The 72,089-nt window shown below is 40.2% G+C and overlaps 1 protein-coding gene and 2 long non-coding RNA genes across 3 annotated transcripts; all 3 read right to left on the bottom strand.

Annotated features, from left to right (window-relative positions):
• Positions 1 to 35,595: 35,595 nt before the first annotated feature.
• On the bottom strand, positions 35,596 to 38,137 carry LOC135421009 (uncharacterized). The gene is made up of 2 exons (XR_010433824.1): positions 37,966 to 38,137; positions 35,596 to 35,842 (listed from the first exon to the last, which is right to left on the bottom strand). It is a non-coding gene; the product is annotated as an uncharacterized LOC135421009 (long non-coding RNA).
• An 8,050-nt stretch (positions 38,138 to 46,187) lies between these two features.
• Positions 46,188 to 58,987, bottom strand: LOC135402340 (uncharacterized). The gene is made up of 3 exons (XR_010425094.1): positions 58,731 to 58,987; positions 55,680 to 55,756; positions 46,188 to 46,539 (listed from the first exon to the last, which is right to left on the bottom strand). It is a non-coding gene; the product is annotated as an uncharacterized LOC135402340 (long non-coding RNA).
• OTUD1 (OTU deubiquitinase 1) lies at positions 51,731 to 54,428 on the bottom strand. Its single transcript, XM_064635403.1, has one exon. It carries the CDS (start codon positions 54,233 to 54,235, stop codon positions 52,940 to 52,942), a length of 1,296 nt encoding a protein of 431 aa, XP_064491473.1. The 5' UTR covers positions 54,236 to 54,428; the 3' UTR covers positions 51,731 to 52,939.
• Positions 58,988 to 72,089: the final 13,102 nt, after the last annotated feature.

Raw genomic sequence — 72,089 nt, 5'->3', positions numbered from 1 at the left:
CTTACATGCTTTCTGGCCAGCCTTCACACCATAACTGTAAGTAACAGTGAGTAACTGTAAGCAACCCTGTAGCAGAACAGTAGGTAAGCAGCAATAGGTGACTGTAAGCAGAACAGTAAGCAGCCCACCAGTCCTCGGCCACAAAAATGGCCTCCAAAATTCCAACTCCCCAGATAAAATGGCCTCCAGGTATCCCGGCACGAGGCAACCATGGAAACTCTTGCTTGTGATAAAAACATCTTATTCGTTTCCTACAGTTTTTACCACTTGACAGATTTTGTTTTCAGCAGAAACAGTGATTAGGCCAAATCCTTCTCTTGCATTTTATGCAGGAATGCACAGTCACGCAGAGAAGAACAAGGTACAGCAGGAGAAGTGGGGTTTATGTCCTGGCTTTGCACAGCTGTAAGAGATAACCCACCCTGGGCAGTGGATGACAACTCAGCCAGTGTGCTTTGCCTTCCACAAAGGCACAGCCGGCTCCTTTCGAGCTGCTCTTTCTGCCAGAGCCCTCATTTCTCCACCATGACAGTGCCAGATTAACTCCTCTCTCCAGAACCCAAGATGTATAACAGAAGATGTAATATTACAAAATCAACACAAATAAGTATTAAAGAATCCCTAAGAGTGATGAAATGAAAATAACATGCAAGTTATTCTCCGGAGTTTCTCGAGACAACAGTCATGTCCAAGGTGGATGGTCTCCAGAGACAAAATGGAGAAAAATCAAGCACCCTGCAGGGGGAAAGCAAGTTGTTGACACCACACTTGTCTTGAGAGATGGGGGTTTGTGAGCACCAGGACAGGAGGCCTTCCATACATGAGCAAACTTCTGGAGCCTCAGTCTGATCGCTCTTTCAGTCTTTGAACAAACAGCCATATCATTAGCCTCTTCAGGGAGAGTATGATCCTTAAACTTTGTTTTGGAAATTTCAAAATAGATCACTGTTATAAAAAAGATTTTTCTTTGTTTTAGAATTTCCAAATCTAAGCTTGGGAGTTACATCATTTTAAAAAAGAAATGGCAGACAAAAGCAAAGCGTTTTCTGCCAATATTTCAACTACCTAAAATGCTGGTTGGAAAGGAACATAGAAATGGGCATGGAAGTAGGAAAACCAGTTGTGAGGGCAGCATAAGCACATCTGAATAAACAAGAGCTGACACAGAATCTTCACTCAATTTCCCAACCAAGGTGTTATAGATTCAGAAAGCTGAGATCTTTCTCTCTTTTTCGTGTCCCTATATTTCCCTGTTCAATTTGGAAGTAGAAGCCATAGAAAACCCAGACAAATGTTATTTCCCTTCCCCACAATCAAAGGACAAGTGAATTTTGAGGAAAACCTGCCTTTCAAGCTGCCAGCTACTGATGTAACAGGCAGAGAAGCTCCCCTGAGGTCTAAATACATATCCACAAAATTTTGCTATCTGTCCAAACACAGCATTTAAGTGGCTGCTGCTATTATACATAAGTTTTCAGCTATCAGAATATTCTCAGCTAAAAGAGGGAAAAAAACCCCGACAACAAACAAGCTACAACTTCTCTTCAGGCTGTAAGATATGGTAACATGGGAAATGCAAAATGCTTCATCTCTTTACTTAACAAGTCATCACTTGCATGAAAACAAGGACAGCACCTAGCGTTTACTGACAGAGAAGTCTGCTGGAACAAGGTGTCTCAATAGCAAACCTTTCTCAGGGCAGCAGAGAAATGGCTTGCTGGCATCAGCAGGCTCAGCTATTAGCTCTGCACAGATCTTAACAAACATCTTACTATAGGTAATTAAATGTTGAAAGGCTCGTTTTGGAGAGCAAATCCTGCTAATTCTCTGCCTTGGAAATATGCTCATAACAATGGCAGGGCTTTTTTTAGTTCTAGCTTAACGTTAGCATGAAGTGCAAGGTTATATCACACTTCAATTGATTAAGTGCTGATCGCCCCAGTAGACAGATTTGATTATACTGCAAGTATGAGCCTGGAGAGAGTAATTAGCAGTTTCATCCTCATTCTGCATCTCCAGTTCCACATTTAGGTTATGAGCAGAGCCTTTCAGGTTTCTTAATTTATTTTTAACAGATATCACAGATCCACAGCTGTTTGGCAGTAGATACAGAAGAAAGTGCATTTGTGAAATGTATTGAGCCCTTAATTATTAAGGCATTTCTTGTTTTGGTGACCTCCATCCTTGTTCAACTTATCTGTAGTCACAGTCAGCAATAGCTGTGGAAGAAATGGAGCAAAGACAGCTAAACTGTTTAGGCAGCAGCATTAATGCTGACTTTGATGGCTTTCTTCACCTGTTTACTGTCTTCTATTTAAAATTGTCAGGTGGCTGGCAAAGCACTCAGGAAAGTTTACATTTGTCCAGTCATGATTTTCAGGACACAGGTTTTTTGTCCTTGACTTTTATTCTTCTGTCTTGCAGGGACACAGGCACAAAATCAGGTTCTGAATTGTATGCTAACCTGATGTTAATAAGAGAAAAGAAAAGACACTGACATCCAGGCTAGCTCTATAAAAAATATTTTAGTACCTAGTACCCAGTAATGCATAGTACAGATGCAATTTGAAGTGGTGACAGGAAAAAAATTATTTAAATATTTCTACAAGTAGCATGATAATAAATAGACCCCAAAAAGGATCAAAGATTTGTTAGGGAGAATCGCTGACGAAAATAAAATATGCATAATTAGCAAGTAATTTAAAAACCTCAGTAGGTTTATTTAAATGCCACAGGTGGAATGACAAACTGAAATACATTTTTTGGGGGACTAGAGGAGTGCATTGCTTTTTGCCAGTATTTTCTTCCAAACAGTTTGGGACTTTGAGTGCAGAACTTTGGGTCATTTCCATATTTCCCAGGCAACAACTCCTACCTGACTGGCAACAGTGATCTATCTTGGCTGAGCTGCAGCCTCAAGAGAAATGTCTTCTGGATTTTGAACATCTACATTCATCGCAAAATATCCCTCTAATGATTGCCTAAAATCTAGAAATATGTATTTGTTTCAGAAATATCTTTCCTGAAGGTGATTTGTCTTTATTGAAAACATCATTTGGAAATCACAAAACAGATTTGAATATTACTAAAAGCATACTTGTTCAAAAAAGTCATGTCAGCAATGTGCCACAGTCCTAATTACTGCAGAGAAATTAGGAAAGAATTATATGCAAATAAATGAAGATAATCAGTGTTATTAGCACATTTTGCTAGTCAATCATTTCAATTGCTTTAGGCTATGTGACAGTATTGATATGGGAGAATCAGCTAAAAAAAAAGGCAGCAGAACTTTATTATGTGAATATATTTGTATAAACATTTCAAATGTAATATTGAATCAGCTAAGCCACTCAATATCAAACTGGGTTGGCTCTGGTAATCCATATTGCCAACATTATAAGCATGGTTTTACATGGAAGGTGGGGTTGGCATTCCAATATATCCTATTTTTCAGGTTCTTCTACTGTGTGTCTGTGCAGTTAAAACATTTCTGTGCTGGGTTTTTGCTTCAGATAGTATTTGTTACTGGGACTGTCTGGTTTGAGTGTTGCTGCCTAAATGTTTCTATGATTTCAGGATGCAAGACTTGAAGAAATCTGTTGTTTTACCAGTGTTAAAATTTCTGATGGCAGAAGAGGCAAATCTGGCGCTACCATGTTTTGAAACAATGGCTGGTTCCTGCTTCTGAGCTGCGTTTTTTCTGGCCTGTGATAAATCTGCCCAGTTTTTGCCGGTTTTTTAACTTCTGGGTAGAAGAATGCAGCTTGTTCTTGTTGGGTGGAGACTTCTATTTTCTCAGCACAGTTTCCAAGAATTCACTTTTCTTTGGTCTTGCTCAAACTGCTCCGATGACTGGGAGGGCACTGTCCCCTCAGGCATGACTCACAGCCTCCAGGACACCCAGCCAAGGCAGATTTGTCTTTCATGGGTGTTCTGGGCTTTATGCTGAAGTGGCGATGACTCAAAGGCCAGAGGAAGGAAAAAGAGAGGAACCAGGATCCTGGGAAAACTGATGTTGGAGGAGAAAAGGATACTGGCTGCCCAAAAGGAATGGGCCTGAGCCAGGTGGAAAAGCAGCGAAAAGAGGATGTGACTAATTGCCAAAAGAGCCTAACTGGGAGTTGAGGAGAGCGGGAACCAGCTAGAGAAGTAGAGCTTGGGTGATAGGAGACGCAACTCACTGCTCAGAGAGGCCCTGAGAGCATGGGGAAGGTGTCACCAGCAGCAAGGTAAGCTGAGGGGCAGGTGCACAGGAACAGGGTCACACAGGCAGGGGTAGAGGAGCCTGGATATTAATCCTGCTGGCCCTTGCTTATTCATTCACCACAAATACCTGCTCACTTAACTGCTCTCTATCCCCCCTCCCATCTGTAGGACCAGGTTCTTGGTGACTGTGGTTCAAGGGAATGACTGCAAGATTTAAACATATGTACTTAGAAAGGCAATACAAATGCAAGACTTCGTTACAGTTCTTGTACACACACATAGCTATTATTTTAGGACTGTCTCTCCTGTTGTGTCAATACTAGTAAATTAAACAGTTCAAGGAAGCATTCTCAGGCACTGGAGCTTTCAGAATTGCCTCCAGCTCAGGGCTGGTTTGTGCCACCTCCTACTCTCTCAAACCATCCCTGGACATATTTTGGGAGTTAGCACAGCCTGGGTTCCTTCCCATCAGAGCAGTCAGAAATGACATCTTACCCCAGGGTCAGAGGGAATTTAGCAAAGGTGGGCATTTCAGCTGCCCTCTGTGTCAGGGTACCATCCTGGGCACATCCAGTCAACAAGTTCAGACGTAGCTTTTGTACAACACTGCAGTCAACTTCCTATTCATCATTCCTCATGCTTAGTAGGTGTCACCTCAGAATAGTAAATGGATTATTTCTTATAATGTCTTCTATTATTTCTAATATTGGTTCAATAATTATAATAATTGCAAAGAATTGTGATGTTAACTTTTATCTTTGTCGGTTGGATCCTCCTACCCATGACTCAGGTCTATACATGGAAAATTCCTTTGTTCACTCATTCATTCATTCATTCAGGCACCTTCTCATGAGCTCACCCTCTTGGTGTTCCTCCGCTTTTTTTCAATGGGTCACAACTATAGGTGTTGAAATATCAAACTGAATATTACTTCTCACCTGGGAAATGAGAAAGACTTAATTTTTACAGTATATGGGTTATAAATGACAGAGGAGTCACTATTTTCGTAGTCTGCAGAATCACCATCATATATACACAGTGAAGTGTTTCTAATATTGCAGATACGGAACAGGAAGATTATTCTTCATCATATTAAAGCATTTCTTCCCCGTGATATTTTTATTTATTTAACCTCATTATTCTATTGATGAAATGTTTAGTTGTTGATGGATTAAAAAGATTGTTTTGTGTGTCAACATTTTTTGTACCATTCAGTGATATTTTCTCTTTTCATTCATCAGACTTTTAAGAAAAATCTTTTTCTCTATTTATCTTTGTCAATTCAAAGAAGCCTGAATGTTTGATTTTACATACATTTCTAGCAGAAATCACAAGTTCAAAACATATAAAAAATACAATAAGTATCAGGATATCTTGTATTTCTTTTTATGTGGGAAAACAATGTAAAATTTGGAAAAACGGAAAAAAATACACTTAGATACTACATAAGACATGACCACAATCATATGTTGGGTCTTTATTTTTCCTATTTCTCCTCTTTCTAGACGCAGTTAATAATTTATATACCATTAAATACATTTACATAGCAGATTTCATTGGGCACATTTAAATTTTAAATAATTGCCTTGGACAAGTAGGAAAATTATATATTAAGAACAAAGAAGAGTAACAACTCAGAGCATCTTCAAATCCTTGAAAAGGAGAATTATTTACAGCAATTGCCAGATAAGGTAATTACGGTAACAATACACAACTCCCATATATGTCAAAGGAATGTGTATTTCTAAATCAAGCCAAATGGCTGTATAGGCTATTAGAATCATTTTATGATGCTGCTGTAGCTGAGACAACACCTCACAACAACTTAGATGTATATGTCTAATAATGGTCTGCTTTGTCTAATACATACTTTTGGTAATTTGGCGTGGCCTTTCTATTTTCTAATGTAGCCTGGTGGCAGTGTGTTTGTTTTAGCAGAGAGACTCTGCTCCATAGCGCTGTTTGTACAGACTGTGCAACGTTACACACTAAGTGTTTACTATATGGGGCACTAAAACTCAGATTTATGCCACATCTTTAGAGGTGGTATTCAATGGCAGTTGCTATTACAACAATTCAATTTTTGTATAATACACAGTAAACCTCCACCGAGAATGGTTTTATACTCTTCTAATGCACTCCATATGCTGAAAGAAATAGTTTGAGATTAAGGGAGGCTTACGGTAGACGCCTGCTAAACTTCTTGTTTTCATTCGGAAACCCCAGAGGCCTGTAACAGCCCAGTGTTAGCATCACACCCCAGCTTCAGGGGCTGGCTGCCACCTCTCTTCTCTATCACATGTTGATCTGCATAGGGTTGTGCAGGCCAAAAGAGATTAAAAGTCACCATCCAGCCTTGTCTGGACCACTGTTCCTCACGTCTTTGCATCTCCTGCCCATTTTCCCATTCACCTCATACATTTCTTGTGTTTTCTCTCCTGGCCTCAATTTTTGACCATGCAATATAAAAAACTGCAATGAAGAAACTTCTGCTCTGATACTTCTGCTCTTTCTTTAATACTGGCATCTTTTTTTATACCTATTACACACAATTATGGATCTATGCCATTTTTCTTACCCGTAGACCTCCAATTTCTGTCTCATTTTTCTGTAACTTAATAATGTGTTTGGCAGGAAATAAATGTAGAATATCCATGAAATTTGAAAGGAGATAAACCAAACAAAATCTCATTTATAGATGGACTCAGTATCTCAATGACTGACTTGAGAAAACCAAACGGTATCCAATATGTTCTTATACAGAGGATGAAAATTGCACCCCTGTGCTGATATGTAGAGAACATGTATCAAACTTATAAAGCAGTTTCTCATGCAGGTGACCATGTGCAATTTACAGGCAGGGACAGTGGCAAATAGGTTTGTGAGGCAGACTTTTTTTCCAGAAGAAGGGAGTTGCCTGTGCTGATGAGGCAGGTTGGCTAAGAGTAACTTCAGCTAGGACAGATATAAGAAATAGAGCTATATAAACTAATATAAAGTTTTCCAAACCAGGAGGGACCAGTATCACCTCTAACATTGCAGCATAAATCCAGCTTTTAATTCCCAATACAGTAAATACTGGGGAGCTAATGTTGCACAGGTTGCGTCACAGTGCTGTGGAGCAGGACCTGTCTGTGACAGCAGATATAGCCACTAATCTATGGTAGAAAATAGAAAGTCCACAAAAATTCTCCTAAGATTACATATTGAGCAAAACAATGCACCAACTATCCCTTACAATCCTGAAGTAGCATTTTTCAAGGACCAAGAAGAGCCTGATTGCAGCATCCCAGAAACATCAGAGCTTAGACAGCAAAGATTTAGGAGAATTAGCAATTAAAATTGCAATAGTCAAGTCACATGATGATTTGGACATGGTTAAAGATTTCAAGAAAGCAGAAACTGTTGCAGGTCCAGGTAGAGCAACTGGCAGCCCATCAGGCATAGCTGAAAGAAAGGCAGTGTCAAAGCCAACTCAAACTATCTGCCTCGAGAATGAAGTAGAAGGATGATTTAAGGAAAATTTGAATATAGTGCAGAAGGAAACAGTTTAAAAGAAAAGGTGTTTAAGGGAGGAGGAAGCTCCTTCAGAGAGGTAAGTAAGATTTTCATGTAGGCTGGAAAGTGAGACAGTGAATAGCAGAGGAAGGGCTGGGTTGAAGAGAGACATAACTGTGCGCATCAAGACACAGTTGGAGCAGTACTTTTGGAGACCACTCTGAGCAACATTAAATTGAATGACATTCCTCAAAGATGATGAACCTTAGTGAAAAAGCCTGGATGTAAGTCACTTAGAAAAACAGTGTGAAAATAAATAAATGTTCCTGGAAGAAACTACATTACCACCGGAATTAAATGTGAAATTTGTCAAGTTAAATGCCTCAGTGTTACTGGTTTCACCATATGTTTCCAATTTTTTTCTTTCAGAGCAGCTGGTATTTTTCTAGGATGTTCAGGTCATGCCCCTATTGTCTAACCATGACTAGTAACATTAAAACATTTCCCAATCAAATAAAGTCTGAAAGTTCTTTCTTAAGTAGCTGCACATTATTTTGTTGCTTTCTCTTTGTTCTTCAGATGCAGCTCAGAGAAGTGTGGACTGTCTTTATGAAATTAATCCCTCTTTAAACAATTGCACTTCTTTTTTTAAGCTTAATCACTTTGCTGGGAATGTGACTGGGAATTTAAGCATGATTGTCAATGTTTTGCAGGGAAAAATAAAGTGTGAGAGAAGAAAAGAGTTACAGTGGGTGTTTCTGCTGTAACAGTGCTGATGAAGGCCAGGCAGCCTTTCTACAGCAACATGGGGTTTTGGCTGCTGCAGTTAATAAACAGAGACCTGACAGACTGGCATGACAGTTTGTTCCCTTTTGTCAAGAAGCTGCTATACACTATCATCAGTGATTGGGAAGAAAATGTAAAGTTTATCCTGCAGCTGAGAGAAAGGGGTGAGTAGTAAAGAATGCAGATATGTCAGTAATGCAGAGTGAGAGAGGTGGATCAATTTATAAAGCAGATGGTGCCAGGCAACACACATTCTGAAAATGACCAAAGCAAAATTACACACCTAGAAATAAGAAAGGTGGCTTGTACTATGCAAATATTCTCAGGAGAATAATTGCTCTGCGGGGACATTGTGAATAACTGATTGAACATGAGCTCCCAGCAATGTACTGTCATCTGAGGTTATTTTTGGATTGATAAATACATACATACCTAGGATTCTGTGGAAGTCTCTGATGGGAATATAAACCTTATTCTTTGTCTAGACACATTTGAATGGTTTGCACAGCTCTCCCCATGATCAAATAGGAGTTACTTCATGGCTACAGTCCGGCAGTTGGACTCCATCTAAAAGGTTTGAGCACACCTGCATGCTGCATGACAAAACTCATGAGCCCTCAAGTTGGAAATTACCTTTCTGTGCCCTGCACATGAATATGAGGTTGAAGAACCCCTGAAATGGCAAAGCTGACAGAGCCAGAGGTGGTGCCCTAAAGTTACCAGTACAAGTCCAGGAACTGCTCCAGACTGGCACAGCAGTAACAGCTCTGCCACAAGACAGGTTTTGTAGTGGAGTAACACAGCTAAAGTACATCCAGATCTGTGTGGACCAGCAGATATGGAAATTCAGTGGCTTTACCTCAAACAGTCCATCCTTTGCTACACTGTTTCTGTGAGCACACTGTTTTCTTGAGTCAAGATCCTGTCTTGCACTTTCTACTCTGATATTCTGGCTATTGCTCTGTTAATTTGGGTGCCTCTCAGCTACCTAATGTGAGCCGAAGACACGCCCTGCAGTGAGGTGCCACCAAAACAGGATACAACTCTCCCTGTAACCTGGAAAGTTTTCCAGGACCTGATGGCAATAGCAGTATGGGTCCCACATGGATCTCTTTGCCCCACTGTTGCCACAGGGCTCACCCAGCATCCATGTCAGCCTGTGAACCAGCCCAGTGCTGCTGCCTCCACTGCAGAGCAGCTAGGGACACCAGGACAGCAGAGAGGGGGTGACTGGAGAAGGGATGTAAAGCTCCAGTGGTTTTGGTACACCTTCATTGGGCAGAGCTTACCTAAAACCACTGCCAGTCTTTCTCTGGGGAAATGCCCTAGAAGAAATGAGGAGGTCCTCAACAAATGTCCTTGCACAGGATCCCCAGCATTGACATCCATGGTGTGTAAAGAGACCAGGTGGCAGATTATCTTCCCCACTCAAACCTATCTTCCTCTGCAATGATAACTGCCTGCCCAAGTCCACTGCACACATCTCTACACAGATGGTCCCATGTTATCTAGTCAGAAAAAGGTGGAGTTTACCCCGAAGTTGTGCCAGATGGAACCACCACTTACATTGCTCTGCCTCGAGGCCTGTGACTGCTGCAACTCCAAAACCTCCCTTCCAGGGAGGCAGTGTATTTCTATCCCACTGCCAGCTTCTGAGGCATATTGAGGAATTCCCATCTCCTCTGAGCAAACCAACCCTGGTAAGAGAAAAAGTCAGGTTTTAAAGACCTACTGCCTTGTCTTACAGTCGCAGAAAATCAATGGAGCTTGTCCTCAGTCATTTAGATAGCCTGTATATTCTCGTGATTTTTGTGTGACCAACACTCCTAAATCCCTCTCTGGATCTAACTGCCAATCATTTGAGTTTGTTATTTCACAGTCAGTATTTCCATACAGTCTGTCACAGGTGATGGTCTCCACCCCTTCAGGGTAGCAGCCAAGCTGTCAGTTCTCATACCCACCTCTTCTCCTCTTCTCCATCCTCCCTGCAAAGCTCCACTCCTCCTGAGAGTGGTGAGGTCAGAGGAAACACTCCCACCCAGAGGAGCACACTGTAGAACCACAGCCCCAAGGCACAAGCACTGCTCATCGGGGCCCACAGCAGCTGCCTGGCTTCTCTGTCCCCGGTTTTCAGAGCAGCATCCAAGGAATGCATACCACACTAGAGTGGGTAACACTCCCAGGGATGGTCTCCAGCACTGTCTCCATCACTCTCTGCTGGCGGTGTGGGCAGCTGGAGCCCAGCTGTCTCACTCTGACCTTGAAAACAGGCAGCACACTAAAGCTGAGCTTTTTTTCAGACCACACAGGCAGTAACCTGGAAATGACGCATTTTTCTGGACACAACCCTTCAGCAGAAGAGAGAAAATCCCTCTTCTCATCCAGACCCATCCTCAGCCTAGTGTCTGGCTTCATTGCATTCAACGTGCTAACAAACATCTGGCTGAATTTCTTTTCCCATCTGGGCCATTCCTGTGGTTTCCCTGTCCCAGCTGATATTTCCTTCCTTCTCTACCTTACAAGGAATTCTTGTAATCCTTTATACATGTTTTTCAGAATGAACAAGAATTAACGAGCACCTGTCTCCATACTCTTCCTGTAAATATCTTCCAGCTTAATAGGCCTGGTGCTTCTGGTACCCAATTTAGGAGAAAATTAAGTAGAAACATGATATACCAGAAACTTGAGGTATCACACAGAAATTACAAATGCTAAATGGGTGGGGATGTCTAACTGAAGGCAAGGCATATTCCCTTTGATAATGCTTGGGGGATTATTTGAACATGTTAACCTTCAGGAAGCACTAAAGACATAATATTCAAATTTTTTTCTTCTCTCTAAATAAGAGCTCTGATTTTTCTAAACTGTATATTAAAAATAGAGGGTGAATTTTTTAATTTATTTTTTAAGATTGCTCTTAAAGCATATTTTGGTAGTATAACTGAGAATAAAGGACATAATATTTAGAGTTTTTTTGAAATGTTACATAGTCTGAGCATCTGGAAGTTATATTTAGGGAACTGAGAGATATATGAACTGAAAGGAAAATGTATACAGCATGGTATCAGGGAACAGCCAAAGACTAGAAAAGCTTCAAGAATTCAGCACAGAAAAGAAAGGTGACTGTGGTTTCCAACCTGCAAGATTAGCAATAAGGATTTAGTGATCTGGACACTCTTGAGACCATTATATGAGCACACAGATAAAATGAAAGATACTTTGATCTACAGTTCCCATTTAGGAAACCCTAAAATTAGCTACAGTATATCTGAGGTGCTGAGTGTATCTCATAGACCACTGAGCAGGTCTGTAATTAACTTTGGTTCTTTGAGTGCTAAAGGACATGTGATTGATTATCATTCAGCCAACAGGCCTAGAAAATGCACCTCTGTCATGGATATATGAATATATAATGCTCCCTGCTAATTCTAGTTCAGTTATATGGTTAATATTTGGACAAATTGCTCAATTCTGGAAAACGCTATTTTTAATTTCAGATTTTAGTGTTAGGATACACTGGATAAAAGTGCTCTGGCTAATGAAAGCCAGCACCAAGTGCTGAGGACACAAGGCAAAGCTCAGGATCAGAGCCAGGGGTTTCCATTCACAAGCCTGACCCCAACCAAAGAATATTTTGGGTAATGTTCTCAAACCATCTCTGCCTAAGGGCCACAAAGTGCTAAGGCCCAAGGTTGCCTGACCCTCGGCACAGGATTATGTCTCCAGTGCAAGGGGGAGTGGGCTGAGGTGAGGGAGGCACTAATTGCACCCTGCTGTCACATCTGCCAAGCACCATTTGAACACCTGGTGAGTTGGGCAGTCTCCAGAAAGGCTCCCAGAGGTAAAAGTTGCTTGAATCAACCTTAGCAGAGTCCTCGAGCAGCCCATTGACAGGATCAATCTAAGGGAATGATTTAACTCCTTGTTATTAGGCAGCATTGAAAGTTTTACTGTTTTTCTACCAAAATAAAAATTCTTTAGCAATAGTGACAAAACACTCAGGTTTCAATTCACTTTGCTGAGCTGAGTCCCATTAAATTGTACATAGTTGCTGAGAAAGGTTCACAACTCTTCAGCATGGAAATATTATCTCATTTATATTACCACTAGATGGCTCAAAATGAAAGCACAAAATACACCACTGCTTAGTCCATGATCATAAGAAACACACATGACTTAAAAGCTACTATGATCTGTCTCATAACTGTCGTGCTTCAAAATACTTGCTTGAGAGAGCAGAGCTGTCATAGTCTCAGATATGTTATAGCTCTTAAAGACAGATGTTGCTTGTGAACGTGTGGGAGAGCAACTTCCAAAAGAATAATTTGTATTCTTCTCCTTCTTAAAATCAGTTGCTATTGAATGAAGTTGACAACTGACAGAGAGTGATAGAAGATGTTCGAAGGCATCTAGATAGCAGCCTTAGCACCCTATTGTATTTTAATTTATTTTAACAAATCATCTGAAGCAGTAGCTTCTTTTGTTTCATAGTGATTACCTTTATTTATAACTGTTAGCAACTTATGACTTGAGGTTTAACTTTCCATTACACATTGGCTTAGATTAAGGACAAAGCTTGCAAATCAAACCCATCCTTACTTGAAAGTAACTTACTGATAGGCGAGACTCCTGGGCATAGATTTATACCTGCAACCAATCAAACCTGCTGGCTTAACAGCACTTTGCTCTTTCCAGGTCAAGTAAAATAAATAGAAAGGACAGTTTCTGTAGAACTTCAAGAGGCAGATTATGTTATCTGCTACCTTACTGCCAGCCATTACTCTACCACTGAATTGCTTCCTACTGAAGATAATGGGACTTGTTAAACAGGAGAGTGTCAGAGAGAGTGAAAGAGGGACATAGAAAGGATTTCTATTTTCTCATAACTCATGTACTGTTGATGTTGCATACAAATCTCCCATTTCTTACCCGAAGCAAGACAAGGTATGAGCCACTAGGAGTATCTCCTCACAGTGATCCTCACATTTCCCATGCAAATAGAACACTTTCACAGAACCTGTAATCTGGGCAGTTAAAATGCACTTGTACGCAAAGCATGCTTTCATGTGGTGGCTCATTGAGGAAGATTTTGGAATCCACATGTGATCATCAGAGGCATAACTGAGAACTACTGAAAGAGAGAAGTCTCCCAGGGGACAATATCCAGGCTGATATCAGATTCACACCTATACAGTCTTCCTTGGCATCTCCAGAAAAATGAAGCACGTGCTTGTTTTGTTTGTCTTTCCTGTTTGACCAGGCATGCTCAGACTTGGGGCACTGTGGTGTCAGAAATAGAGATGAAGCTGAGGGCCCTAAAATCTGCATTAGCCTGCAGAACCTCAGCTAGATGTGTCCTTGGGCAAGGGGAGCTCCCTGGAGGACACACCAATGCACCTTGGACCTTGGAAGGAAAAAACTCCTAGTTGTCCTACCAAAGTAATGGAAGGAGCTTACCTTTTCCCTCCTACAGAGAAAGACATTCAGAAAGCAGTAATGCCAACATGAAGGAAATATACAGAATAACACCTTCCCTTACAACAGACCCCTCAGTTGGAGGCATCAGTCTGTTAAATCAGATACACCTTCAAAATCTTCACAAGCGCCTTGCAAGTTGCCCTCTGGGGACAGCACCCCACGTTCTACCTGAGTTGTGATCACAATGCACACCACCTTCAACCCCCAGGCTCAGAAGTATGGCACACTCATATACTCGGAGTCCTGGAACAAAACTCCTGCCCAAAGACACCCCAGATGACTCTGAATGCAACACCCTGCTCAGCAGCAGAGGTTAGAAGCAACAAGGTAGGAATGGCTCTTCCTTTGGGGATGCTGGGCTGTCCCCACATCTTTATTTGCATCCCCAAAATATTTCCTTGGCATTTTTCCTTAAGAGTGAAATTTAGCACTGGCAAAATGCGATAGACTTATCTTCCATGGTACAAACTTTGTAGCAACATCGTAAGACATAAGTGTAGACCTTGTGCAAACCTGTGACAAAGGTAATAAGCTACAAGATGTAGCAACTTTCTACAAGAAAGAACAAGTTCCCCTAGATACTTGTTTTTACTAGCACTGAAGTGCTTTTCAGAGCTCTCACGTTTGTGAAACCTCTCCAACAGTCCTTGTTGGGTATGTCATTGGCTGTCTCCAGGTCCACAGAGACCAGCATGGGATGTCCTGGGTTGCACACAGAAGTGACATGCAGGAAAACCATACATTCTGCCCACAGTGGTGTTTTTTTTTGGTTTCCAGCATACACACCTAAAAGCTCTCATCTCTTCAGTAGTATCTCGATGATGAATAATGTTTGCTGTTCTTGTTTTGCACGGTATTGTTCTCTTGAACTTTCATTTTGGTATATGCATCAAGACAATAAGCCCCATATTAACTTGTTGATTGATAGCAGATCCGTGACCAGAAAAGGCTGGACTTTCAGAGAAGTTAAAACAAGTCCAAAACAAAGTAAAAATAGACACAGCACCAAATCCAAACAAAATGTAAACCCCACCTCTGTGCTCTCACTACTGCAGCTGGGTCCCAGACTAGGTCCCACTGCTGCTTCCCAGCATGAGTCTGGTTCTTGTGTCTGAGTGGGAAGGCAGATCCCTTGTCTCTAAAAGCTTTTGAGTACTGTGAAAAAGCACTATGGTAGATGTAGATGCTGGCTGTAATCCACAAGTTTTCTTCTGAGATGTGCGTGTCTGGCCTGTAATATTTTCAAAATTAAGCATTTACTCTGTGATTAAATGGTGTACAGGTTGTGCAGATATTCAGGATTTTGTACTTGCTATGTGTCCCCAGAGCAGGTGCTGGATACATCTGGAGCTCTAGGCCATAGTTTCTGAAATCATAAACCTCTCTGCAACACAACCGTGATTTTTCACAGGATGAAGGAGTTGCTCTTGGAAAGCCCTCCTGCCTGCAGACCAGCATGGGCACCACCTACAGCAGAGGGAGAACAAAGGGGCAAAGAAAAGGATGGAGGATTAGTTTAGGAAAAGATAGTTTGAAAGCTTGACTGGACTTAAGAGTGGCAGGGCTGAGTCATAACCCTCAGCATTTTGTGTAAAGCCTAGTTGGTTTAGATGCGCCTGTCTTTGTGCCCTTCTAGTGAGCACTAGGGGTAGATGTCTGGAAAGTAAATATCCTGCCATGGGCCTAATTTATCTGGAAAAGAAAAATGAAAATGCTGTAATTAATGACGAGACAGCCTGGCAGCAGACTGGATGGACTTTCCCACATCCAGCTGACTGCCCTGTCTGCAGTGTGGACAGTGCTCACTGTGGGGGTACAGATGTGTGTCTGCTCTGCTGGAAAGGAGGACAAGGAATGCCCTGGTCCCCTCTGCAAAGCCCTTCCACTCTGAGAAAGGGAGGTGAGTATATATTTGCTAGAAAAATGTGAGAAAAAGCATGGGAAAATGAGGTTCATGGCTGACAATCTTCTCTTTTCTTTCTCTTTTTTTATTTTTCTTGTTTCAAAGAGAAAGAATAAGCAGGCATTGACCATCTTTATTTTCTTAAAAGGGGAATGTCTGTTCCTACAGTGCCACCTTCAGTTCTTTTTTGCTTATAGTCTCAATTTTACCTAGACTGTTTCTTTTTCTGAACTTCTATCATTTCTGTTAGTGAAGGCCCAAACAAAAGCATTTCTGTGCATTTATCTTTGACGATAGCTCATATCACTAAAACATAGCACACTTCAGCTCCAGGAGTTAATAGCTGAACATTTATGAGCAGTGTTAATTGTCTCTCTTGCATTCAAGCACTTTCTGGACTGACAAAACAATCAGTTGTTTGCTGAGAAGGTAATGGGTAAGTAGGAGTAGGGAGGGGTACATTGAGCCATTTTATTACTAAGGTGGGGTTTTACCCAAACAAATCTGGTAGGTTCAGTGTATGCTATATATAATATATGGACCTATGGATCTGAGTGTCTATTGTGATAATAAGAATTAATATAAGCAATAACAAATACAGGTGCTTCTGTCAGAGGATCAAGCAATAGAGTTATCAAACAGTTATGAAAAACATACGATCACGTTGGTTACACTGGCAAGGTCATGTGCAGTTTGACAGTTCACTGAATATGCTTATCCTCTGAATTAATAAATTTTATACCCAGATAATTCAGTGCAACTATAGCAACTGTTTTGTAAACAAATGCATAAATAGAATCTCATCATCATCATGGCTGGGCTTCGCGAACGAAGATTTGGGAAGGGCTCTACCCACATTTGTTACAAGCGCGCTGGTGGCTAAAGAGGCCAATGCGAGATAGACAAGTCCAGTTGCAAAAGGCACAGCAGAAAGACTCCTTAGGTGGTATCGGCAAGACACGATTCTTTCTGCATTGTCTTTTCTCCTCGAGAGTGATCCTGCGTGCTTTCTCAAAAGCATCAGCAGCGTTATGGATAGCGTGTCTCCAGACCTCTTGATTGGAGGCCAGAGTAGACCAGTGATGAAGATCAATGTGACCAAGGCTGAGATGTTGTTTCAGGGAGTCCTTGTATCTCCTCTTCGGGGCTCCTCTCTTGCAGCAGCCAGTGGTAAGTTCACCATAGAGCACGATCTTGGGGAGGCGGTGGTCCTTCATCCTGGAGACATGCCCTGCCCAACGTAGCTGTGTTTTTAGCAACATGGCCTCAATACTCATAACTGCTGCCTGTTCTAGAACAGATGTATTGGTCACATAATCTGACCAGTGAATGTTTAGGATTGTACGGAGACAGTGCTGATGGGAGCGTTCTAGGAGTCACAGGTGATGGCAGTAAATGACCCATGATTCGGACCCGTATAAAAGAGTAGAGAGCACAATGGCTCTGTAGACACTGATCTTCAGGTGTTTATTTCACCAGACTCTTTTACAGAGTTTTCCGAAAGCTCTATATGCCTTTGCTAGCCTGTTGTCTATAAATAGAATCTACAAGTAATGTGAAATACATTATTATTAATTTTTGTAAGTGGAGCTGGTTTTTATATCGGGATATCTAGTCAATAGCTACATTTAAGTCAAAGAAGTTGTCGTGGTTTGGACCTTGTTTTCCCCCAGAGGCTGAGAAAAGTGGTAGACCCCAAGGGGTGGAAACCCCTGAAGTTTTGAAGTTCTGCCCAATGGGCGCTCCTGCAGAAATGTAAACATATCACAACAGACCGGAAGAGAAGAGTTGTAGTTTTGATTGTTGTAGGAGAGGTGGCCATGTTGTGAGCCACGAGGTAGGGGCTCTGAGCCCCTTGGGGCCTCTGGCCCCCTCCCAGCCCCTGGCTGGGGGGCTGCAGGGACCTGGAACAGCATAAGCTGGGCTAGGTGCCTGTAGTTATGCCGGGAGATGTTTGTCTCCATGGGCACAGAGCAGCAGCCGACACTGGCCGGAGAAACGGTGGCAGAGAGCCAAGAGATAAGAACCTGAACCAGAAGAAGCAGCAGAAACAACATGCAGCACTGCAGAGAAGACTCCTGGAAGACAGAGCCAGGAGAAAGAGAGCCAGTAGCTGAGAGACAGAGTTTGGGGTAAGACTGTACCAGCCCCTCAAACTCCTTTGAGACCTCCTGGAAGGAGGAAGATGATGGACTCTTACTTGAAAGAGCCTTGGAGTGCTACAGCACTTACAGAGAGGAGCTGAGAAGCTCAGAGCGTCCCAGGAGCTGGACCGGGATGGCCAGATGGAATGCAGGGGGGAGTGACCTTGGTTCTCCCCCCTCTTGCACTGCTGCCACGGTGGCAGCCTGAGAGGCAGTGGCACAAAGGCCCTGCAAGAAGGAGCTTGAGTCTCCTGCAAAAGATACCAGACCGTCACAGAGACCCCCCTGTGTCTTCGTGATATGACGTGGTGATACGACCTTGTCTGGGGTTACGAAGCCCACGGAAGACCCCTCGGTTGAGGCGATGGGGCCGGGGGAGTTTGATACCTCCCTCGTTGAGTGCTGGAAGAAAGCCAGCTATCAGCTGCTGCATGTGGAGAAGACAGACAGACTGCTGCCTCAGAAGATGCTGCTGCATAAAGACTGGAAGGGATCTATCCTTCTTTCCCTCCCGGACTTTTATTTGGAGGGGAGAGGAGACCTAATCCACTGTAAATACTATATGTCATGGTAGAGATAGTTGCAATCATGTGTATAATGTGATATGATATTTATTTGTACAGTCATTGTAATATATTCCCTTTCCCCCACTTTGAGTCTGGTGTGTTTTGTCTGGAAAAGCCCATCTCACATTAGGTTGAGATGTGGGAGGGGGGATGGAACTAGGGAATTGGATTTGGGGACTATCTCAAACCATGACAGAAGTACAGCGTTAATATTTCCAGGGTATAAATCTGGTGTCACACTCTTCTCTGCATCACATACTGACAACAGTATCTGTAGTTAGTTTTTCAGAAAACAGAATTTTTTTAAGTTCATTAAGTAGGCATGTTCACATCAGCACCTGTGCTGTGCTCATAGGGTCTTGTCCCCAGGCATTGCAGGTGATGGTGTGTGCTCACTGACTGCATCAAAGGCCATGGCTGATAGTGACCATGTGGCCCTTTGAAGGCCACAACATAAGGAAAGCAGAGTTCCCTCCCTCACGGCAGAGCTTCACTGGGAGGTTTTGTTCCAGTGCTGACCGTTGCCAGAGCCTGTGTCTTCCCAGGAGTGATGAGAGGAGCTACCTCCTCAACACCTGAGATCTCAAAGGCAGCATGAATGTCCTCTCACAGTCCTGAGTTGGCACAAGGGGCTGAGGCCAGGGCTGTCAGACACCCCCAGCCAAGCTTCAAGGGTGAGAGCAAAAAGGACCAGTTGTTCACTCACCTATGGAGAAAAGAGGTGGCAGGAGATTTCCAAGGAGGCTGGGAAGGGAAAGGGCTGCAGCCCTATGACTTGGGCATTCCTAAGGCCAGAGAAGAGAGAAGTCAAAGGGATGCTGGTTTGTTAATTGGCTGCAAGAACCGTCTTTGGTTTATGTTTTGTGTTTGTGTTTGTGTGTGTGTGTGTTTGTGTGTGCATGAATGTAAATTTATTCAGAGTGCAAAAATAGTTTCTGGTTCTTGCCAGAAACAAAGATGGGATTCAGTTTGAGACTGAGGTATTGAAATTTAAGCACCTAATCACAAACCTTTATTTGTGAGCTGGGCATCTCTGTTCCTATTGCAGTCAGTAGAAACCTAAGCCTTGATTGAGTTGCAAAGCATTGGTCTTTGATGCCATTAAGATGCCCTGTTTTCTGGCTGGCCTCCAGCTGCTGCTCCAGATGATCTCATGTCTCCTGCAAGTCCTCTGTCACATCTCCAAGCCCCATCTTGATGCCTAAGGTAGCTTCGAGAACGTCAGAGTTACCACTTACCGCTATTAGTAGAAGGACAACTGAATGGAAGTTCTTGGTGTCTTCCTCACAGTGGGTAGACTCAGTCTCCAGACCCCACCATCTCTGCTGAATATACCTCCCCTGAGATTTCTGGACTGGCTCTCCACCATCAATAATGGGAGCTTAGAAATCCCATCTACACATACATTATATGACTAATTTCAGCATCCCAGGCCGAGTCCTGCCTAAAGTGTTTATCACTTGGCAACACACAATCTCTCTCATGACTCAGTTCCATGAGGGAGCTGTAACAATCCAGTTGCAGCATGCACAGGGGTAGGGTCTTGCCTTCCCTGTCTCCCAAGGAATCTGTGGTGCCAAGTGTGGGTGCTGGGGACTTCTGCTGCAGCTGAGGTCCAGAGAGAGACTGAGACTGAGCCTGAGATGAGCACAGCAAGAGGGAAGGCACAGGTTGCTGCCTGTCCTGGTTTCAGGAAACCTGCTGGGGGCTCAGCCAGTGGAGCTTTGCTTGCTTTGAATTTAGACAAGCTCCAGGGAAGCAGTAGGACCAGCTGGGAATCCAGAGGTTCAGGCACATGAAAAAAAAAGGCTCTTTATCTGCTTTTGCTATTGGCAATCATGAACAGAGGCAAGCAAGGCCAGTTAGGCAGAACTAGATGGTAGGTCACATAGAAAGCTCTTGCTGATAGTGCCAAAAGCACTGTAGGAGATCCCAAGGACACTCAGTGCTGCTTTGTGTGGACACATCTGGGGCATGTGGGAAGCATGGTAAAGGCCTGAAATGTGTGTATGAATTCCAGCTTGGGATGCCTTCCTGGGTCTGCCCCTGGGAGCAATCTGATAAAGCAGTACACACATGGCCAGTGGGACTATGACTTCAAACCTCATGAACGTGGTTTTTTTACTAGCTAATAAATTAGTGCCTTAGTTGTCTCCTGCCTTGAAGCCAACATAGCTATGTGCACGTACAAATGAATGTGACACATTGTGATTTCTATTTACTAGCATTTCATGCCTACACTACCCAGCATAAGTGGTTGAAAAAGGTTTCTGGCACTGTTAGTTCAGACCTTAATGCAACTGCATCAAAGCTGACTTCTTCTAATGGGCTGAAATGCTGAAGTATTTATTTTAATTTAAATAATTTAGAAACCTAACCTAGAAATGGAAGCACTTCACTCAAATGCAACACATATTGCCAGAAGAGCTGCCAAGGTTCAGTTGTTTCCTCCCAGCAGCGAGAGCCAATGCACCAGGTGACATGGCTCCAGCACGTGTGTGTGCAATCCCTGGATTTCAGTCCCCGTTGCAGCTTTCCAAGTGCACTGTTTTGTAAAGAAATTACTTTACATGGATTCTACTACTGACCACATGAAAAAGTTAAGATTTTTTACTTGATAATAAAACAGGACTTTCCCACAGTATACTGCTACAAATGTTCCATACTCACGGTGGGGCTTTTAAAAAGTGTGTCTAATTATCGTCAGCTTCCAGAGGAATGACCTTTCTCTTTGTTTGCCTCTCTCTACCATAAAGTAGAACAGAGTTTTGCTTGTTTCTGTCTCCAAAGTATGTCATCAGAATATCCACATATTTGCCATGAAAGTAAAGTTCTGTTCTGATATTTTTATCTAAAACATGAGAATAACAAAGTGTTATTCATTGATGGCATCTGGTGTAAACTATTTTAAGACCATACTTAGAAAAAGGACTGAAATGTCTGTATCTACTGCTTTAAGGCTCTCTCATTGATAAAAGGTTTATTTGCATTTCTTCTGCCAAGTACTTTCTCAGCTCCACAGTACAAAACCCTTGCCTACTAATTGACATGGTATTTGAGCTTCAGATTAATATCCTCCCAATTGTTTTCCTGACAGGACTCTAATGAACCAAACAGAGGAGCTTTGCCTGGGAGGAAACTCATAAAACATGAATTGGAGAGCCAGTCCATAAATAGAAGTAGCTCAGATTGTATATCCAGTCCATCACAGTATTAATGAAGTTCTCATCCAGGAAAAATGAGCACACCCACTTCCTGATGGAGACATTCATCCACCTTCAGCTCAGCCCACTTGCTTCTTGGAACTGACATTCGTTCTAAATCAAACTGATGATCTGAAGCAAGGTGATTGCTTGAGTTTCATTTGGTTTTGTTTTTTTCAAGGGGGGCAGTAAGGACATGGTGGGAGAACAGAAGCCAAATTTAATTTCCTTAATTTCTCAATAAGAAATAAAATGAGTAAACTGAACACAGGCAAATCCATTTAAGTACAAAAGCAAGGCATCCCAGGAGAGCACAAATGAGAGCTTATATAAGAGACATTACACACCTCATTATGGAATTCAAAATATTTGACAAGGCAAAGCCTGTTGAGATCTGTAAATAAAGTATGAATGTTGGTGCTCCAAGGCAAAAAACAAGAACAAGCAGATACCAAAAGATACAAATGTGAGTTTAAGCTCCTTCATCTAAAGTCTTTTAAAACACTCTAAATGTTCCCAAGTTTTTCAGTGATATCCTGTTTGTTCAGTGTAGCAAAATGCTGAGCAAGTGAGAAGTACAGGGCAAACCCAATTGCTCAAAGTGTAGAAACACTGCAGTTGATATGTTGATATGTTGTGTCACTATAGAACGTAAAGCTATGTGGCTGGTGCTCAAATGAATGCAAGAGGAATTTATTAGCATTTTTATGAAGAATAAATACATTCTTGCTTATAATTTAGAGGTAAGGTGATATTGATAAAGATCTAAGGGATGGAAGTGTCTCCTCACTGAATCTTGTTTGTGCAAGGCTGCTAAGACAGGCTATGCAGTCCTTAGTCCTGTGAGCAGATCAGCCCATTTTGGTGGGATAGCAAAGGTCTGCGTCCCTTCTGCTTTTATCACACTCAAAACTCAGAAAACCCAGCTATCTCAGCAAGAAGAGACATCAGCATACTCAAGAGTAGCACACTTGCACCCTTGCTACAGCCTGGTTTGGTGTCATTCCCAAAGACATCACAAACGGCCCCTAATCTCTCAAAATGTAAGCAAAGCTGAGTTTCAACAGAGATAAGCTGAAAGCTCAACTCAAGGGCACTTTCTGAAGGTGAAGAGCTCAGCAAAAGTCCCTGGCTTGCAAAATTTGAACATGATGCAACGTAATATGCAACGATTTTCAAGTACTGACAAATGACAAACTAACTGATGAAACTGCCTGTTTCATTATTGGTAGAAAAAAATAGGCCATATCTTTACTTGTAAGAGAGTTTTTGCATTTCATTATTAAAAAGCCCATTTGTCTAGCAAAACATAACTTAGCATTCTATTTCTATACCAATCACAGTATCAGACAATACAGCATTAATGATAAAACAGCACATATCAGTCACCATACTGATTTACCTCAATGTAACGATTTACATTACACTCATATAGCTAATCCATTTGGGCTATTAGCAAGCTACTATTTCTCAATTTATCATGCTTTTACAAGGTTAACACTGATACTAATGCAAAAATTAAGCACACTTATAATTCTCTAGATAAAGGAAAATAATCTAGCCAAAATAAAAAAAAAAAAAAAAACAGTGTTATATTGGGTATGCAGCACAGACTTACTGTAATTTGTCTCTTCTATGCAATAGCACCCAAAGAAAAGTTCCCTGCAAAGTCCCTTATAGTTATATGAAGACAGATATAGAAAGGTGTATGCACTGAGCAGCAGAATTAAATGAGCATACAATTTTTCTGCAGGAAGTCTGTGACAGAAATGCTTGAATGTCATTGCTAACTTGAATTTGGAAGCCCAGCTCATTCCTCTTGACATAGGTCAAACATAGCTCAGGACTGTGACCCTGATGGGAGGAGGAAGTGAGTATATGCTGGACAGGCTGCTTTGTCCTCCTCTCACTCCCCAAGGTAAGAGAAACATCAAAAAAAGTTTCATCTTGTCGTGAGATCAGAAGACAACATACAGAGAAGAGAAAGTTTCACCAAAAAAGCCACTTTCTTGAGTTTCAGCAGCGATGGCATTTAAAAGGCTTGACTCTGGTTTGAGTATGTAACTGAGCTGTTGATTCAGAAGGGGGAATATCTCTGTATTCCCTCCTATAACAGCATCTGGTTAAACTGGCCACAGAACTCTGCACACAGTATTACCCCTGGGATAGAGCCTCAGACATATCCACTCCACAAATTTTAAAAATTTTAGAAATCAGCAACATATGCAGTGTTTGGTACAAGAGTCCAAAGCCATAAATGTAAAACCAAACCTGCAAGTCATTCCCTAAAGGCAGCCAGGCATCTTCCTCCTGGTTAGGCTTTCGTCTCCCTCAGATTTGGCAGACCAGGACTGCCAGTCCTGGGGCCTCATCCACAGCACTCAAGAACCAACTTTTCACAGTTTTGCATAATGGGAGCATAATCATATCTCTTTTTATTTGTGAGTTCCTTTCCTAAATGCTCTTCTGATTGAATGTACCTTTAGCTCTCAACAACCATTGAATGATGCCTTTAGAAAACTATCCACATTAACTGCTATGCCTCTTTCTGAGTGGCACTAGGGAATTAATCCCTTACTGACTATGTTTATACTTAATAGGAAGTGTTTTTTCTTGCATGTACATGTACTACCTCATAATTGTTGACACGGAATTTCACGTGCCATTTCGTTAAACAGTCACCTCTGCAAATCTGTTCAGATAACAAGATCAGACTACTCTGAGAAAATATTCTGGCTTATCATCTGCATTGCTGTCACTCATGTCATTATTCAAATCTTCTTACCATATCCTTCATGTCTTAAATGGCATAGTCATAAGCCCAAATCCAGGTGATAACCCACGAATAATCTCTTTTCTCCAACATACAGTCATGAAACATGTGAACATGAAGCAGGCTCTGTCAGAGTCCTCCTCCAAAAGCCTTATGCCCTACATGCTCCTCCCCATCATGCACTGTACCTGCCCTTTGCAATCTGCCCTCTCACTGGCTGTGAGATTCTCCTCTCTCCTGGGTGCAGTGGAGTGCAGAACAGGTGGACACAGCAGGGTGAGCTGAGGCCCAGAGCTCTCATCAACATTAAAATTACACCCATGATATTTCCCACCATCAGCATGAGGAGACAGTGGTGAAGCTGGCCCAGGCTAGTTGCACAACATCTTTGAAAGAGAGAGGAGCACTTTACTCTGGCTGTCTGTTTGTTTTGATCCTTAGGGATATATTTGGAATGAGGTCCTTGTTTTCTTGTCTTTGGCCATCAATGAAGACAAGGATCCATGGAAAGAGATTCCTTGTAAGTGGGAAGGTTGCTCCTTCCATTTCACACTTTTTTCAATTCTACTGATGCTCTTGGTATGGATATCAGACTTTTTAGACCATGGTTTTTCAGATTATTCCTCAATCCCTTTTTTGAAGACTGGTGTCCCATTTTCAGCCTTCCATTTTTTTGTCATTAAGTGTTTTAAGCAGTAACTCAAACAGGTCAATTGCAGTTCCATACTTTCACACTAGAATACATCTGAAGCTCCTGCATGAATTTGTTCTGGTCCTGGGAACAGGTTACATTCAGTTTGCTGGTTTATTCCAACCAGTTTCTCATACTCATCCGCTGCAAAAAATTACTCCAGTGGGAGCCTTGCTGACCTCTCCTGTAACCAGCACTAATAGAAACACATCATTTAGCTCTGCTGCAAGGTCTTGTCTTCATAGGGTGCCTTTTCTACACTTCCACCACATATTGGTCCAGTTGACTTCTGGTCAAATTCCTCTTTTGATGTTTTTGAAGCAGATTTTATAGCAGCTTTCACACCTGTCTACTAGGTCCCCCTCTAAATCCTCTCTAAGCTACTTTACTGCAGTATGACACTCAACTTGCTACAATTTATCATCTTTTCTATCTTCCTTGTTCAGATAAGACTTTCTGGACCAGAACCCTGCACTCTTTTTCCCTAATAAAAAGATTTTTTTAATGTTACTCTTTTTTGCCCTCATTGTCTGCCTACCTCCTGCGTGATTTTGGCTATTTAGGCACCAGAATAACCATTTGCATCTGAATGGCATAAATTAGGTACAGCCTTTTTAGTCAACCTTATGGAATATTCATTATTAAGGAATTTAAATTAAAAATTTTTTATATAAAAGAAAGACATGTAATTAAGAATGAAATTTAATCTCCTTTTAAAGAGTAAATCTGTTTTCCATATACTTATGGAAGTTGTGTCTACTATACACAACTTGAATTGCTTCTCTCAAATAACTATTTAAAGAGATCATTAATTATCCTATCCTCAGGATTCAAAAGCTTGCTTGAAAGAAAAAAACAAGATTTAATCAGGCCTGTGACCTAACCTGAGCACAGAATGGAAGATAGTTTGGGGCTGCTCTACTTAATGTAGAAACATCACCCACTCAGCACACAGGAAAAGGAGCCCATCTCGGATCCACCATCCTGCCTCCAGGCATGGTGTACATGTTCCTGCAGGGACAGCAGAGGTCACACCAGCAGCTCAAGGATACCCAGGGAGCCTTTGTGTTGAAAGTGGTCATGAGTGAGGAGACACACAGGTTTTGTGGCTCCTTCAGGTCAATAAATCCTGCATACATTAACCCCTGTCTTGGTTTTCTTACCACTGTTGTGTAACTGTGAAGTAATTTGTCTGAAATCAGTGTAAACTGAAACAGATAAGCCAGAAGAACAGAAAAGTGACTTGGCCTTCATAAGCCTTAATTGATCTTTCCTCCATGCAGCTAATGGCTCCCATGGGCATTGTGGTGTGTTGCTGGTTGTCGTGTTTTTTGTGAGTTGTCCTTCATGGTGGCCTCTGTCTTCTCCTATGGTTTCAACAGAAGCGGAATCAAATCCTGTATTCTGGTTCCTGCGTTTCTTTGGAAAATAAAACCTGAAATAGAAGCTAATGCCCCATTGACCATGTGCAGCAACAGCAAATTCCATCTCTTACTTTAAAATTCACATATTGAAACCAGAGCAACCACCACAAAAGCAACCATGTAGGTCCAACTGCATAGAAGAGGTTTGTTTCTTTTTTCCTAGGTGTGTAAAAGCAGCTCACATTAATCAGGTGCATGATTCCCATCACCTGTGACATGGTGGATTTTCAGGTGTCCGAGTCATGTTCCCAAGAGTCCCTTGGGCTTCAGCTTGTAGTGGCACCTGCTATTCAAAAAGAAAGTGGTTTTAGCTGGCTTACACAAGGCAGTACCAAAAGTGTGCCAAAGTGGATCACAGAAAATGTCACTGCAATCCTTCACATCCCTCAGGTCCCGCTCAAGTAGATTTCGTTTGTTTCTTTTGAAATTTATCTCAGATTTCCACAGAGATAAAAATGGGAGACAACATTACCCAGAGCTGGTGATTTTGTTCAGTTTAAGATCTAAGAAGAGAGGAAAATAGAAGTTGATGAATTGTCAGCTCAACCTTTACTGCTTAAGTCCTCAATGCAGCACCAAAATTACTCTAGTGGGGAAGAAAAAAACATTATCACAGAATTTAAGGGGTTTGATCTCTCCCAGTGTACAAGCAACGGAAGTTTAATCCTGGATGCATTTCAAACAAGAAAGAAGAACAAAAATAGCCCAACAAATCTCTTAAAACAAGGCTGAGTAAGAAGTCTAGCAACCACAACAGATTATTTAACATGTTTATCATGGAAATTCCTTCAGAAATTTTAATCCCCCACTAATAGAGGGTCCATTAGAGATGCCCTGAGAGGTACTTTTTAGTTTTAATCACATTTTCATGGTCATGCTGCAGGTAGATTGTCAGATGGTTTTAAGATTAAGCTGCTTTTGAACTTCAAATATCTGTGACTACAGGAATGACAAATGCTACAGATTACAACATTGTGGCTCTACCTTTTCCAGAAGAAAATCAATTGCACAACAGGTCATATGTTCAAAGATCTGTAAATATTAAGTCTCACTAAGCAAATCACACAATTCAAGATTCAGTGGTGCTCTAAACTTACAGGCATATCCCAATGAGTTAAAATATAATATCTCTGTTCAGAAATTACAACCAAGTTTTGCTTTCTATGGCCATCCTGTGCTTCACTAGCTTTGTCAGAAGTTTTGAATACAAAATATTAGTAACAAATTCTATCAGAAAAGTCAACATTGAAAAAAGGAAAGTAAAAAATTCAGTCTCTATGATATATTTCTTCACTATCTACAATAGCAAAAGCAGCCCTTTAACATCTCTTTCAATTATTTGACCATTATATTGTATAGAGCTGGTTTATGAAAATAATTATTCAGTATTTACATTTCTTTACAGGTTGGCATTTTCTGGAATATTTGCAGTGTTTCTGGAGAATGAGGAAATTTATTCCAAATACATATCTGTGATTATATTATTTTGAAATTTTATGCTGTTCTCCTACATCTTTTTTTTCTCATCCAGCTTACTCCCCACTAAATGAATGAGGGAAGAGAAAAATACTCATAGAGTTTTATTCTAAAGATATCCTTACAAAGGAGATCTTACATATGTTTCTTAAACTAGCTGAGTACAGCTTTTTCTGCTGATGAAAGATCCCTTAATTGACTTCATTCAAATCACCCCAGGTGGGTGATTAAAAGATTGATTAGGGATTTGTCCCCTGCCTGTCAAGTCTGACTGCAGCTCACTTAGATTAATAGTGTATCTCTCCTTGAGCTTGAAATGATAATGCACTGCTTGATTGACTGAAGTGTCCCCAGGTCAAATCAAATAGGACAAACTGATGCCACAGAACATCTCCTTGGCTGGCATACAATATTAGCTGCTTTTCAATGCACAATATATTTATCTTCCATTACCCTACAGCATTCCATGACCACTGAATCAGAGAAAGAAAATCTCCTTGGAGGTGGGGAAATGAAAAGGGAGGAAAGAAAGTAATCAACAAAAAAGATGGGTTTATTAACACTTGCTTACCCACCAAGAACCAATTTTCCCCTGGAAAGATTTTTCTCTAAACACCCACTGGGTTTCTGCTCTCCTCACGGAAGTTTGGCATCTTTAACTAGCAGTTTCTGCCAGGACCACATGAAAGGTCATAACCTTGCATGCCCTAGTGTTCATCTAAACCTTTCTGGGAATAAAACATTTGAAACTAATGTTGTTCCTTTATTGCCTAGAATCCAAAACAGGATATTGCAACAGCAGGGAGGAGGTTGGTAGGACTGATTTGAACACAGTAAATCAAAGACTTTCTCCCAGGAGGAGATTCACACCTATCTGATACCTGCCTTCTGGGGTGAAGCAATATGATGCCTGTTCCTCAAACGAAAAACTAGTAAATAATGGGAAAATACTTCTATTTAAGTTCAGGCAATCAAAAAGTGGAATAAAAATACTCCTCAACAGGAGACATCTCTCAAGTGAGATTTTGATTTCAGTTGGTGAAAAAAGGCCAATGTCAGCAAGGATTGCTGCAGCAGTCTTTATGGTTGGTACCACGAGCTTTAGTATCAAACATGACCACACAGAGATTTACATATTCCAGTGAAACAAAGTCCCTAAAAGTTGAAAATATAGATTGAGATGAGGATGTTCATTTGGAAGAGAAAATTTATAAACAGCATCAGAGCCAACTCAGAGTGAATTGTAACCGCCTCGAAGTTGAGAGAACGCAGTTTGCTGGAAGCCAACGGGTGAAGTAGACCTGTACTGAAGAAGTGTTTGCAGAGACAGAGGTGGGGATGAAGGGCCAGTGCAGTAGTGCTCAAGAGTAGCCGAAGAATGATGAGCATTAGAGAAAATCCAGTGCTGAACCTCAGACTCTGAATAAAACTTTTTTACTTTTCCCCACAGGCAGCAGGCCTGGCTGACTGGTCTGTAGAAAGACACAGCTCATTTTTTTCAGAAATCCCTGCTACAATCTGAGCCATCTTGATCCCCTGGGCAGCTAAACTGATCTCTCTTATGCTTGGATCATTGCTCATCTGCAGCTCTGTCAAGAGAAAAGCTGAGTCCTTTCTCATAGGAATTTCTGAAATATAGCCAGCATCACTGACCTTTCTATTAAAAACAACATTAAACTGGATTCTCAGGCTCAGTACTTCTTGAGAAAGAAATGCAAACTGCACATTTCTCAGGGAAGTGGCCACAAATAAAAACATGTATTTTAACATTTGTCATTTAAGGATCCATCTCCTGGAGTGGAACGGTATCCAAACCACTGTCTTGATGCCTCAATACTCAGGCAGAGATTATTGCACAAGTTTTTTAGTATTGACTCATTACTGAAATATGAAACAAGGCAAAATAAATGACTGCTCTAACAAGTAATATGACAGCCTACCACTGTACATCACAAATTGCCCTCTCACATCAGGAGGCAGTAGAAAGCAGTAGTCATCAGAGCAGCAGGATAAACAGCATCCAGCCTCCTGGATGAGAAAGTCCACTCCAACACTCACCCCATCATATCCCAGCCCACCCCATCCCAACTTGCTCTGTACCATCCCACTGAGTAGAGCCCACTGCATTCTTGGAGAATGCCAATGAGTAGGCAGGCTACCAAATCAAGACACTCTAAAGAACAAATAATCGTTAAGAACAAGAAGAGATTTATTTTCCGTCATGCATTTCCTACCAAACACTTTGCTCTGCTTTCTACAGCAGTCATTCTTTGCACATACGTTGGCAAAGCACAGCTCCACTGCTGGGAGAGGCAATAAAAGACAGGAGATTGACTGGGGATGGGATTTTTATCCCTATAACCAGATCCTGACAACACTTTTATGGTGTAGCATACAATGCTACACACAGCAATGCTTGTGTTGTGTTGCAAAATCTCAGCTTCCTGAACCTGTCTGTGTTACAACCTCCATGTTTCCTACATTCTGCAATGAGCCCAAGCCACTATAGGAGCTTGGGAAGCCTGAAGTATTTCAGCAGTTGAGGAAACACACAGCAGCTGCTTTTTTTTTCCAAGAAGGGCAACTGATTTAGTTTTTTTAACCTCATAGTATTTTTGCTTTCAATGCTGGTTTCAAGCAAGTTGTCATTAAATGTCACACAACTTTAATCCCAGCTGGCAAATAAGTACCACACAGTGGGGAGGAGAACTGATCAGCTGATCATCTGAAAGCCTTAAGAATATTAGCTTTACAAGGGTCCTTCTAACACAAATTATCTTAATGCCCTGTTACTCTAAGTTCACAAAAGTCCAGGTAAGACACCTCTCTTTCAATGTGAAGCTCTGGCTTTATCTTCCTGTTCTAATTAAAACATACTTATGACCAGTACACTCCACTGGTGCTTTTGTAAAGACAGATATGAAAAGTAAAATGTCTGAGGACTCATGATTGACATTTCCCCCTTTTCTCCCAATTAACAATATTTCAAATCATTTGTTCAATTTAGCCTAATGGTAGCAAGACCTAGGACCATTAAGTAATACAGATGAAAGCAGGAGTCACAATGTGCAGCAGCTTTATTAAAGAGCATTTTACATTACCTTGAAAGCTCATAACTTTAATAAGCCTTGAATGTTCCATTAAAAAATTAACTCAAATAGTCAGGTTTTTATTCTGTGAATTTTATATACAAGCTTAATGACTTATTCAGCTTAAGAATGTCCAGAAATAAAGTTTCTAAAATATCTGAATAATTCTAGGAGTAGGATTCTTAAAGATTATGATAATGCAGTGCTGCACAGCTAATAAGGCTGACAACGTAATAATTTACATTCTTTGCAGACGGAATTTTTTCTTTCTGGAAAAAAAAAAATTTCCTCTTATATCTTCCTAAATTTGAGCTCTTTACTGATTTGTTTTGATTCTCATTGTTCATGTTGTGTGTTTCTGTTTTAAGGGGAAAGCAACTAGCTGAATCTGAGACTGACCTTAGTTTTCTTAATACTAATTCATTATGCAGCACTTCCGTGTGCCTGTGGTAGCCTTTTGTTTAAACGGCTAAGTTAGAGAGACCTTTAAAGTTAATATGAATTTATTTGTGGTTTTGTTGTAGTGTCTTAAATTATAATGCTATTGCATTAAAAATGACATTTCATAAAGGGTTTCTATTCTATTTCAATTTTATTTCTCTTTTAACCAGCATTGCCTCCAGGCTGAGAGAGACATTCAAGCTAAAGGTTAATGCTGACATTTATGGTTCAAGATTTTTGTTTATATTTACCCATAACCACATAAAACCAAATGAATCTATTTTCCATATACACTTGGTAGCAACAACAACTTTCACTAGCACTTTGTATGTAGAAGACAAATGTTTTATTATTATTACTCAAAAAATGCTGATGATAATGAGTTGAGCAACCTTTTGAGCAGAGGCCGATTGCAGAGCTCTCATTGCATTATGCAAAATTTGAAAATATAATTGGGTTACCAAAAAACACATTAAGTTGTCATATATATTATTTCCCCTCACAATATAGCTGATTATTAAAATATTTTACAAGGATATGATCTTTTATGATGAATTTTTTTGAATTTCCTCATATACTTATCAACATAAAATTCCAAATCATAACTTTGGCAGTTAGCAATGCCACAAATGTTGGAATACACTTGGCCACACTGAAATGAACAGACTGAATTTTCTGTTTTCTGTTCAAAATTGAGTAAATACAACAACCTTCTTCCTTATTTTAATCTTAGGTTACAATAATCTTTTCCCTTTCTGTAATCAGACTTTATTATGACTCTTGTGCACACATTAGAATAAGAGGCTTTATTACCAGATTAGTATTTCATCCTTGTTCAGTGTGCAAATATGCACAGGCTTCAATTCAGAGCCCTCTAAATTGAACAGACATACCAAAAACTCATTTATCCCATCAGAATTAGCCTCCCTTGAAATGTAAATGCAATAAAGAAAATAATGAAATTATTATTTTTTATGGTTGGATTATGTGCAACTCCTTTTGCATGGTAAATATGATGCATAGATCATGATTCATAGAAGGAAGTTTAATTCACAGATCACTCACTATTACACTCTCATTGCACAGTGTGCGGCTGCTGGAGGTGGTTGATCTGCTCAGTCCAACATGCTGCTTCAATCATTCAAGGGTTTCCCAGCAGTGACATCAATCACAGAGGCAGAAGAGACCAGCAAAAGGAGAGACAAGGCTGAATCATTTCCACTGATTTTGCTGCTAGTCTTCTTTCTTTTCTTTCCCTCACTTCAGCTACAGTGCTTGTGTTTACTGTCTGCTGTGCAAGGGGCAGCCAAGCATGGGGATACCATGCCCAGCTATTCCTTCCAACCACTTAGCACTGTCCAGGGTCACCCAGGTTGATGTACAATAGGATTTGGATGACTACACTGGGCACTGGACCTGCAGAATCCTGTTTCTCTTTCCCATTGCCCTGCCTGACCCACTGTGGTTGCACTTCTGCAGCTGTTCCAGGCACCACACTTGTAGTGTTTGCAGCCCCCTGCTTGGAAAATATGAAGGTGACTTTACATGAGGGAAGAATCACAGCTGATGGATGTCATTTCTCCATTCAGAGAGCTGAAGATTTAAAAATGTATTTTGCAAGACATGAGCATGACAACCTAAGTGAGTCTGGATTTCATCACTATGTGATGGAAGCAAATCACACATTGATTTGCCCTGTATGCTTCTCCTGTGTTAGAGTGAAGCAATAGTAGTTATGTTTATTAATGACCTTACCTTCCTAGCAGTATCAAATCATCTTGGAGACCTCATTTAGCCTGTTCGGGATGACTACCGTGCTTCTTATTTTTTACATAAAAGTGTGACAGCATTAAACACATGTAACTTCATTAAATATTCTTTACCTTTTTTCTTGTAAAGGAAGAAAAAGCTTCCTTTAAAAAATGTAGCAGTTTTTTCTCAACACTTTCCTTAAAACGTTTCTTTTTCTCAGAAAGTTCTAAATGGAATCATAAGGAAAGGTTTTGGCACAGAAGCCAAAGGCCCCAGTCCCAACTTTTGAAGCAAGGATAGCACAAAGGAGACTGAAGGCCTCCCCAGGAGAGGGGAGGAGGAGACCCAAGAACACTCTAACTGGAGGTACAATTCATGATCATGTTGCAAACTTAGAAACCTAGCTGGAAACACACCAGCCTCTTGCATAACCTCAAAGGCAATGGTTAGCTGAGTATAATACTTTTCATTGCTGAATCCTTTGTAGTCCATAAGGTATGAAAAATTCAAGTGAATCAACCCTACTAATCATGCAAGATACATTCTGATTCACAATAAAGTAGCAGACATAAAGAATTTTTAAGATTAAATTTTAGAAAAATGTCAGCTCTGTCAAAAGGAAAGATCATACAAAGCCTGCATTTCATTTTGCTTATGGCTTGATTAAGTTAAAGAAATGCAAGGTTATTTCAGAACCTGTAATTACTGTCACAAACATATTTTGACCTATGATAAGCACCTGAGTGTTTGTGCATGTCTGTATATATGTGTGTGTGTGAGTGTGCATGGATACATTTGTATTATTAGGCTGAATAAATGTCTTATGAAACATGTTACTTACAAGCTTTGTTTTTTAAAGGTTGGATGCCACAACATTAACTATAAATCTTATCCCCAAGGAGAAAGCTGGTACTTTGACTAAACTATTCACAGCATTATTCTGATCTTCTCAGAACATGGAAAAATCATCTGGCTCACTTCGTTCATCTTCAACAATTTGCTTTGCATTTTTGCAAACTTGTGAAGCACAGACTGGCTTTGTTATCTATTTATACAGTGCTTAAAGCAATCTTTGTCAGGAGCTCCTGTGTTATTACTAAACATAGTATGTATAGGCATGTAAACCACCAATTTATTTGAGGTCTTGATCAACCCTGCTGAGTTTGTATTTATCTTCTCAGAGAAAGATTCACTTGAAAAAATACATTACATTCAGGAAGACAAGTGATTTGATTTTTTTTTTCTTGGAAATATTATCCCTTTGAGAACTGAATGAATCCCACAGCTTCTGTTTTATGAAAAGGGCGGGGGGGGGGGGGGGAAAGGAACCTTCCAATTAATCAAACCAATATATGCAGTTTTGTTTTGCAGGTTGAAGGCCAGCACCTTTTGTGTTCTAGGAAACCTCAGTGGCTGTTAACAAGATCAGATGTAGACATGCAGCATTCCATAACTCAATAGTTTAAAATCAGAGGGCTCCCCCCACAATCCAGTCAGAGCAGCAGGAAGAGCAGGGGGGTTACCTGCTCCATCAAAAGAGCCACACAGAACTACAGAAACTGCACTGCTCCTGGAAGCTTCAACACACCCCAAGCACATATAAAGTGATATATTCTTGTGCAATAAGGAACAGAAAGAAGGAAGTCTTTTAAATTAACAGCATTAAGAACATGTTAGGAAGAAAGTGGACTTTTCCAAGCCTGGACTGTGACTATATCACATGGGACCAGTAAAGCATGAGGAATTCAAGCGTCATGTCACGACTTTGTCACCAACACTTTTCCTTTTCAGCAAGGGAATTTCTCTGTTCATCCTGCAGGCAAACTGCAACTTGAAATTTGGACCTGTCTCTGAAGCTGATTATTTTGTTTTGGGGAAAAAAAGTGCACTTATGGACACTCAGGAGATGCTGAGGGATATGTTACAATAATATTGTCTCCCCTGGTCCTCTCCTCTCTGCTGCAAGTGAACTGTTGTTACAGCATATTCAGAATGACATGTATGTAGTAACACACTGAATGATCACTGTTTTCCATACCTTTTAAGAAAATGTTACAGTAGAACCTTTCCTGGCGATATCTACTAACACAGATGAAAACAAAATCTGGCATACATTAGCCAGACTATGAGACTATTATTCAAGCTACAAGTTCTTCAGGCAGAAATCTGAGACAAGGAGATAGCCTTTATTTCTGACTTTAATTTCTAGCATAATGTGGTCAGAAAAAAAAAGTATCAGCAATAGCAAGAAAGCAGAATATGCAGCTGTGATGTGTTCTTTGAAGGTTTTCTTCATGGCAAAGCTGCATCCTTTTTGTAGTTGTCATTTCTCTTTCAATCCACGTGTCTGTGCTTCTTTGCATTTACATGCTCCACCAGGCCACACTGACATTTACAGAAGAACATCTTTCACTTTGAGATAAAGTAGGGGAAAGATCCAGAAGAATTATTAGCCTATGAACAATCTGGCCTGCATCCTACTTGCAAGCAGATTGTCTATTCTAAATATGCTGGCCTAGACACAAAGTCACCCAGATTTCAATACTAAGAGGAGATGGAGCGAAAAGCCCAACAGATATAAACCCTGGAAATAGGAGAAGAAAATACATTGAAAGAAAGACAAGAATTACATCCCACATGGAACTTCTTCAGTGCTGAGCACAATCTGTGTGCAAATATAAATCATATATGCACTGAACTGCCAACCAGGAGCTTTTCTTTAATATCCCCTTTTAGTCATGTCAGATGCTGGTTGTTTCACTTTGAATGTGTTGTTCTTTAAATTTTTCGTATATTTTCATTTGATTTGTTTCAGTTTTGGACTTTCAGTGCTCATTAATGCCAATTAACTGTATCACTCAATGTATAATATTCCACTTTACTAACACCAGTTACTTTATCCTTTCTACATCAAAAAACGTGATCCCTCACTATCATTATAATTTAATTTTAACTTCTATGAGAACATCAGTATTTAACAAGGCATTGCTGCCTCTCATAACTTATCCTAAAAAAAGGATCACTGAGAAAATATAGAACAGAGAACTCAAGGAGGATAACTTTGGCCATTTATTGCTACTACTAATTATCCTAACCTTCTTATCATAATTACTTATTGCCCTACTTACCCAGTTATCCTAACCTCACAGCCCTGACTTCCGCTATCCTCAGGATTCAGTGCTAGTAAAGCTTAACTCTTTGTCACTGACACTAAATACAACCTAAAAATAAAACACAGCAAGCAGTAATTCAAACAATACCATTCCTTCGATGGCCAGTTTCTTGGCAGTAGCTGTTACCACCATGAACATCCAATGACACAAGATAGAGAGAGTTTGTGAGAAAAGGAAAATCTTTCACAGACCAACTGGTACAGAAGGAAAAAAAAGCTTGCAGGTGTTCAAGCCCTTCTTTAAACAGGGCAGTGATATTAAAAGCTAAATACAAGTTGAAATCCTTCTGATTTTAGTCTGGTATGCTAATCATCTGTGAGAAAAGGTAACTGGAGTCTCCAGGACAGTGTTAGAGAGGCCAGGAGATGAGATGTTTGTCTACTACAGGGAAGTGGGAGCTCCAGGTCGTTACTGCCTGTGGAACTTGAAGGAAAGCCTTTTTCTCTACTAACATTTACAGTTGTAGTTCTAATTCTAAAGGTTCAGCTTCATCTTTTTAACAGGCTTTCTTGCTCAAGACTGAGAGGTCTGAGAGGGCAGTGACCGATGGTGTGAAATGCTGGGAGCAGGCAGCCAGGAACTCCTGCCCCTGCAAGCACTGCCTGTTCTGAGCGCAGAAGTTGTTCCACTTCACTCGTGCAGTTTTCCTGAGCACATGTAAAGTGCAAGGTGAGATGCAAAACATCAAAGGGTGCCCTGCACAGCCAAAGGAAGCTGAAGATGTAAGGGAACTCATGAGAGACTGCTCATTGCTTGGGGTACATTTACAGGAGAAAGGGTTACCAAATAGACCAACCCAACAGACAATCCCCTTAGATGTGAGCAATCAGGTGTGGAGAAAATTTTAGGGGGAAATATCACTTATGCTCAGCCTGTCCTTAGTCCTCCCTCCACATGTCTACTTATAGCTAGTACAGGAGTGAGAATACCAGGAGCTGCTGACCCCTCAATCCAAATCAGTAAAGGTACTCCTATCTTATCTGCATAATGTGGATGTAGGATCCTGACTACAGCTGTGTGTTATTTTCTCTGCCACTGAGGCACAGTCTGGATTCATTCCCTGCAGATATTTCCTTTTTTCCTAATGGCAAATAAAGTGGCACGGGCATGTCCAAAGCTGAAAGGGCAATTCTTGCAAAGACTGGAAAAAATCCTGGAATGGATTTTTTCTGATATAGGTTATAAAACTTAAATTGCTTTCTGAGAAGGTTCAAAGAGCATACAGTTGTTAGGGGTATAGTTTGGTATTGAATCCATAGCTCTGAAAAATACAATCATTTCAGAGGGGTGTTGTTACTGTGTAAAAACTTTCTTACATTGTAGAACTCAATATTGAAAAAGTTAAGCTCAGATACCACTCACTTGGGTCCAAGGGCTCAGCTGTTTGCTGCAAACCAGTTAGGTTTCTTTGAAGTGATTGATGTTGCAGTAACTATTTTGCAGGCACTGCCACATTGACTTCCATTATCCAAACACATCCATCATGCGAGGAATCATGTTGCTTGGTCTTAACCATACAAAGGAGAAGCTTAAAAACACTACAAGTTTTACATTATAATGTAATGTAAAAGCGTAATTTTTACAATACAAACATTACAAGAAGCACACTTTCATATAGTTTTCAACAAATCCATGACCTTTAAGAGCCATCCCATACATAGGCATTAAAAGCACACCGTTCAGAAAAAGCCTATTGCATTCTTTAATTGAAAGTAACATCAAAAATGTTTTTCATGTAGATTCCAATTTTTGTTGAAACAAACATAGTACTTAAAAATAGTTCACCAAATCAGTGGGTTTTTTTCAGTGTGTTGTAAATCTAAACTTCGATTCTCCCCCTCTTTAACATCAATAGTAGGTACTCTCAGCGCGTCTATAATACATGTTCTGGGTGTGTTCAGGAATTCTGGCACCAACAATGCTTTCCACGTCAGCCAAAACCACATCTACTCATAAGGTTAGAAAGTCCACACCTGCATACCTATATCTTTGCAAATCAAGCAATGTAACACCTTACACTGCTAGTGCTTTTAGTCATTAAGAGAGGTTTCTAATCCTTTAATAATGCTCCCCTCAAACTGTAATGTAATCTCTTAATCGCTTTAAGAAGCTACTGAATTCCTCTATCATAAGCATCTGTTTGTAGTGACATATGTAACAAATGAAGATGGCGTCTCTTTTCAAGATTGCTGAACTTTTGTGGCATACTAACTGAAGGCAATGAAAACGGAAGGTACTGAAGTTTAGCCAAAAGCACGCTTAGCTCACACTGGCTGTTACAATTGAGCTGGAGTTCTGCTTTACTAATACCTTTGAGGAACTCCAAAGGGTAGTGAAACATGAGACACATCACGAACAACATAACTTATTATTCACTTTCCCATTATTTAGATGTCTGATTCATTTATTTACAGGTTCAGCACTGTAAGGAACAAGAGTTCTGAACATCGAAGAAGAAAGCATGAATTATTATTACAATGATATGCAGACATATGCGTGACACTTATTTACAGGGAACCAATTTTTCTGCAGGGTTGAAATAGCACGGCACCACAGATTTCAGTATACATCTGTACTAAAAGCCAAAGGTACACAGTACAACTCACTTTTACCTTTCTATTTTTAAAGTCACTTATGTTGAAGATTATGCACCTACTGCTTGAGAGAACAGCACATGGTGGTCCTGCTGTTTTCCTACAAAATTGTTTATCCAGTTACGTGAGATAAAAAAGACTCAATCTCATCTGTCAGTGGAATCTAACATACTGAGGTTTTTAATCTTATGTTTTTTAAAGGCATTGAAGAGATGCTACAATAAACAACACAGAAGTTGAGGGACAAAAACCTTTGTGAATGTGTTTCTATCCCTAATCACGGTTCAGACAGAGATAAAATCTTTCATATAGCAAATTAAAACAAATTAGTGATATGAAATAGCCTGAGAGAAGGGAATTTATTTTGCAAATTATTATTAATCAAAGAGCTGGCACATTGTTCTGCCTTGGCCAAAGTACAAACAGCATTACTGGCCCTACCAGAAATGGATAGCGAGTCTCTGCCTTTTTGAAAGTTGAGAAACTTCACTGAAACAAATGAGGGTTTAAAGATGATTAAATTAACGATTTTCTAATGGAAATTCTGTTCAAATGCAAGACTAGTATTACAATATTATGCTAATTAAGGGATTTAGATTTTTATGTATTTGAACATAATATACTTTTTTTGCTTGTTTTACAAAGTGTTTTTAGCAGAGCAGTTAATAACTGGATCTATTCTGTATATTTTCTTTTTAATATACAAATACAGATTTATAAGTCAACACTATATTTCTCTCCCACTAAACTGTTGAAAATAAATATTTTCATATATAGACAAATGCATATGTACCTACTCAAAAACAAATGCAAAGCAAGTTTGACAGAAAAAGGTTTCAGCCCTAAAGAAAAACAGCAAAAGGAACCTAACAGAATGAAAAACTAGAAATGTCAAATGTTTCATTGCATCTATCATGAATTAGTAATCTACAAGCACAGAAAAATAAGGGAAAATAAAGTGCATGTATCAAATCTACTATGACTCATAGCAACTCTGTTGCACTTTCTGCTATTTATAAAGCCTGTTAGTTGTAACTCATAGAATTATAAAATCATAGACTCATAGAATGGTTTGGTTGGGAAGGGACCTTAAATATCATCTAGTTCCAAACCCCCCATCCCCATCCCCTTGGGCAGGGACACCTTCCACTAGACCAGGTTGCTGAAAGCCCCATCCATCCTGGGCTTGAACACTTCCGGGGATGGGGCATCCACAGCTTCTCTGTGCAACCTGTTCCAGTGCCTCACCACCCTCCTAATATCTAACCTAAACCTACTCTCTTTCAATTTAAAGACATTCCCTCTTGTCCTATCACTACATGCTTTTGTAAAAAGTCCCTTTTTATCTGTCTTGTGGGTCACCTTTAGCTACTGGCAGGCTGCTGTATGGTCTCCCCAGAGCCTTCTCTTTTCCAGGCTGCATAGCCCCAACTCTCTCAGCCTGCCCTCACGTGGGAGCTTTTCCAACCCTCTGATCACCTTTGTCACCCTCCTCCAAACTCATTCCAGCAGGCCCACATCCTTCTTTTGTTGAGGAGCCCAGAGCTGGATGCAACACTTCAGATGGGGTCTCATGAGGGTAGAGGTGCAGAATTGCCTCCCTCAACCTGCTTGCCACGATTCTTTTGATGCAGCCCAGGATACAATGGGCTTTCTGGGCTGCAAGTGCACATTGTCAGCTCATGTCCAGCCTCTCATCCACAAGTCCTTCTCAGGGCTGCTCCCAATCCATTCTTCGCCCAGCCTGTATTTGTGCTTGGGATCGCTCCGGCCCAGGTGCAGGACCTTGCGTGTGGCACTGTTGAACTTCACGAGGTTCTCACTTCATGTCAAGCTAATTCTGTGAGAAAGTTGTTCCTTGTAGTTTCTGATATGCAAAAATTGAGCAAGAGCAGCTGCATAACTGTCACAGCCATGGGCCACTGATGAAACTGTGGATAAAGCTGTGCTATTGCAGATACAGTTCCCAGTCACGGTGACAGTTTTGTAGGGTGCCATGTAGACTACAAAATGATCCAAATGCAGAAGAACTTTCAGTATAACACAGCTTTTCAAAACCATAAAATAATACAAACTTCACAAAACACCATGTTTCCAAAGGGTGGAGAAGCATCATAGCCTGTCAGACCTCATGTTTCCAGGGAGCAATAACTAAGACACAAGTAAGCTCACCAAGTGCTCTTCTTGAGTGCCTCAGTTGCCTCCTTTCAGACCAAGCTGCAGGCTATGGCCCATCGGGATAGCTGGTGGGCTGATTTGCCTGCGGGGTCTACAGCTCTGATCTCTGGCTATGCAGCAAAGCAGAATACAGTGCTAAAATCACCTTTGTTACCAGTTACCAATGACTGTGCAAATGAAGTGATTTAGAACTATAGAGTTTAGAAAGAGTAAGTCTTAGAATAACAAAAAAGTCATCAGACCTTTTTGCTGCTGCCTAAACCTTCTTGGCCCTGGGGCAGGACAAAGCTGAGCTTTGCCAGGCCTGTGGAGAACAAACCCTGCCACAGCAGCTCCTCTGCTCTGCCCTCTCCCTGCCTTCCACTACAGCCTTTCTGCCAGTACCACTGGGATTTGCAGTGCTGTGAAGGTTTGTGATTGCATTCAAATTTGGAATATGTTTAACTTGCTCATGAAAACAGGAGAAAGACAGCCTTGTTCCAAATGGCCACTAGATCCCATCATTAATAAGGGATCTAGTTCCTACCAGGATATCACCAGTAAAAAACAAGGCTTGCTTTTAATATGAGCAGTGTTGCTACATCCTCTTGAAAAACAACTGCCGCTCTGGGATATGGGGGCATTAGATCCACCATTACTAGGATAAATGCTGTGAAAAATGGGAGTGATGCATGCTGCAAGGGAGAGGGAAGAGGCATTGGTATCAGGGAACAATAGACTAGCAAAAGGACATGGAGAAGGGGCTGAGAGGGTGTCATGGTTTAACCCCAGTCAGAAACTAAGTACCACACAGCCATTTCCTCACTCCCCTGACAGCAGAATATGGGAGAGAATCGGAAAAGTGAGAAAACTCGTGGTTTGAGATAAAGACAGTTTAACAGGAAAAGCAGAAGCCACACACACAGGCAAAGCAAAACAATGAATTAATTCACTGCTTCCCATGGGCAGGCAGGTGTTCAGCCATCTCCAGAAGAGCAGGGCCCATCACATATTAACAATGACTTGGGAAGTCAAACTCCATGACTCCGAACATCTGCCCCTTCATCCTTCTTCCCCCCACTTTATATACTGAGTATAATGTCATATGGTCTGGAATATCCCTTGGGTAAGTCGGGTCAGCTGTCCTGGCTGTGTCTCCTCCCAGCTTCCCAAGCACCCCCAGCCTCCTCGCCAACGTGGTAGTACAAGAAGCAGAAAAGGCTTTGACGCTATGCAAGCGCTTCTCTACAATAGCAAACATCTCTATATTATCAACACTGTTTTCAGCATAAATTTAAAACACAGCCTCATATTAGTCACTGTGAAGAAAATTAACTCTACTCCAGCCAAAACCTGCACAGACAGTAAGAACAAAGTTGAAGGGAAATGGGAAAGCAAAGAGAGATGGGAATACAGGCTGGTGGGACAGTGACAGCCCTGCCTGGGATGGTGGCGAGTGAAAGCCTTATTTTCCAAACAGCCAGAGTAAAGAAATTTTTTTTTGCATGGGTGTCGGGGCTGCATTTTGACCTTTACACTTTGCACACAATTTTGGGAACAGTCAAATTCCACCTCAACCTAAAGAAAGAAAGCAAAACCAAAACAAACCCCCAAAAACGACAAGCAAACAAACAGAAACAAGTTTGTTTCACAGAAATATGACTGTAGAACATCTCATTATTTTAAATCACCCCTCTGAACTCTGCAGCTGTAGGTGGCAATTCAGACCTTTGAGTCCCAAGAACTGGCAAAGTGGTTAAGTCATATTAGCTCAGGGCTGGAAGGGAGCTGTTGTTATGTAATTCCTTCTCATCTCCACTGGAACTGCTGAGAAGAGGGTTATGTTATTACAACTGCTATACCATCTTCCTGCTTGTAGTCACCACAGCTTCCTATTAAATGGCAATTTGGTTATATATGGAAATTTTATGTGTAATATAGTACTTTAACTCTCTCCTGGGGCCACATACTCCTCAGACAGTTATTGCAGCTTGATATTGTAAGATTGTTGCATGGCAGCTCTGCATAAAGTAATACCTTTAAATCTGTTCTATAGAGTTAAATCCCTAAAAACTGACCTGTGCTGCTGGATGTTGACACTGAACCTTGTCAAAGTGCTCAGGACTCTGTACATGTACTGGGGAGACAGCAAAATAACTCTTTGACTCAGAATTCTACTCACCTCCTTCAGAGACCTGCTTTTCCCTTCTACCTACAAAGCACCACGTTGCCATCACTGTGATGCTGCTGCCCCTTCTGAGCTCAACAGCACCTCTGCACAGCACCATCTTCTGCAGCCCCAATGTACCCCAAAAGACTAACAGAGTAATTTTCTTTCTTCATCTCACTGGGCAGCATAGAGGGAAGAGAAGTCAGAGATGGCATTTAAAACATTGCACAGGTGATGATGCTGACCTTCCACGGAGCTGTAGCTGTTACATTTTCCCCTTTAAAGATTTTCTTTCAAGAAATTTGTGTAAACAGACTGAGCATTTAATTTCCCACCTGCAATAACTAGAGGCAAAGGCTGATCTTTCAGGAAGGTGACAAGGTTCAGGGTTTTGCTGGGATGAGCTCGCCCAGCAGCGCAGCAGCAAAGAGCTCAAATAAGCTCCATTCTCAATTATTTTTTTCCCTGAAGAAATTAAATCCGGAAATTTACAATAAAGTACATAAGAACAAGAAATATCATATTTTTATTACTTCCTATTCATATATTTCTCATTCAGAATGCTCCTACTATTTATCAAACTTCACACAGCCATAAATACTTATCTATAAAGCCTATAATGCTGAAATTAATACTCCTTTACAAACTTACTTCTCACAGCTGTGTGCTTGAATTAACATCATAAAGTTTGTGAAATTGAAAACAACACATAAATCATATTTTATCAAATGAAAATTTCTAAAATATATTTTGGACTTGACTCCCAAGAGGCAACATCTCTGTTCATATTTAATCTCTGGCTGGGAAAAAGTAATGTTTTGCAAACACATATTAAAAGCACCTTTTATGCCAAGGAAACAAAGGCAAAGTAATAAGTGAGATGCAAAACCCACAGGTAAGGCCTCATAAGATGCATCTCAGAGACAGACACATCGCTTCCACTTTTGTTGGCACATTTCTGTCAGCCCTCTCTTCAGCGCATTTAGCAAATGCATAAGCACGAACTCAATATGAGAAATATTTAACAAGAATAAGGCTCTCTAAAGAAGGCTTTTAGCCTGAAATTATTCTTTCCAAGTGTTAGTGCTTTTAGTAGTGAGAGAATACAAATCCATTCCTAAACCTTCTGGTGTGTATACAAACACTTCTGTCTACTTATGTTATGGCTTTTTTTTTCCTAATCCACAATCCCTACAAATATGTGCATGTAAAAAGATCTATGCACAAGATCTGGCCTCATATCATGGCTTCACTTTATTTAAAAAAAAAAGAAGACTGAAGTTAAAATGTCCATGTCAAGACCAAATTTCAGGGGATTTTTTTCTTGGTTTTAAGAAGTCATGGAACATTCCCTACCACAAGGTGCTACTCTCCTCTCCTTTCTAGCTTTGATAGTATTCACTAGCATTGGAAACAATTCCCAAAGTTTCCTCCTTATGCTATGGGAATAAATGCTCAAAGTTTATGATTTTCATTAAATACGTAATGGTGGTAGTAAACAGACTGAAATACATATTTGAGTAGCAGATAAATCTGAATCCAGAGTTGAATTTGGTAGAAAACATGTTGCATCCCACTGAAGATCTTGATGTGACCAAATACCTGTAGTGTTTTTAGACTCCTAAAATGCCTCCATGGCTAGCTATAAACTCCTTGTGGTATATTTTAGTTCATAGAAAAGAAAAGAAAAAAATTAGAAAGTAAGCATAACCGACTTGGCATAGATTTGAAGATTTTCATATGAGAGATTTCAAGTGAGCAGAGAGATAGAACTGATTACATGTTTCAGTGGTGTACAATTTCTTTTTCCTCACACTTCATACTAGACAGGAGTGATACAAGGCACCAATGGGATATGCTGGAGCACAGGTTTCCCTACACAGAGACAGTACCTGCTTCTTGTCTATCTCCTCTATCAATATAAAATAACAGAAAGAGATTTGATACAGCTGCTGGTTGGCTACAGCTTAATCCAGAGAGCACTGAGATAAAGCTCAAAGGCTTGAGGAAGCACCAAAAGTCTTAGCAGAGATTAACTCAATCCCTTGACTGAAGTAGAGCATCTACTATTACCTATTTGGACTCACAGGGAAGAAGCCTAGTTGGCAGAATGATTTCCTGTAGATGTTAGAGCTGAGGCCACTGCCAAGGTTCATGTTATATAACCTGACTGTGCAATGACGGATGCCACAGCTCCTCACACATACAGCCTATCCAGAAAGTTTCCCTTGGTTTTTTTGGTTGTAAAAGATTACATTCTTTCAGAATTTTGTTTGCCATTTTTGTCTGTTTTTGTTTTTTTTTTTTTTAGGTTTTGTTTGTTCGAAATAGTCACAATTTCAGTGTGACAATTAAGTGTTCTGAAGAATATATGTACTAAGGTATCCCAACAGCCCCCTTTGCAATACCACATTTGGTGAAGCTTTCCACAGTAACTATTTCTCTGCAAAAGATTCTTTATTTTACCTAACAGAGCCTGATATTGTCCTATTTGTCCATTTTGCAACGTTTGTCCCTGGCCAGAGCTGCACAAGGAAAGGAAATCGACTACACAAATGCTGTCAATGCTGAATTTTTTACTTTTTGATATAATTTCTACCATTTTCAGATGTTACAGAGCCTCTTCAGGGAAACTGCTGTAAATTACTAGCTGCAAATGGAAATCTACTGGGAATCACATTAAAGTGAATGTTTTACATGAATTATTGTGAGTATATCCAAAAGGACAGCTACCTAATTGATAAAACATCCATAAATAAACAAACAAAACACAAAAAAACCCCCAACAAAGCAATCAAAAAAAAAAACCAACAAAACAAATCTAACAAAATAAAATGGAGATGAAGTTTACAGATACCTGCAGTAATTTAGCCAGCTTCTTATCCACCACTTTTATGGGCATAAATCCGAAGTAAAAGATCTTATTCCACATGTATACAACTTACCAGTTCAGGAAGGATGCTGTCCATGTGCACAATCATTCTTTACCTAAAGCCACAGCTCTTTCACTGGATACTAGACATGGTGTGAGATAAATGAAAAAAGCAATTACTTCCTGGCTCCTAATAGCAGAACATTCCTTTTTTTTAATCTGCCAGTATTTGTCTCTTATGCCTCCATCCTCAGCTTAGCAGCAATGTAACTTGTTGTGAGATAACATTACACCTTTAAGAAATAATAAATGCAAGTGCATTAAAGCTTTACATCAGCAGTCACAATGCTGATCTATAAACTGGCATAACCATCTTCCAGAGCAAAACAAGTCCTTTCACAACCGCTTCATTTTGGGCACCACCTTTCCCTCAATTACACATAAGCAGCAAAACAGCTGTCAACTCCTAAACTCATTCAAATGTCTTATTTAATTAGGTTTTGATTTACAGCATAACTGTTTCCTAAGCTTAAACTTGAACAGGCAAATAATTGACAATCAACAAATATTAACATGAAAAAAAATTGAAAGATTGCAGGTAGGGTTTGCAGAAGTAATAGGAATTGTGTCAGTAATTAATTAGACAATAATTTTGTCATTGCTCCTACCTTAAGCCACAAAAGGCAAGGTCAGTCCCTGTGAGTAACCTAATCCAGTGGAGCTGAAGTTTGGTAGGAAAGCAAACAAGTCATATAAACACATTAGTTAACTGCTTAATTGCTTAGTCAAATCTCAGTCTTTAAGTCCCATGGAAGACAGGAAATTTAGATATAAAACATACTGTATTATTTATTTATAAAAGGAGTACATTTTTACCACAGACTCTTTCTGAAAAAAATATCAAAAGAGGCTCAGCTGGAGTCCCAAAGATCATGTTATTTCTAAAAGCAGACATCTAATCTTGAGTACAACATCAGCAATGGGAAGAAGTATTGCACTTATTAATATTGGGTTAAATTAACAGAGTTTACTAAATTCCAAATCCCACCCAAAGATCTGAAAACCATTATATTCTTCAGAAATGTTTGTTAGTTAAATAGCTGAAGAATTAAGTTTTGTAGTCAGCAAAAATAGAAGTTATGTGCAGAAAAAATGCTGGATCCTTGTACTCGTGAAAATAATATGGTTTAGCTAATATAATTATGGATTAAGTGGGGGGGAACAAGAGTATTTCAGTATTATTAGAGTCTCAAAACGCTTTTAACATGCTTTGTGTGGTTTTTAAAATAATCTTCATCTTTGCAAACCATCTTGATATTCAACCACACTTTAACTCTGAAATTCAGCAATAGAAGTTCACAGGCAAGAAAAACGCCATGTCTTTGTGAAATCCTTTTCATTTTCTTCTGAGACAGTGTTGCTCCTCTTCTTTCACTTGCAGCTCCCAAAAGCTTGGCAGGATAAGAACTTCATAACTAAATACCAATGAGGCTGAAGCTCCCTGTCACCAGACCAATGGCACAGGCCCGCTATCCATCAACACGAGTTGGGATCTCCCTGCGACTGAGATGTGGGTGAACAAGGGAGATGAAAGGATAGAAGGCAACCTGGCCCCCTTCACAACCAGATCTCAGTTCCAGCTTGCCTCCCACAATAGTCTTCTTCACTGCAGATCCCACTGTCTACACAACTGTGCTACACTGCTGAAGGTTCAAACACTATTAACTCTGCCCCGTAGGTAGGACACGACAGTTTGGTTTCTACAATTTCCAGTAAAAACCCTATGAAATAAAATAAGGATTAAAACCTTAATGGTTTAAAAATACACACTAAAAATTGGCAGGAAATGCCAATTTTTAAGATCATGCAAGAAAGAAGAACTCTACATGTGTATGTGCATCGTGCTACTACAACTGCACAGTCACCTTTTCTCCAGAGAGGCCTGATCTTAGTAATGAGGACAAATGTATAAGGACATGGAATAATAACCACTCATGCAACAGAAACCTGGAACTTGACAGTCGTTTAGTTCCTTTGATTTGTAGTCTGAATACCACATATGGGCTTCCTTGTATAAACAGATTTTAAATACTAACTCCAGAAAAAAATTGCTGAAGTACAATATATTACTGCATTGCTATATCTTTTTATCCGTTAATACTATAAACTTGTTTATAAAAAAGATTACAGATTTAAACTGAACAGGAAATATGAAAGCCACCTTTTTTCCAACTAAAACACACACATATACGTTATAAATCAAAGTGTATATTAGTAAAAAGTTCAAAATTTGAAGTTTTCTGCTTCTTTTAAAAAGTTCTGATGAGTACAGAATTGCCTTTGGCAGAGTTGATGTCCTTTCAAACAGTTGCTCACAGTCTCGCTGTATGCTGCATGCTTTCACACGACGATGCCACTCGGAAATGGGACAATCTTTTAACACTGAAGCTGAGGAATTTTTTTCATTTCACACCATTTTGCACCAACATCCTAGGAACACTTATCAATGTATATCAATAAACTGTTAAATACGTATGAAAGAGTATAAGCAAAATATAAGCAAAAACCAGTTAATGCCAGGTACTTGTCTCTGTTGTGAGATATCTGTCATAATTTTCTGCTCGGATTCAGAAGCCATGCATGTGCACAGTGAGAAACACTAAACCAAAATTAGAATCTTATCCTCAAATATCCTATCAACTAATTCTGACATAATAAAAGCAAAAGCAGACAAAAGAAATTTTCGGATTCAGGTGGTTTTGTATATGTACAAGGAGTACTGAAATACACCTGTATTTATAAGTGACATTAATGTAACAGATTTATCTTGCACACATGTAATGTACCCATCAAATATAACAGGACAGATAAAAACCAGTAGCTGGCATTAGACAACTTTTATGTGTCCTAAGAAAGTTACTAAACACAAAGTGTCATCCATGGAACCTCATGAAGAGCAAACTATTGATTGAGACAGAAAACAATACTTACACAGATCTTCCCTTCCCCACTTGCCCATCGCCCTTATTTTGGGATGCATTCATTGTAAACCAATTCAGTTCTTGCAGACTTTGCTTTATGTAACAGAGTTTGTTCAACACACATGAAAATTCTAACATATTCATTGTACATTTAGTGACAGAATGGCATAGTCTTGGCAATCTAAGAAACTCCTGAAATGAAGCATCCAACATGTCAACTAATTCGCAATTGTTATAAAATACAAGCAAAGATGGCATCATGAAGCTTATGCTCCCCCAGACTCAAGTTCACATTTGCCCAGTTCAGAATTAAAGCATTTTCTACCTGATTTGTAGAACCACACACATGCATATTGAAAATCCAGCTCTTCTTCTCATTTATTGTCAATAATAAAGAGTCTGTTGACCAAAGTCCCCAGACAGGTCTAAGGATTAGCTGGGTTATGCAAGTGATTAGCCAAGGTTAAAATAATCGGGCACTGAAATTATGAGCAAGGACAATATTTGTCCTTTCCTTGTTACTCGAATTGTTGAACAGAGGACAGTAAGGGAAAACTTGCCTCTACCTCTGCTTTTGCTGGTGGCAAGCAACTGTGTTACAAGCAGTTTTGTAAAGTTTTGCCCATATTAGAATCACTGCTTCTATAAAACTACTCCATGACACTGCCTCTACTCCTGTTCAAGCAAGACACCATTAGCTTGCATCTGAACTCAGTGCCTCAGCTGAACTTTAAACACCACAGCTATAAAAAAAAATTCACTTTCCATGTACCTGAAACATCTAAAATGCCATTTTTGCAGTTTCCTTTTAGACACAGTATGTAATGCAAGCTGTAAAAACAAGTGCCTTGCTACATGCTTCAGCAATACACCCTCAGTATCTTTGCAAACTAGTTCAACAAGCAACCCAGTTTTTTCAAATTCCTTAAAGTTATCTGCATGCCCCTGTGACTCATCCAGAAGCATCAAAATTGCTGAGGAACCCTGTGGGAACTCATCCCAGGGTCCTGCACTGTTTGTTTTGAACGCTACTTCTTTATTTGTGCTATTTTAATATCAATTTTATGACACGCAGTGAACGCTATGCAATATCAATCCTTCTTCGCTTTGCCTACTATTTCTAAGGTTTGTGCTGCAAAACACAAAATTTGTAATCACAATTTACAATACAGCTGGTAATTTTAAACTGCGTAAAATAAATGTGTTTTTTTAAAAAAGTTTGGGATACTCACAACTTTGAATGAATTAATCTTATCCAACCCAAATCCCAAGCAGTCTGGATATAAAGTTTTTAATCAGTCAAACACATCACTGATATTTAGTGATGCTGTATTAATATTTTCGTGCTTAGAATCACCTGAGTAGCCATTTTCCTCATAAACCACCTCTATTCCTCACGAACACATTCACGTCTGCACTTTTGCCTTGCCCTCACCTCAAAACAGCTTTCCAAAGATTCAGTAGTTAAGCAGTAGTGGACTAGAAGGACTCGCTTTTTTCCACCACTATTTACACTTTAAAGTACGACTGTATGTGTGAATAAAATGGAGGGAAATATAGTCGGTATTTACCAGTATTTTGAAATAACATAGTATTTAAATCTACTCTTTGTGCCACATAAACCAAATATACACACAATCAATCCTGCAGCTCTTTTATCACCTATGCTCAATTAAGACTGATGCATTTTAGCTATTTAGTTACTTTTTAACCCAGTACCCTCCTGTTGTTTAAGGATGGGGCCTTCTAGTGTTTTAAGATTAGGGATTGATTTATAAGCACATGCATGCACACACACACACAGAGTACTGTTTAACAACTTGCAAGACATTTCCATCTTGTAAGGGGAGTAAAAAGCTGGATTTCCTTGTGATGTCACCCCTAATTCAAGTAACAAGAGGGTCCCAAGGTATGACTGGTGACAGGACAAATCTCAAGCAAGTTTGGGATCAGTGCAGAAAGGAGATTCCCAAATACCAATGTCTAAGCCCAAGTGTGCACGGCCCAGCTCCTAACAACCACTGCTATTACCAGCTCGGGCACTGTGCTTGAGAACTCTTCTAAGGCATATTAAGATGCAAAAGTGTTTCTCATCGGCAAACAGATAAACTAAGATCTCTTGCAATAACAAAATAATTAGAGATGTTCAATTGTCTATAAATGCTTGCACTTCTTTCACATATTGACAGACACCAGAGTTACCAGTGGTTCATATTTGCAAAGTACTATGCTCCTTCTTCCCATCTTTTAATAGGGGAAACTAAGGCAGAGAAACTAAATAAAGGGTCCTATGAACCCACCCACAATTCTTCACCACACCAGGAATGCAGAAGGCAGAAAAAAAGAGCACAAGTAAAATTATATTCTTTATTCATTCCATTTTAGCTGTGAATATTCCTATTATACAAATACAGTATAAATTCCAAAATCACAATATATTACAAAATAAAAAAGTACAAACTGCGTTACTTAATAAATATACCTAACAAGTTAATCAGAAAGAGACAGAATTTAGATTGGAAACATTTAAATGTTTGACCCAGCAAACCATACAAACCTCAATTTAAATACTTTTTTTCTTTAAAACCATACTGTAGAATACCATTCCTGATTTCTTGATTAGAAAATAACATCAAGTGAATAAAATGTTGTGATCAGATAATGATTTGTTGGAGCAATACCAGTGCCAAAAAAGAAGCAGGGCTTATACAAAAGACACCATAACCCCAGAAAAACAAGAACACAAACACTGAGGTGCAGCCAAGGCAATTATTGCCAAAGCAGGAGACTATTATCTAGTCACAACATTCTATTGCAAATTAACGTTCTGTTATTAAAGATAAATAATATAAATGGAGCAGAGGGTGAGCCAACCAGGCAACAAGAGGCCAGTTTACTCAAAACAGTAATTAAATACAGAAGAGTCAATTGCTCCCTGTTCTGTTCACGTGTAGCTGCATTCCAACTGGCTCAAGGGACCTGTTCTGTGCTCCAGGCAGAGAAAGCAACTGTTCCTAAAAGCAGTCTGTTCTTACTTTGCTGCACTTTTACAAAAGCCATTGGTTTAATTTTGCAAGAAAATACTCACAATATTTTCATCAACTGGGGGGGGTCAGTTTTACATCAACTTCATCTGGTAAAAATATAAGGTTTATGGGTAAAAAACACAGCAAAAATAGCTGTTACATCATAAGCCTTATTTACAAAAACTGTTTACAAATGTTTTTGGCTGTACAGCTGAAAGCCAGATACTAATGTAAGATGTAGAAGATGGAGGTAACAGTTTAAAAATAGTGTGCAAAAAATACATTCTTATAGAAAATAGACAGTGGGGAGGGGAGACACAAACATACAGAGAAATCTGCTTGCAAATAATCTGAGGCTAAGTTTTTACAACAGAATATTACAAATACATTTGTATTTATCCCCCACAGTCTACAGTCCTTCCCAGTCTGGGGTGCTGCTGCTTCATTAAGGATTAAGGCATCACCATCACAGCCAGCACGCCTTCTCTCTGTCTCAGTCCCTGCAGCAAACCTCCCAGCCCGTGGCCCAGGTGATCTCACGAGCAGGCATTCTGCTCAATGTACATCTTGGACAAGGACACTGCCATGGACTTGGCCAGCTCTTCATCCCGCCTGCGCTGTACCTGAGTCTGTCTGCACCACGCCTCGTACTCTGGGTTGGGGCACATGCGGTCCAGCACAGCATCATAGTGCCCATTGCTAAGCCAGCTCAGCCAGATACTGGGCCGTGTCGGGTCCTCGGGCCCCAGGTAGTGAACCATGGTGGAAACGGTGGGGCTCTCGGGCCGACCGCCCGTGGTGAGGTGGATGTTCACGTTCAGCATCTGCCCCATGGCCAGCAGCTCCGGGTAGCCGGCCCAGGCCCCATCCTGGGCGGCGGCGATGAGGAACTCACCCACGTCGCCCTCGATGATAGGATTGAAGTGGTCCAGGTGGTCGGCGATGTAGTGGACAGTCTGCTCGCGGAGCTCGCCGTGCAGCCGCTGGTCCCCGTACACCGCCTTGCAGACGGCACGGTACAGGCAGTTCCCGTCGGGGATGATGTGGAAGCGGAACCGGCCCTTCTGCCGCAGGTACTTGTCCTGCTTCTCCACCTCGGCCAGGTACAGCGCCAGCTTCTCGCTGCGCTCCGCTCTGCCGCCGGGCCCTCGCCGCACCTCGGGACCCGCCGCCTCCTCCTCCTGCTCTCCGGGCGCGGGCCCGGGGAGCTGCGCGGGGCCGGCGCTGCGCTCGGCGGGGCCGCACCCGGGGGCCAGCCCGGGCTGGGCGCCGGCGGCCGCCGCCTGCAGCGCCTGGCAGTGCTCGCTGAGCCGCAGGCTGCGGTTGCTGGGCTCCTCGGCCGCGGGCTCGCCGTCGGCCCCGGCCTGCCGCACGCTCTCCAAGATGCCCTCCAGCCAGGCGCGGCTGCGGGGCGAGCCCGGCACCAGCTCGGCGGCGGCCTCGGCGCGCTGCACGATGCGGATGGGCACGATCCGCTCCAACGGCCGCCGACGGCTCACGGTGACCTGCGTGCAGGAGCTGAACTGCGGGCCGCCCGCCGGCCGCCCGGCCGGGCCCGCCGCGGGGCCGCTCGGCATCACCTCCAGGCAGGACGAGAAGGCGGGCATGGCGGCGGCGCTGCTGCCTCCCCCCGCGGGAATGAAGCTGTCCTTGGCAGGGCTCTCGGCGGCCGCGCTGGGGCCCGCGGCGTCGGCGGCTCCCGGTGCCTCCGCGGGGGAGGGTCCCGGCGACAAGGAGACCTTGAAGACGGCGGCGGAGCTCGGCGAGGCCGCGGTGGCTGCGGCGGTGGCGCCCGCCGGGTAGTGGGTGATCACGGAGCTGTAGAGCTGCATCCTCGGCTCCCCGCGGGCGGCGCTTTATAGGCGGCGCCGTCGGAGCCGGGGCGGGGAGCGGCGGCGGGGGCCGCGCTGGGGCTGCCGAGGAGGATGAACCGCCAGGGTAAAAATAAACAAGGGCATCACCGCCCGCCCCGCCCCGGCCGGGCCCCGCGGCCGCGGCAATTCCGACTGCGCCACCGGCGCGGCCCCCCCGCGGGCCCGGCCCTTCTGGAAGCTGCGGGAGCGCGGCAGGGGGGCGGGGCCGCGCGCGTGACCTCACGGGGCCCCGCCCCCGGCACCAGCCAGCGCGCGCGCGCTGTCACGGCCCGGGATCTGCGGCCGGGCCGGGATCGGGATCGGGATCATCGCGGCCGGTCTTTAGTGTTCCGGCAGCGGCTGGCACACGCTGCTGCCTGTCCGCCTGCAGCCCGGCTCTGGAAAATGCGGTGCGGGCGTATAAAAAGTGTGATATAAACCACGGCGTAACGACAGGAGAGACCTGGTCTAAAACACGGGTCTCACCAAGATCGTTGATACTCGGTTTATTAGTGCCTGCTGTGTCCTAAAATTAAGCCATGTCTTTTAGCCTCGACTGTGGTGTAAATAAAGTCATATCTAAGTTTTTGTCCGTGGAGGATGACGTGATCCATGCACACTGGATTTGCTTACGTTCTGACATGCTGACCAAGAAACACCAGTTTTACACCATGATCAAATGTTAACAGAGACATTCATTCCTAACAAAAGAGGAAAAGAAGGTACTGACATATGCCATTTCAAAGTGATTTAAAAAAAAAAAATTCTGGATTCCATCCTACAGTCTCAAATATCTTCAGAAAAGTATTAGTGATCCAACTGTAGACTGTAGAACTTAAAAAAAAAAAAACAGAAAACCCTCTATTCGTATATTCTGAAACATTTCTTTTCCCATTCCACTTACATTAGTAAATTATAGTATATATTTAATTAAATATATATAGTATATAATTAAATATATCCATAATACATATAATTAAAAATATAGAACTATGAGGATCACTTGCAACAGACTGCAATGTCAAAAATAATTTTTTCTTTGGAGCTTTGGTTGTGTTTTGGATCCATTTTCAGGGATCTATTTCCTGTCTTCAGTCTCTGCAGTTGATTCCAGGGTCACCAGCAACAGGATATGGAATTCTCTTTACACAGAAAACATATTCTGAGCCACTCAACTAACTTGCATGTTGAAGAAAAAATGCTGAAATCCTTCATGCGAAAAAACTTGGATATTTATGGGAACAGTTTTCACATCCATCTTACTTTTTTATTCTGGATAAAACACAGCAGTTAATTCCGTGCATTATTGGGAACCTTTTAATAAAAATGTACAGACTCAATATACATCAAAATTTTTTGCCTTCGAAGATGAAATGTAAGAGGTGTATCAGATCTGAGTCAAAGCCCAAATGTCCTGACTTACCTGCCACAGCCAGCCAGAAAGTTGATATCTTTAGAACAAACGGTGATGGGCCTTATCCCAGGAGCATTTCTGGCAGCCTGTTACAGGGGGATAAGATATTACAACTGCTCTGAAATTACAGAATGACTCTTGTATTTCAGAATGTTCAGAACTCTGTTTTAAATATAGCTTGTGAGCCCAGTTAGTGGGCTCAGTTAGTTATTTCTGGACTAATCATTACTTAGAGAGGAAAATATATTGATCAAATAATGGTAAATTGAAATCTTCCCTCCTTGAAATGAGGGCTTGGAGAAAAGGAAAGAGTCCTGTCCTGTCTAGTTTTATTTCTTAGTCGAAAATGTCTATTCCCAAGTTAGTATATTCTAGTATATTGATACAAGATTTAATGTAAAACAACTGGAAATTACCCCTTCTTAGGGGTTTTAACAGTAGCTCTTCCTTGTGGGTTTGGTCGCTTATAAAGATGTAAATTACTAATGCTCACCAGTTCTTCTGGTGCTTTCTTTTTTCTTTTAGTTAGGAATAAGTACCTATAGTTTTGCTTAGTGAATTGTGCTGTCTGCTAGTAAATGCCAGAGCTGAATACAGGATGGTGGTTTAAAGTCTTCATTAGTCTGGTAACCGAGAGAGGGGAAGAGAGAGAGGCAGCTCTTTCTGTTAGAGAACAGTAAATGGATGCAGCAGAATAAGAGCACTTCTGTCAGGACTGAGTGCTGCAATTTTCTTTCTTCTAGGATATTACAGAAACTCCCACTAATGACTGTTCTGCCTCTCCAAAACCACAGGTTATTTGGGACAGTGGTACATTAACAGATGGGCAGCTGTTTAATTCTGATTGTTCATTACAATGAGGTACAATGCTTGTGGAGCTTCATTTGAGGAAAGCAACAGATTTTTGTATGCCTAAATTACCATTGTGTTAGTATTCTGATGTTCTACTGTAGCATATTCTGGACAAAAAACCTTGTTTATCTCTGAACAAAAATCCAAGGAATATCCTGAAATACATGCTAAATATGACAGCAGTTTTTCATAATCATAGCAAATACATTGCTCTTTTTTTCTCTTTTTGTTTATAAGCAGATATAATGTCTTTCCTATTTTTCAGTTAAAATGCATATAGTAAGCTCTCCAATAAGATTAAAGTACAATCAAAATCTGTCACTAGGTAACTGAGAGACAAAACAAACACTGTAACCACTGTCTTGGTGTTAATAGTATACTACTTTTGATATATTCATTAACTCCCATGTGAAGTAAATGGAAAGAGAAGCTCACCTCGGTGTGTTTTACCTGTGTTGTTATTAAACACTGACAGTGTAATGCAACCAGCATTTTTCATACCTGAGCACTCAAGAGTTAGTCACACATGCTTGGCCTGAGGGGAATCCAGTTTCTCTGGATAACCAAGGACAAAAATCCCATTGAACCGCTGCCACACAAGCATCTCATGGCTAGCTTTCAACTCTCATGCTAGGAGTTACCAGGAATCAGCACTTCCTAAAAGGTCATTTTCTTGGATATCTGACATCTGGTTTTAACAGTAACATTCTAAACCATGGTCTACTCCAGAGATTAATCACAGAATGGCCTGGGTTGGAAAGGATCTTAAAAATCATCTAGTTCCAACCCCCCTGCAATGGGCAAGGTCACCTTCCACTAGACCAGGTTGCTCAAAACTCCATCCAACCTGGCCTTGAACTTCTATGTATGGGGGCATCCACCACCACCAGGTGTAGGACCTGGAATGACCGAGTACAATTCTGGTGAAATAGAAATTTCAAGGAAATATTTGAATGTCTTTAATGCAATGATATCTATAAAAGGTTCTTCCTTTCACTACCTGAATACAGTGAAAGTCTTTAACATTTCTCTGAGCTGCATACAGAACTGCTATTAATTCCAGGGAAAAACTAAATTTTGCTTTATTGTGGCCTGGCTAAAACACAATATGCACATTGATTGCTTCCAGAATACTCCCATATTTCCAACTTCTGTCATTTTTGCCTGCATGTTGTGGCCTCACATGTACTAGAGGAAAGCAGGGAGAACACAGTATGGAGATGGCTTTCACTATTTTCCACAGAGTAATATTCCTGAGCTTCTGGTTTACTCATTAAGGGTAATGTACAGTCCTTTGCTATGACAGAATAGTCCTCAAAACAATCGCTGTAGTAATAAAGCATAAACATCTCCCGTGGTTAAAGTTTCTCTTGACATGACTGTTATCACTGGTTACCCTGCACATTCCAGGAATTGTTTAGATTGTTTAGAAGGCAAACCATGATCACAAAAACAGCTGTTGAACAACACTGGTATTCACTGACGTAAAACAAGATGCATGAGAGTGGAACTACTTTTAACTTTAATATGTAGTAGATACATGATTGACATAGAAGAAATAAATTAATTACATCACCAGGAACATTTGTTAGTGAAGAAGGGAGGAGAAGTTAGCTTAAATGATATATTGAATGACACTGAATAAGCGTTTCCACTGTTTCCACTGCCTTTTTTTTTTTTTATGCTGGCATAACAACCCTTCAGCCAAAGATATTTTTGGCTGAGGTATTTAATGAATTAATAACTTTTTGTACGTAACTGGAAAATGAAATGTTGAATTTATACTAATAATCTGAAGTGGTATATACCAAGGAAAAATTTGGAAATTACTAGAAAATAGAAAAATATATCAAGGATCTTCCAATACAGGGAAGAAATGCATGCACACTGGAACTAGAAAGAACTTACTGATAAAACATCAATTTTATCCTCTGTTGCCTGCAGGTGATCCTATCATGTCATTCCTTTCATAAAATTACCAAAGGAACTTATTCAGAATATACTTAGTGAATCCGTAAAGTTGCCATGAGCCAACAGCACTTCCAAAAGAACCAATTCTGCTCTTGCTCACTCCCAGTCTCTTTTTTATTTTCCTGATGCCAGCTACTTTGTGATGGCTTAAATGTCGTTATTAATTAGACTACCTACTTCATTTCACCCTAAATATGCCACTAACATAAAAAGGAGGGAAAGTGTATCCACACTTACATTGAGGTGTGAATATGCTGAATAAAACAAGGGCTGTCTCTCCGAGAGCTTTGCCTCACTATTTCTTGTTCAGCTTTTGCTATATTAAAATTTTATTCACTGTACGGGTGCACCGGTCATTAGAGATGTAACAGATGCTATGACATCATGTGGCAAGAGTTTGTGGGAAAAGGGCTGTTGGTGATAAATATAGGCATTTGCTCACATCTCAAGGGCTCAGGTGGTATCCCACTTGATAAGTGAGTCTCTAAATGTGAGCGATGACGCAGGTCAAGTATCTCATTTCTACTCAGAAGTGTAGACAGCATTTGTGGTGGTCACTGTGCACAGAGCCCTAAGATGCTACCAGAAAAAAAAAAAAGGGGAGGGAGATCTGCAATGCTGCTTCCTCTGAAAAAAAACTGGTGGTAATAATGTGATGTAAACAAGCTTTATAGTGTGTATGGTGTTTAGAAAGATTATCTTCTCTATTTTAATAAATCTTACAAGATATAAAAGTGTTCACGATGTCTACATTTTTTTTTATCAGTTACAGGAAATTAGTAACCTTCTCTCCCTTTCATGTTGGTTAATGGCAACTTTAGGGTTGACAAAAGTAGATATTTTGGCTAACACTAAGAGCAGAACAGAATTCTGACAAGGACAGACTGTGAAGGAGGTAGGGGAAGTAGGTAATACAGAAATACCAGAAGCAGGAAATCGACACTCACAATTACAGGAAATATTATTAATAGATTAATCTTGATAAAAACTAAGCATAAAATAACTGTGGTAGAAAAGAAAGTGCAACCTTGCCTAGCCTTGAAGTGAAAAACACTCCAGTGAGGTAGCAAGCAGCCAGCACTTCCACTTCAGTGGCCTCACAACCAAAAGTCTTTGGAAACAGACTGATTCTGTGAGAAGTGATATCCCCTCTATCCTCCACACCCTTGCAATGCACACCTTTCCCTGCCTTTCTGCCATCAATAAACAGCAAAAGGAGGACTCATCACTTTACAGAGAGAGGCAAGTGTCACAGAAAACCACATTTCATCATTCATGCTTTGAGAGCCATGGAATAGCACGTAATTACATTAACCAGCTTTGTTGTTCCACTGCCAAGTCCTTCCTGTGGGAAAGGGCTGTGGTTATGTGCTACATAACCAGCTCAGCAAGTCATGTCAAACCCCTGATGAAATGTAGGGAGAGGGCTTACCTCATCACAATTAAAAACCTGCTCTGTTTCCATATGTGCAGCACAGAGCTCGCGTTTACGGCATGGTCAGATCACAGCTATTTAATTCCACTGTCTTAACATGAGAAATAACGCAGGTAGAGCCATTAGAGAGGAGGGATGACATCAATTCATCCTGACTGATGTCTTAAGCTGTGTAAATAATTAAACCTTTCCTGACATACCCAGATGTACAATACGGAATTATTTTTTTCTGATCTGAATTTTCAGAGTTCTAATATAATTTTAAAGATAATTTTAAAGAGATAATTTTAAAAAAGCATTTATAATAATAAGCCTGAATCTGAAATATTTTTCACTGGAAGAAATCAGGGGCAGCTACTCTCCAGTTAGTGGATTTATACTGGTAACTCCAATCAGAATGGAATCTTAATTTATTTAGCCTGAAATATAAAGTGGTGTTCCTAAGGCTTTAAATGAGTATCTACAGAATTTTTAAAACAAGATTTAAGCAATTTGAGAGTTTCAGTACTTGTTCAAGTGTAATTGAAAAATTAACATTGTTACAAATAATCACTAGTTGTAAGAGTTGCATTATCCATATATGAAAATATAAACATTCTTCAAGTTTTGATTTATACGTAAGCACAATTTTATGAAAATTAAGCATTAATTAATTAGTAATTCAGAGTAAGAATCCCAAATACAGTCAGGTTTACTATATCAGACCTGGACACAGAAGGTTTTGTGCGTGTCTATCTGAATTTGATACAAAGTCACTACAGGAAATTCAGTATATCTAATCTTGATGTATTTAAGTAAAGTTTCTGATACTGCACGGTACCAAATCAGTAAAGATAGGGATTAGAACAAGAAATAGAAGATGGTGATGGGTCTGACTAGGGGAGAGACAAGTGAAGATAATTTAAAGGAATTGTTACACTGAAAGAAACTTGCTAGTGGAGTTCTTCAAACATCTGTCTTGGGATGGATCTTTATCTATTTAATATTTTATATTTAATATTTTGATTAATTTCATGTTAATTACATTACATTAATTTAATGTTAATTACACCAGCACTTGGTGTGCTACTAACTTTCACTACAGATTCAGAGCTCAGCAGCATTGTTAGAATAAAGATTTTTTTACGAAATCATGTGGGAAACTTCTGAACACTAGAGACAGAATTATTTATGTCACTATATGAAATTCAACAGTGCAAAATGAAGGTGCACATCCACCCTTTTTCTGTTATTACATGTATTTCTGGTATTACACATCTGATGTGATGTAGCTTTCACAAGGACAAATAGGATCCTAGAACACAGCAGATGAGAATGTATCCAAAATAAATAAGTATCTCTTGTAGAAAGGACTTGTGAGACTTAATCTTGAGTGCTCTGTACATTTCTGGTCAACATTGCTTAAGAATGTTGGAATTTGACTGGAATGAGAGCAAAGGGCAGTAGTGGCTGTCTAACAAGAGACAACTGTTATTGGCTTGCATTATCTAATGAAGGTTGAGAAAGGATCTCTATAAATACATCACAGATGAAATACTATGGAGCAAAAAGAGCTTCCTAAGTTAAAGGTAATGTTGGCCAAAAAGAAAGGGATACAAACTGGCAACGAATAAATATAGTCTTGACTCACAGCCTTGGCTTTCAGATATGACATAATCGCAAATAATTTTATGAAAGGATTCTGGTAGCAGAATACTAGAAGCAGCATGGTGAAATCAGAATGACCTATGAATGTGAAGACCATTATAGTTTAATGATAACACAGGACAATACCTGGGTAAGGACCTTGATCTTAATGTGCAAGCAAATCTCATCCCACTTGTCTGTTCCATTTATGTCTGTTTCCTGGGGGGTTTTGATTTGTCATTCTCTCCCCCTGCAAATACAGCTCTCTTCTGGAAATGCTGCTACACCTATTTCTTCCAAATTGTCCAAGCAATTACAGTAAATAGTTTCAAGAAAGAGCAACTCAATTCTCTTATTAAGTTTGCTATTGCTTTATCAGACTTGCGAAAGGACCTATATGCATAAAGATCTGTGCACTTTTTCTAACAAAGCTAGTGAGAATAAAATAGATCTATTGTGTTTCTCTTAGGTCAACAAACATGGTTCAGATGATGAGGAAAATTTGGAAATGTCTATGGGTTTAATTGTCATACTTGTATTGTCACCCACTCTAACTTAGAAAATTATTTGTTTCTCTGAAATACAGGACTAAGATTTTGGGTTCTAAGAAAAAAAATATCAAGAACTGTTAACACATGAACCTGCTTACCTTGAAGTCTCAGTCAGAAATGAATGAGCCAACATTAACTCTTAATGACTTCAGTTAATGGAGACTGTGTGTCTCAGAAGCTTTGTTGTTCCATTCTAACATAATAGACCCAAACACTGTGGTTCAGTTAAGCAAGAAAAGAGTGTCTTGTTTTAAAAAGATGTTATGTGCAACCGTAGTTGGTTCCTTAGAGGTGAACCAAGGTTCACCCAAGCTGAGTGGGAAGCCATGGTGAGAAGCAGATGCAGAGGCCTAGTCTTTTGCTTGTGGTGCCACAGTGTTCCCTGAACAGAAAGCAGAAGCCCCAGCCAGTGAAACAGCAGTGCTCCTGGAGAGATGGGACACAAACCAGGGGCAAGGAGGATTTCATTTTCAAAGATTACAACTAAAGTCATTCTCCAAAGTTAAAAGCAGTATTTTATTATACCACAAATACCATTCCCTTAGATTGGGCACAAGTATCATTCCAAATCCATTTCCAGCAGGTCCTAACTGGGTTAAAACTATCATAAAATCAATTTCAGGGAGTTTGGTGAACGAAGACTATAAACAAATAACTTTTTATTATTATCTCAAAAGAATCAATAGCTGTCCTTGTCCAGACAAGACAGCAAAGACATTTCTAAATAAACAAGATTATTATGAGTGCAGTAGATAATTAGGGTGTGAAGCACTGAGCTACTAAACATAAAGATAGTAGTTAGAATAGTTAAGACCAGACTGTAATCAAAAAAAAAAGAAAAAAATACTAACACAGGATGAAATATATCATAAACAAAGTGTTGAGTTGTTCAGTGTTCATAAATAAATGTGAATCTTCTGATCAGAACTTCTAATGGATACAACTTGCTCCTTTCATATGTATCAAAACAATATATGGGATAAAGAAATGAGTTTTCTTAAGATGTAATCTGATTCTTACATATCATAAAATCTTTGATGTAATTTTTGGCAGTTTTTGCCTCATCATGCTACAGCCTTAATAAATTTTTTATCTGTTCTGAATAGCTAATTGGACTTTTCCCCCAATGAAAATGCACTCTTCCCTACTGAAAGGTGACCTAAAAGTAAGGTAGGCTTTACGAATGGTCTTCTGAAGCCAAATAACAATTTCTGCCACTCATTCAATTACCCTTATGTTTCTAACTGAAAGAAAACCTGAGAATAGTTGAGTTATAAATATCAATTTAAACTATTACTCAGCACATCTGACTTAATGAAATCTCCCTCTTTTATGTTCATTTAAGTAACATTTGTCAATGTACTCATGACTTATTTCCTCTACTATATGTAACTTCTTAAATTTCCATCAATGACATTTTGGTATTATAATAGAGATAGCTGGTTTATCCATTTTTCATCTTGAGCTCAAGGAAGAGAACAAATCTGGCATTTAATGATGTGTTGGCAGTTTGCATCACTTTCCATCTTTCTTCTGTAGATGAAATGAGATAATGCCTAGAGCTTGCAGAAAAGGTGCAATTAATACAATTATTTTCATTCTTGAAAATAAAGGCACATTTTTGTAAAAGCTACATGAATGCCTGACAATTCTGTGGATTGATAGAATTTGAAATGGTCTTATCCACCTAATCATGGTGATTTATGATACATAAAAATGATGTATCATATTGAACAGGCATAGATGTTAATCCTAGCAAAATTTAATTCCATTAGAAGAAATCATCCTGTTTAAAAATCCTTAAAGCATCTATAAGTCATTATTTGCTTCTACATAGAGAGAGTTGTGCCATGTCGATATGATATTTGGTATTCAATGTTTGCCATCTCTCTAGGTGTAACTTGAGTTTGAGCAAAGTTTAAGGGATTTCTAACGTAACTGCTAATAGCTATTGAGGTCAAAGAGCACTACAAATCAAACAGTGTATTCAAACTCAGATTAATAACTGTACAGTTTTTTCAGCTTGCCCATGTTCTCTGATTGACTTCTATCAAGGAAGAATTATCAGAAAACTATGTCTAGCTTTTAGTCATCACACTACTGTCTCCTAACCACATGAAAACTAGAATGTCAAAGTTTGTTATCACAATGAACCTAGCCACTCATAGTGTTTGTGTGATGTTTGACATCACCTTCTTTTAACCTGCAGTTGTAAATTGCCTGAGATTTTTTCTTCTTCTTCTTCTACCTCCAGTGCCTTAAGCCACTATTCCATATTTCTTCCACATTTTCTTCTCGTTCTTATGCAGTTTAAAAAATCCATCTGAACTTCATCCACCTCTCTCTTCTCCAGTATGTTTGAAAACAGAGGTGAGAAGTTCAAGATGGTCTGTGTGTGGTGGGAATCATTGCATTGGTGCCACATTATATGCAATGTTGCCTGAAACATGCCATCACGTGGGGAAAATGTTTCTTGACCTAATTTATCTGGAGCACATGAACTCTCGTCAGATACTCTCCAGTTAGGATCTAACCACTGATATTTACAACTCGACAGCACTTTTAGCTTAAATAGGAAGTCTTCAGCTGGCCAGATGCTCCAACAGCGAGGAGGCTGGCTTAAGGTGGGGAAGAGGCTACCGAATGAGATTAGTGCGTGTCAAATGAGAAAAACATCCAGAAGGGAGTGAGATTATTCGTGGAGCAAGAGCTGACCGATAGCAAAGAGGAGAACCACCTGAAGAGCGTTCTGCCCGTCGGCAGACGGAGCGCTCCGACTGGACGAATTTGCTCCCCTCGGGAAGCACACCGGGGGTGCTCCCGGGGCGGGCTCTGCTCAGCAGCTGCCGAGGGCAGCAGGGCCCCGGCGGGGTCGGCGGGGGCTGCCAGCGGCTGCCAGGGGCCAGCACGGGCCGGCGGGGCGAAGCGGTGCCCCGGCCTCAGGACGGGGACAAGGCCCCGCCCCGGTACCGCTCCCGCTCCCCGCGTCATTTCCTGCTCTCCCGGCGCCGAGCCGTGCGGGCGGGGAGGGTCACTGGGGAATTCAGCCTGTCTTTGCAGCCGCAGAGCTCTCTGGTGACACCTGGGACGCTGTTAACGGGATTCAGCCGCCTTTTTTCTGACTCTGGTCACAGCCTTCTTTCGGGCTTCCACCTGCTCCAGCGTGGGCTCCTCCCTGGGCTGCAGATGGATCTCTGCACCCCTGTGGTGCTCCATGGGCTGCAGGGGCACAGCTGCCGCACCAGGGGCTGCACCAGGGGCTGCACCAGGGGCTGCACCAGGGGCTGCACCAGGGGCTGCACCAGGGGCTGCACCAGGGGCTGCAGGGGAACCTCAGCTCCGGAGCCTGGAGCGCCTCCTCGCCCTCCTTCTGCACTGACCTTCGTGTCTGCACAGTTGTCCCTCTGACATGTTCTCACTTTTCTACAAGCACAATTACATCCACGCAATAACTTTTTTTCCAACTTAAGTATGTTATGTCAGAGGCGCTACTGCCATCTCTGACTGGCTCGGCCTTGGCCAGGTGCAGGTCCGTCCTGGAGCCGTCTGGCATTAGCTCTGTTAGACATGGGGGAAACCTCTGGCCCCTTTCTCACAGAAGCCACCCCTGTAGCCCCCCCACCCCGCGCTACCAAAACCTGGCCACACAAACCCGCTACCTTAAAAAAGTCAGACAAGTGAAATGATAAAACAAATATAGGCACTTTGCCTCTGAATTTCCATTATTAACAGAAAACCAATTAACTTTATTAATGCACATACTGTAACATTGCAAGTGGTTTTTTCCAATTCTTTTTGGTTTTGTAGTCTTTGCATTTCAGATGACTTAAAAATAGGATATTACAGCACAGATCATCCTACACAAAGAGGTACCAAAGAAATACCAGAATTAAAGGAGCTAGCTATTGCTATGCAAGCTTTAGTCAAGGTAAATTAGGACAGTATCATAACAGTCTTCCTCATGCTATAAAAAATGTACTTTTGTCATTGTCATCTGTGTTTTGTGTAATTCTTAAGGATTCTGTTTTGGCTTCTGTTTTCATATACCTCTTTAAACTACATTATATAAATGTTTTCAAAATAGAATAATATACAAGTATTAATAGATGAATTAGGGACTGGCTTACTTGGCTATCAGAATCAGAGACAATTACATAGGGATTAACATTGCTTAGGGTACAAAAAAGACACCTGAAAATTCTGAAGGTTTAAACCTATCCAATAGTGGCTAAGAGTCTGAAAATAAATGTGGACCTGTCAGTTCCATTGACATTTGCCTGGCATGTTATGAGTTTGGCTAAGAAGATGTTGTGGTTTCACATCAGCCAGCAGCCAAGTACCAGGTAACTGCTCACTTATTACTACAATGGAGGTATTGGGAAGATAACCAGAAGGGTAAAAGCTGGAAAAAACTCATGGGTTGAGATAAAGACAGGTTAATAGGAAAAGCAAAAGCTGCACACACAAGCAAAGCAAAACAAGAAGTAATTCACTGCTTCCCATGGGCAGCAGATGTTCAGCCATCTCCAGGAGACCAGGGCCCATCACGCATAACAGTTACTTGAGAACACAAATGCCATCAGTCCAAAAGTCCCCCCCTCCCCCTTCTTCCTCCCACTTTATATACTGAGCATGATGTCATATGGTATAGAATATCCCTTTGGTCAGTTGGAATCACCTGTCCCATCCGTGTCTCCTCTCAGCCTCCCATGCATCCCCAACTTCCTCACCAGCATGAAAAGGCCTTGGCTCTGCGTAAGCACTGTTCAGCAGTAAGAAAAACATCACTATATTATCAACCTTGTACTTAGCACAAATCCAAAACATAGCCCTGCACTAGCCACTATGAAGACAATTAATTCTACCTCAGCCAAAACCAGCACAGGAGATTAAATAAACTAGTGCAGTGCTTCTGCAAATCTCATACAAAAGCAAATTAGAAAGAAGATCCAAATCACGTTATCTACTCTCGTGCAATTACATATGTATCTTAAGCGGTGTGTCACTGAAATTTAATGCTTAGACTTGCCAGAGAGGGTGCAGTCCGAAAGGAGGCACAGTGCAGTCTGCTTGACAGAAGTGCTTAGCAATTTGCAGTGGAAGACGGGTGCCTCTAGAAACCTGCAGAGGGAGATCTGTCCCTCCAAACAGAGGTGTTTCTATCTGCCCCTTTACTGTGTAAGAAATTTCAACGGAAGGTGCTTCAGGTTATAAAATAATTATGTGTGCAAAAAGGTTAATTCCTAGAAAGAATAACCTTTTCTTTTTAGTTCTCAGATGACAGAGATAAGAACTAAAATTAAATGCTTTTGATACTATTTTTAGAAGCAGTATCTCATTCTACCTCTAATGCCTGAAAGACTTCAGAGTATCTTGCTCATCTGAGCTGGTGGTAAGCAGAATGTATTTCCTTTAACACTTCCTCTGTTAAGTCTTGCTAAAATGCTGATATTTCAGTTCTTTTTAACAAAAATACTTTGCAGAATGTTGAATTAGGATTTATAAACAAGCTTTGACCCCTTACTGGGCTTACATTTTGATATCTGTATTGATACATATGTGTGGGTCTTCTTTGCAGAATCTGACTAGTTACCATCTGGCAGACACTTGAGTGTTTCTAAGTTAGTTATTTTTTGAGAAAGCTAAATATCCTTCCTGCATAAATATTTTCTGCCTGTTAAATAGCGAATCCAAATATCTTCCTAATGTGCAATACAAAAGGTTTGGAGAAGGAGTTTTTAGTTTAACAAAGAACACTTTGTACATAAGGATACAAAGTGTATTTATATTGTGGGTCAGTTCTCATTATGCTTTCCTTGCCTGGTTCTAGTGGCATATGTGCTCACTTTTGTATATTCATGTCTTCCATTTTATGAGTTATAGTTTTCTTAATGTCAGTTTTAAATTTTTATAACTACGGGAGCAATGCAATGGAGTGGTTCTTACAACAAGCATTACAAAGATGTCATCGATACTTATATATTGCCAAGACTTTATTTAAAATCAGATTTGTTATTTTGGGTTGAAGATGTGCTCATCAGATTAAGAAACCTACATTTAGGTGTCCCATGGGATTGTCTTTCCATATAGTCAGCACAGATCTGTCTTTCTGTTATGTAGGGATGTCTAAAGATATGCTACTTGGCTTCTGCCTCTGGGTTCAGAAAGGGGCAGGTTTCCTTCAGTCCTGTGTCGTGTCAGCCAGCCCTGCATGAGATGTCTTTCATACCTCATTTCTTTTGACACTAAACCATATGTTCATGAGCAACTGAGTCCAGTTTCATTTACTTAAAGTTGCCTGTATTGGAAACTTACCTAGGTCTTATGTAGACACTTAAATTTGGGTGTTTTACTCTACAGATGAAATTCCTGCTGATAGCCTAAGATGTCCAAAGCATGGATATGAATCTGTGAGCTCTGACAGGTGTAGAAACCCATGGTCAATTGAACATGGGCATAGAAATACATTAGATGATTATATTTGGGTGACTGAATCTAGCCATCAGCATCTTGAGTAGGGTAATAGAATAGATTTCTTTTGACTATCTTACTTTGTATATATATAAAAAAATAATATTAAAATTTTGATTTTTAGTTCATTCATTCCCTCTAGCCAGATTTGTTCATCTACAAAAGTGTTGTTAAAGCACAATATGAAGAAAATCATGAACAACAGGCCTCAAATATTTGTAAATTCATAAATGATCCACTGACAGACATTGAGTTTTTACTTAATGAAAAAATTCTTTTTTCACTCTATGTGTTAATCTTTACTAGAAGCCAGTTCTTATTCATATACCCTCCTTGTGTAGATTAATACAATAGTTTACTTAATGGGAAGTAATTCACTAAAGTGTTGGAAATAAGGAAGTAAAAAAAAAGTACTAATACGGATTTAAAAGTGACTGTCTAAGGTGTCTTTTGCAAATTTGCAATGAACAGAACATGGACTACAATGTACTTAGCATATTAACAACCACATCTAAGAAAATAAATTGTGGTGTGAGTATTTCTGGTAAAATGCTTTATAATAATATTTTAACAGGCAAGAAACTTAGCACACTCCCTGTGTGTATAAATTATTTACAGTTCTTTTCTCATGTATTTATTTGAAAACAGATAGTCAGTGACCTTTAGATAGTAAATCACAGCCCACACCAGCAATCATTTTGCAAACAGTGAGCCCTCACTACAAGGGAGAAATATACATAAACCCTCAGATTCAAGCTTCTGATATGGACATTAATAAAAAATATTTAAACAATCAAAGAAAAAAAAAGTTATGGGAAGGGAACATGACCTTTCTATTTTTTTAAAGTCCAAAAGCTTGGATTTTGTTTTATTAAATTAAAAAAGGGAGAAAAATATATAAAAGTTTTTTGTCTTGTGTTCGTAGTTGTTCCTGTCCTTTTATTGTATATCAAAAATTCTCAGTAATTTATTACAAATTGAATTGCAGAAAGATTGTTGAAATTGTCCAAATTCAACAAAGCTACCAACAACAGCTATGTGATACACTGCCTGCTCTCAGGGCAAGTGTTGAGGTGGGTTTTAATTATTAATTAAATATTTATTTATTTAATTAATAATATCTAATTAAATGGTAGTAGACTGCTGGTCTGAGTATTAAGTGTCATAAACTAATTACAGAGTATATTTTTGCATTTCAAAACGTGGAAAAGGTGGTATTTGAATTTTCCATGAGAACTAGTCATTTAAACTATGTTTAACAGAAAGAAAATAACACAAAATTATAATTGTTTTTACAAGTATTGTGTTTTTCCTTCCTTATGCAGTTTAGCATACTTGAGTACAGTTTGAGGTGAGTAACATCACAGTTGATACAACATGAATGAGGTGTTTTAGTAGATACCAGTGGAAGAATGCAAAAATTGCAAAGTTTTTAATTTCTTGACTGGTGAAAATTGACCACAAAATGCTCAAGCAGTGTAGGATTAGACCCAAATATGCAGTCAATGCTTGCTTTTCTGTGTTATTGAGAACAGTCAAATCACGAAGGGATGAGCATGCTTTAATTCACAAATAATGAAGGGAACCTACTTTAATTGACAGTCTATGATTAGGTCTGTTAGGAGGCAGAAACACGGTAATCACATAAAATGCAGTTTCATTCAATTAAAAAAAAAAAAAAAAGAAAAGAAAATGTGACAAATTTGATAGTTGAACTCTTAGGCTACCAAATAGCAAACGGTGACCAATCATGGGCACTCCAGGTGGCTTCCTGCTGCCCTCTAGGGCCTGTGCCACAAACCTCCATGTTAACCGGTTTCACATTGTAACTAGAACAGCAAAAATAATCTATATTAGAAACTCTGGAATTTAAATTTCATCTTTCTTCCCCTACATGCAAACAGAGCATGCAAGTTTTTACTCCTTGACAAAACAAGGTCAGTATTAAAAAAATAAATAAATAAAAAAATTTTAAAAAATTACTTATGTGGATATTTGGGAAAGGTGGTGGGTAAAATGTTTAGCTAAAGTTATTCTCCTCTTTATACATAGCACAGTCAAGTGGAGATAAATAGTGGGAAGTGTGTCTGGTATATTAACACAATCTACTGTATAATACAGTGTATAAAAAATCATAAAGAAGCCTGGAAGGAGAAAAGAATGTGTTTTTACAGAATGAATGATCTCCTAGGCATGTGCAGGGACAGGAGAACAGGTGCACTTCTGAATGGGTTTAAACCAGCATTAATCATGTGGATGTTTCAGAGAATAGGATAGAGAAATGTGAAGCAAAGGAGAAAAGTTCATAGAAAAGATATGAGGTGCTGTGAGGCTGAGGAATTTTAAAAAGATGTGAAAGGAAATCAGAATGCTGAAAACACTGACCAAGCGACAGAAGATGGTATGCAGTTCAAGAATGTTGCATAGCTGAAAGTGGGTGATTATAAAGCAAAAGCTATGCTTTAGCAGTGAAGGAAAGGGTAGCTTCTGCAAGAAAGAAACTACAAGATTTTTTTAAACTCCACAGAGAGTAAAGATGTTCATTTTTTATTTTTGTTATTCTTCATTCATGAATAATGATCTGTAGCACTATCAGTTGAGGAAAGAAATTCTGCTCCAAAACAAAGTGTAAAATAGGGGATTTTGTGAGATTGAGGAATCCTCTAGCAATTACTTTTAATGTTTTAAGCAGAGTTAGTTTAAAAGAGCTCTGTAGACTATACAGACTATTTGAAGAGTAGTCTGTGTTCCCTTTGACAATTAGGTAGTGAAACACTCCTTCTGGGAATTTTAAAATAAATATTTTCTCGTTTTTTATTCAGAGTTGTGTTGTTAATCATTTAAATCAGCATTTTAAGTATACAATGGCTTCATTTGAAATATAAACTTCCTTATGTACATAACTTCATTTGAAATACAAAAATTAAATATTAAATTCCTCATTTGATTTTTTTTGATGCAATAGAAGTTGGTGGAGTATGACAGCTACCTGGGTGCAACCATTAATAGACATTAGAAGCTCTTTTCAATCACGAATCTTTTCACCCACACAAATGAAGAATAAATAGCTGGTTATAATGGCAGAGAACTGTCCTGCTTATTCAGTCTGTAGTCTTCAAATGGGAGATATAATTCAGTCTCATATGCACATTTATCACCTCTGTATCCCTTCTGCAACATAAGCATGTCCTTCTGCCCAAATTAACTGTACTCATCTGGAGTTCACTGAAGTGTAAGAAATCTGTAACACTTTTTCAAAATTTTATGTTTAGTTTAGGCTCATAAAGAGCAGTCTCAAAAAAGCTGAAATTAGTAAGAAAAGAAGTATTATGTGGCCAGAAAGGCATAGTCTCATCATCAAAGAAGAGAACAACTTTTACTAAAGACCTGTCCATAAAATGGACAATATATCCATGAAAGAACTATAAATGTCAGCATTAAGGACAAAATAATCAATTTATTTGAAGCAAAGAAAGTGACCGCAATTGTGTGATTTTACTCTTAAGTCAAAAT

The sequence above is a fragment of the Pseudopipra pipra genome, chromosome 1 (assembly GCF_036250125.1).
Source record: "Pseudopipra pipra isolate bDixPip1 chromosome 1, bDixPip1.hap1, whole genome shotgun sequence".
Classification (NCBI taxonomy): Eukaryota; Metazoa; Chordata; class Aves; order Passeriformes; family Pipridae; genus Pseudopipra; species Pseudopipra pipra.
This window is presented reverse-complemented; position numbering and strand designations above follow the sequence as displayed.

What these genes read in the sequence shown, in the direction of transcription:
- OTUD1 (XM_064635403.1), bottom strand. Translation starts at nt 54,235, where the DNA reads ATGCAGCTCTACAGCTCCGTGATCACCCACTACCCGGCGGGCGCCACC.